General features: G+C 38.3%; 2 protein-coding genes across 2 annotated transcripts; both read left to right on the forward strand.

The window, feature by feature from the left end:
- Nucleotides 1-32738: 32738 nt before the first annotated feature.
- On the forward strand, nucleotides 32739-38744 carry LOC133048676 (beta-defensin 43-like). The gene is made up of 2 exons (XM_061132458.1): nucleotides 32739-32796; nucleotides 38593-38744. Exons 1-2 carry the CDS (start codon nucleotides 32739-32741, stop codon nucleotides 38742-38744), a joined length of 210 nt encoding a protein of 69 aa, XP_060988441.1.
- Nucleotides 38745-49842: 11098 nt separating this feature from the next.
- DEFB134 (defensin beta 134) lies at nucleotides 49843-54140 on the forward strand. Its single transcript, XM_061132112.1, has 3 exons — nucleotides 49843-49858; nucleotides 51627-51737; nucleotides 53998-54140. The coding sequence occupies exons 1-3, from the start codon at nucleotides 49843-49845 to the stop codon at nucleotides 54138-54140; spliced, it is 270 nt and encodes an 89-aa protein (XP_060988095.1).
- Nucleotides 54141-58291: the final 4151 nt, after the last annotated feature.

Here is a 58291-nt window from a genome sequence, read left to right on the forward strand (position 1 = left end):
CTTTCTTCCACCTTTAAATGTTTTGTTATGAAAAAATTTCAGTTCCTTATTTGTAAAAATAATGTCATTTTGCCCATTTTGCTGGGTACTCTGCAGATATCTTCTATCAAAATGTAGCTTATCTCTTCACTGTCTTCATATTGTCTCCTCTTTAAAAGGATTAGAATTAATGCATTAGAATGTATGAATATTTAGCCTTGTAGTTTGTGCTGTTTCCCTTCTCTGCCTTGATGTCATAATCTCCTAATTTTCTTCTGAAAATATATTCACCTTTATTTTTCAATTAATACCCTTGGAATTTATTTATGAGACTAGAGACATTATTGGATTTAATTTTTAATAATGGTGATAATAGGGATAATTTTTTCCTCACAATAACCCAGCATTCAGGCAACAGTTATTAAACTGTTATCCTTTCACCACTGATCCAATCTAACAATCTGATATAACTCTGGATCTTCCTAGTTGATTCCATTGATCTGTGTACTATTCTTAAGGAAGCAACTGATATAAAAACAGCACAGAATTTATATGAAGGCCAGATGATGCATGTTCTAAAATCAGAAGTAAGCAGAAATCTGTTTTACTGATATGGGCCAATCTCAGTGAAATGTGTTCTAGCTGTAAATTCACTGAACAGGTGGATTATTTTTTGTACAAAATAATTTTTAACTTCTTTAGATTTCATCAGCCCATATACAACTTTTTAAAAAGTGTATCAGTATAGGCCAGTGAGGGGGAATCAAATAACTTAAAAGTTTATATTTTTAAGTAAATACTTTTTAACATGGTAAGAGTTAGCATTCTCTCAATATCAACATCTTGGTCTCAAAAATAATGATTCTTCTTTTTTTGATCTTACTGCAGATAGCTAGAATTCAATTTTTTAAAGAAGCAGATAATGAGAAAAGAGAGAAAACGTGGAATCTCTGACTCCCTTAGCATTTGATGGTTCCAAGTTCAGAATGAACCAATTTCTGTTTTACCTTCAATGTTCAGTGCCTCCAAAGTTCTTCACTTCTCCCTCACTCTTTTTCCCTCTTTTGTTGTACTTCAAGAGTACAGAGGCAAAATAATAGGGGCTATAATTCATTTTTTTCTTTCCCTCACCTTTCACATCCAATTTCTCACAAGATACTACCTAAATATCTCCCAAGGCTATTTGTTTTTTAAGTCTCAACATTCACAAGCCATTGCCTGAGCTATTGAAATAGCCTGTGAATTCACCAGCATCTGGTTTTGTTCCCTTCAAATTCATGCAAAACTAAACTGATCTTTTCAAATGCAGAAACAATTTTATTCTCAAGATTAAAAATGTCTGTTTGGCTCATGATCTACAGCACAAAATGTGAGCCCTTTATCATCCCATCTATCATCTGATCCCTACTTATACTTTCAGCTTCATCTCAAGCTATTCTCTGCCTCAAAATTTACATATCTGTGATTTCATCAACTTCACTCCCTTCCTCTTTGATCATCCCCCCTCACATCTTCAAAAGGAGCTAAGAAGTTGCTCTACTATGAAGGTTTTCCTGCTCAACTCAACTCTCCAAATGCCCCCACTGATGTATAAACCCATTAGATATTAGACTTTTTTTGGTTTCTTGTATGCAACAAGCACTCTTCCCCAAAGTAACTTCATTTTTCTTTCTCCTTAATTTGGCATTGACGTTATGGAGGCTTGTTGTTTTTGCTTTTTTTGTTATAATGAAGATTAAATTTTCACAGGTCAAATTCTGGTAATTTATTTTTGGATTTCCTGGTTTCATAGCGTAGTCAAAAAATGTTTTCTTGTTAAAAATGCTAATGTATATATTCTTCTCAGACTTGCAGACTTTGAATTTTTATATTATATGTTGAAAGTATTCTGGGGTAAGGAATTAAGCAGAGCTTCTTTTTTCTTCCCATTATTTTAGTGTCATGATATATTTACTAGCAGGTTGTGTTCACTGTTCTCTATTCTGTTAGTCCATTTCTCCTTGCCCTCAATGGCTAGTCACTTATTTTTATGCTTCAAATGAACTTTAGAATAATTTAATGAAGTTTCATGCCTCAGTTTGAAAAAACTCTTTCTTTTGTTGAGTTTACATCTCATCTATAGATCCTTTAAAGGAAAATTCATTAACTTAAAATATGGAGTTTTCAAGAATGAGGCGGTTTCTTCAACGGTATTCAAGTTGAGCGGCGGTATTCAACTTTTCAAGTGCCTCAGCTTATTTCAAAAGATATTTGTATATATGAGTTCTACATATTTCTTACTACATTCATCACTAGGCATAATACTGCTCATATTCATAGTGTGAACATAATATATACTTAACTTGTATTTTCTTAGTAGCTTAGTTCTAGTAATGTTTTGATCTTTATATATTGTTGATGTAACTATGTTAATTACTTCTCTGGGGTTATTTTCCCATTCTTTTGTGAGGTCTTTTGGAATTCAAAGTGTCCTGCTATATAACCTGCTGCAAATTGTTATTTTTCCTATGGGTTTTCACTATTTATCTCATTAATTTTACTCTCTTCTCTAAGTGCACTTGTTGACTAATATTTCAAGGACAAAGTAAATTCAGTAAAACTTAGAATTAGTTTCAGATACAACACTGTTTATCTGCAGCAGCAGAAGACACTAAGTCGAGATTTCTATTCATCTTTCCTCTTGTCATCAACACCTCCACCAGTTCTTAATCTTTTTATTCCCTTTGTCTTTACTTTCTCCATTCTCTGAAGTCTCTGCTCTGAGAAGTAGGAACTTTGAAATTTACCAGGCCTCTCCCACTTTTTTCCTTTTCAAAAGAGAACGAATTTGACAAGCCCTGAAATTCCCTGACCCACATTAAGGGCTATTCACCTGAACTGGTTGGTGGTCTCAGGCTTACATTGCACATTTGTTGCTGCTCTGACAACTTACTACCATCCCATAGCCCTATTGTAGATTCTTCCTTCTAGATTTCTGTTATCCCTAGGAGCTTTCAGAAATGTGTCCACTCATTTTTCTCCCACTATCCTGTTTCAGAAGGAATTGGAATCAGTAATTTATGGACAATTCTATGGATGACAATTTTCAAAATTTATGGAAAGAACTTGTACCCCTCCTTTCATGTCCTATTGCTCCTACTTTTTTCTCCAACTTATTGAGTCCTAGGGAAGAAAGTTTTTTGATTTGTTTTATGAGACTATATTTCCCCAGAGGATGAGGATTTTGTTTAGGAAAGACAGCTAACTCTAAGAGAAAAACTGTTGACCAGGACACCAGTCAAAAGGCTGCTGCCATAAGCCAATTGAGAAATGATGGAGCAGATTAGGAAAAGCTACATGAGGACTCATCAAGACTGAATATATGCAAAATAAATGTATCTCTGTTTCAGATACTATATGCTAAATACATATTATATGGTATACAAAATGCTATTTTTGATTTTACATGAAATCCTTGTGAAATAATAATACATATAATTCTAAAATGGTGACCCTAATCCTCCAGAAATATACATAATTAATTCACATCCTCATAGATTCATGGGAAGCCCAAGAATACTGGAATGGGTAGCCTATCTCTTCTCCAGCAGGTCTTCCCGACCCAGGAATCAAACCAGGGTCTCATGCACTGCAAGCGGATTCTTTACCAACTGAGTTATCAGGGAAGCCCTCATAGCTTCACAAATATATACTAATTTCAGCTCAGGTCTGCAAATAATGAAAAATATATGATTTGAACTCTATTATCGGTACAGCATTTTCTTCAGTAAATGGTTTTGGTAGTCATCTTTTGTAAGCACTGAAAATGAAAAGCAATTTATTGCATCAAATTTTCTTTTGTTTCTATTAGTACTCTATGGACCTGAAGCAAGGCTTGAGACATTCAGTAATTCTGAAACTATATAACCAAGATAGGATTTCCTAGCAACTGACAATGCCTAAAAGTTTCTTCCCTCTGTTTCAAAAGTATTTACAGTCTACAAATATTTCAGTTTTTACATTAATCTTTTCAAAATTTTTTATTTTAAAATTCAGTTATTCACCATACACAAAAATAAACTCAAAATGAATTAAAGATCTCAATGTAAGACCAGAAACTAAAAAACTCCTAGCGGAAAACATATGCAAAACACTCTCTGACATAAATCACAATAGGATCCTCTATGACCCACCTCCCAGAGTGATGGAAATAAAAGCAAAAATAAATAAATGGGACCTAATTAAACTTAAAAGCTTTTGAACAACAAAGGAAACTATAAGCAAGGTGAAAAGACAGCCTTCAGAATAGGAGAAAATAATAGCAAATGAAGCAACTGACAAAGAATTAATCTCAAATATATACAAGCAGCTCATGCAGCTCAATACCAGAAAAATAAACAACCCAATCAAAAAATGGGCCAAAGAACTAAGCAGAAGACATACAGATGGCTAATGAATACATGAAAAGATTCTCAACATCACTCATTATCAGAGAAATGCAAATAAAAACCACAATGAGGTACCATCTCACACCGGTCAGAATGGCTGCTATCAAAAAGTCTACAAACAATAAATGCTGGAGAGGGAGTGGAGAAAATGGAACCCTCTTACACTGTTGGTGGGAATGCAAACTAGTACAGCCATTATGGAGAACAGTGTGGAGATTCCTTAAAAAACTGGAAATAAAACTGCCATACAACCCAGCAATCCCACTGCTGGGCACACACACCGAGGAAACCAGATCTGAAAGAGACACGTGCACCCCAATGTTTTCACAGCACTGTTTATAATAGCCAGGACATGAAAGCAACCTAGATGTCCATTGGTAGACGAATGGATAAGAAAGCTGTGGTACATATACACAATGGAATATTACTCAGCCATTAAAAAGAATGCATTTGAATCAGCTCTAATTAGGTGGATGAAACTGGAGCCTATTATACAGAGTGAAGTAAGCCAGAAAGAAAAACACCAATACAGTATACTAACGCATATATATGGAATTTAGAAAGATGGTAATGATGACCCTATATGCAAGACAGCAAAAGAGACACAGATATAAAGAACAGACTTTTGGACTCTGTGGGAGAAGGCAAGGGTGGGATGATTTGAGAGAACAGCGTTGAAACATATATATTACCATATGTGAAATAGATCACCAGTCCAGGTTCGATGCATGAAATAGGGTGCTCAGAGCTGGTGCACTGGGATGACCCTGGGGGATGGGATGGGGAGTGAGGTGGGAGGGGGGTTCAGGATGGGGACACATGTACACCCGTGGCTGATTCATGTCAATGTAATACAAAAACCACTACAATACTGTAAAGTAATTAGCTTCCAATTAAAATAAATAATTAAAACTTTTTTAATTTAAAAATAAAATTCAGTTTTTATTCAATGTTCAAAATATTTAAGACTGAAGGTCATTAAATCTGTATGTAGCTTCATAGAAAGTGATATACAAAACGTATTGAAAACTCATATTTAAAAATAAAATATTTCATGGTTGAGGTTAAGGTATGTGCAAATTTCCTGTGTAAAGAATCTCAAAGTGTTGACAGTTGCTATTCAGTTCAGCTCAGTCACTCAGTCATGTCCGACTCTCTGTGACCCCATGGACTGGAGAATGCCAGGCTTCCCTGTCCATCACCAATTCCCAGAGCTCGCTCAAACTCATGTCCATCGAGTCAGTGATCCCATCCAACCAACTCATCCTCTGTCAGCCCCTTCTCCTGCCCTCAATCCTTCCCAGCATCAGGGTCTTTTCAAATGAGTCAGCTCTTCATATGAGGTGGCCAAAGTATTGGAGTTTCAGCTTCAGCATCAGTTGTTCCAGTGAATATTCAGGACTGATCTCCTTTAGGATGGACTGGTTTGATCTCCTTGCAGTCCAAGGGACTCTCAAGAGTCTTCTCCAACACCACAGTTCAAAAGCATCAATTCTTCAGCACTCAGCTTTCTTTATAGTCCAACTCTCATATCCATATATGTTGCTATTAGAATGAGTAATATGGGCTAACTCTGATGGGTGATTCTTTTGGTCCTTAAAATGAAATAGAGATATAGTAGCCAGGCAGAGAGAAAGTAATAAACAGTATACATTTATGACTTCTAAGAAACAGAAATGAGGACTAGGGTAACAGCTGCTGTTGCTGCTGCTGCTAAGTCTCTTCAGTCATATCCGACTCTGTGTGACCCCATAGACAGCAGCCCACCAGGCTCCCCCATCCCTGGGATTCTCCAGGCAAGAACACTGGAGTGGGTTGCCATTTCCTTCTCTAATGCATGAAAGTGAAAAGTGAAAGTGAAGTCGCTCAGTCATGTCCAACTCTTCGTGACCCCATGGACTGCAGCCCACCAGACTCCTCCGTCCATGGGATTTTCCAGGCAAGAGAACTGGAGTGGGGTGCCATTGCCTTCTCCAGGGTAACAGCTGACGAAAGCCAAACACGGACAGCCGGCAACCACCTGAACAAAAGGGGGCAAGGAGCAGAGATCTGAGGAATTTAGGTTCAATCAAGGCTCTGCCAGTTACTAACATGTATGTCATTCTGAAAATCATATGGTAATTCTGGGCTTCAATTTTCTTACCTGTAAAATGGTCACTAGTTTTTCTTTTAGACCACTCAGTATCTAAACCTTCCCAGCCTGACAAAGATTCTCCACCATATGATCGTGATGGAAGACAGAGCCCTCCTCTCAGTGCAGAAGCTTCAAACGCCAGAAACGGCCCTCCCCACAACAGACACCTGTTCCGAACCAAGGACTTCAGATGATTGTTTCTGGGAATGAAGGCAATTACAACCAAGTCCCGTTCCTCGATCCTCGGGCAGTAGCAGCAACGCAGCTAGGGCTCAGAGCCTCAGTCATGCAATTTGCAGTAGCTTCTGTGTGGCATTTTCTCACTGGACCAGTTACCTGTTATGACCATAAGAATTAAGGCTACATAAAGCTTTATTCTTTCATACATATCCTCCAAAACTGGATTTCTAGGCATCTGGGAAATTCTATTAGCTCTCCAACATCATTTTAATTCATTTATTTTTTGCCTAAGTCAAACAAAGTCTACTTTCAGGTGCCAGCATTAATGATTTGAAATTGTCTTTCATATAGAACCATTGTGACTACTGAATAAGATGATGCAGGCTATATAATTAACACAGGAACTGGAAAGAAGCTTGTGTTCAAAAAATATCAATGTTATTATCAATTTCTATGACATTACTCCTTGGCTGCTTAAGTGCTATTTTCCAGGAGATAAAAATATCATTCATAGATTAAATAATTTCAGCCCCAATTCTTCCAAAGGTTTTATAGCAAAAGAAAAAAAGCCGCAGTTAAAAAAAGCATCAAGGTAAAGTAGCAAGAAAATGAACACTAGAGACAGATGGAATTTAATTCAAATCTGCTTTTTTTACTTTCTTGAGCAAGGACTTTTAATCTCTCTGAATCCTAGTTTGCCATCTGTTAACTGTGTATAAATAATTCCTAACTTCAAGGTTGTAGTGAGGATGGTAAAAATATACTCAAGACATTTATCATGTTGCCAAATTTGGATAATTAGACTAATAAATGGTAGCTATTGTTGTTGAAGGAATTCTCTTTTCCTTCATTTAATGTATTCAGTATTCTCACACACCTTGCATAACAAGTCAGCAGTCGTAAGGATTTCTGCTAGATATTAGTCCCTTCAAACAGTTTTCATTTGAATGTTTATATTGGAAAGCTTATTATGTCATTATATACAGCAGGATATTGCAAAAATTTTTATAGTATATATATTTTTAAATTATGTTTGGAAGTTACATGAGGCATTTAAGAACAATCCAAGGATTATTTAATTATATAGTAGTCACCTATGTGTGTCTTTGTTATAAATTATTTGAGTAGACCTCAGATACTCTGAAGTCACATGTTATCTTGCATTATTATTCTGTTCAACCAAAAGGGTAATCCCAAAGATTACCATTTAAGGCACTAACCAGTTTGTACATATTAGCTAATTCATTTTATCATATGTCTTTGAATGACTTTGTAAGTCTCGCATTAGTATATTCATTATAAGGCTACATTTTCAGTAACTTTTGTATTGAAGACAGGAGTTAATACTCTGTTACGGGGAAAAAAAAGAATACAGGCAGTAGGAAAAAAGAGTATTTGGGAAAATCACCATGGAAATGTTATATTTTAATTACACTTTCTGGTGAAAAAAATGGTACAAACTGCTTTAAAGTCTCTAGGAATAAATTTTATGGTTCAAAGAAAAGCAGTTATTAAGACCAAGAAATGTATTTTCAGACCAGTAGTTACTAAATGGCAATAAAATATCTAGAAGCTGGCCAAAGTCTGTGCATATCAGGCAGGCCTCGGGTTTATTTATTAATGCCTTGGAAGATGATGTTAACAGTAGAAGGTTGCAACTAAGAGAAACTGGAAATGACTCTGTTCTGCCTTCGAGACAAAAGTAGTAACAGAAAGATCTCTGATTGCTCAAATCAATTCAAAGATTGATAGGTCTGTGACAATACAGAGCTCCTTAAAAAAAGGAGCACACATGATTCAACTTTTCACACATTTGAAAAATAAAAACATTTATTTTAAAATGAGTTTGTTACCATAAAATTTAAAAATTTCAGTCTTTTCGAAATAACAAGTGAAAGGTGAAATGATAAGCAAACACTGTGAATGAAAGCAAGTAATATGTAAAAAAGAAAAAAAAAACCTGAATGCAGAATGGGAATGTGATATGTCAGTTAACTTGTCATAGCAGAATTCCAATTAGCATTAAAAATTTACATATTTACAAATGCACATATTAAAGTTTGAGTGAATTTGAACTTAAAAACTACATATTGGTCAACAAAATTATAGGCTAAAGAAAAATAAAACTGTGACTACTATAAATAAACAAATATAGCCAAAGTTGCAGTCAGAAATTCACATTCACAACAGTTCATGTAAAAATGACCAATAATAATAACTTGACCAATTTTCAATTTAAAAAGATGAAAATAACTATATAAAGCTAAAGCAAAGAAATAAAAGGAAAGAAATAAAGCTGTCAGGAACTGGCAGACAGGGGGTGAAAACAGAATTCAGTATAATAACAAAAGTACAAAACTTCTATGAATCCATTAGAAATGTCCTACTGAAAGATGCAATTAGACTTGAATAAGAAATTCTTAAATAACACTTACTATATACTACACAGTAACCTATCTATAAATATTGTATTATTTAATTCTGACTACTGGCCAAAGAAGTAGATACTATTATTATTCTGGCTTTTTTCAAAATTTTTTTCACTTTATTTTTATTTAAAATCTTCTTAGTCATAAAAGCCAATATTTTATTCTGGCTTTTTTTTAATAGATTAAAAACTAAGGTACAGAGAAGCTAAGTAACTTTATTGAGATCACAAAGGCAGGAAATAGCACACCAGGATTTGAACCGGAGCAGTCTGTCTCCTGGCTCTGGGCTCCTAATATTATGCTATGAAACCAATTAGTGAAATGAACCAATAAACAGAAAGCAACTTCAAACAAATATCCAACACATGTTTTTAACTTTAAAAATTAATTGTAAATTATATTTTAAGAATATTAGGAATGCTTTGATTTGCAACGAAAATAGGGATTGATTTTACCACCAGTTGTTATGAAGCACATTGAGTAGTAATCTTGTTCTATAGTTAAGAATATATATATCACTGTAGCATAAGACAAAGTGACAAAACTAACCTTATCAGAATGAAATATATTCAATGATAAGATTTCAGTCAGTGATAAGAGGATTATATAGTAAATGGACAAAAGTTTATTAGAAAATATTCTTATGTCTACAATGAATTACAAAAAGATTTAATAGTGAATTTTTAATTAAAAAACTGAAAAATATATACTTGGACATTTATCTAATCTTGAGTTGGGTATTTTCTATATATAAAAAATGAGAAATGGGAATTCCATGGTGGTACAGTGATTAGGATTCCGGGGCTTTACTGCCAGAGACCTGGGGTTTGATTCCTGGTCGGGGAACTAAGATTCCACAAGTCACACAACCCCCCCCACAAAAAAAAACAGGGAGGGGGGAGAAATGGATAATCTGATGCTTTAAATATAAAAATTTATGAGTCAACATGGCAGAAATCACAAAAAAATCATGAAAAACTAACTTGAAAACAAAACATATGTTTAAAATAGATACAAAAATATCTACTATAGCATTCTACCAAATCAGCTAAAGAAAAAAATTTTAAACACAATTTTAAAGCATAAAAAGTAATTCTAACAAAGTTACCACCTAAAAGGTACAAAAATGACTATTGAATAGGCAGTAAAATAATGAAACTATCAAAGAAACACTAACTAAAACAATAAAGTACTACTTACATGTTTTCAAATTGTCAAAGTTTTTAAAACTTTTAATAATAGTTCCATGAATAAGGCATTCTTGGGCACTGTTGGTGACAATATAAATTGGTACAACCATCACTGAATATAATTCGACAGAAAGAAAATTAAGGTACAAAAGCATTCACAAACACTTTTAAAGGATTCTACACCAAGAATTTTTTTTTTTTTAATTTGGTTTATGATGTAGTAGTGATGGCACGATTTCTAAGCTCTTATTCCTGCATTAGTTGGTTTCTTACTATTGATCTGTATCTATTATCTATCATCTATCTACCTATCCAGTCAGTCACACACATACATACACACACACAGTATTTGAAATTAAATGCATACAGAAAGGAAAGTACATAAAGCTGCAGCCATGCAAAAGCTTAGTTTCTAAAGGAAACAGAGTGAAAGGGTTTCTGCTTCTAGCAAGCACAAGTGCATAGTGCATAATTTATCATACATTTCCTTCCAATTTCACATAATAGCTTGCATTGTTCAGCCTTCAGTGTTAGCTATACCAATTTGATTGCTTTTTTATGTCAGAGAATTACAGTGCTGCAAAGTCCATTATTTTTTATATCATATTTAATAAGCAATTCATTTTAGGGTTTTTGATCCAGAGGAAGTGAAAACTTGTGTCTCTTACACTTGGGTCTTCCCAGTGGCTTCTATATTTGAAAGAAAAAGAAGCCTGAATACCTTGCTTACTCAATTGACGTTAACAAGTGCTTTATGTCACAGGGTCATGCTTTCAGAGGCTCACCAGGAAATCCTAATGAAATTTAAATGTTTGGAAGTTGGGAAAAATATTACAAACTATGGAATGGTAATAAAAGGAAAACTAAATAAGCAAGTCCTTCCCTATGTCAAAACTTCTCTTACATCACATTTACTTCAAGTCCACAGCTTCTCCCAGAAAGGAACATGGTGAACCTGCTCAGATGAACTTAACAGAACACAGAAAACCAAAGAAGAACAGCAGAGGAAGGCCAGTGTAGGGTTGTTCAGTTCACTTCAGTTGCTTAGTCGTGTCTGACTCTTTGTGACCCCATGAACCACAGCACTCCAGGCCTCCTTGTCCATCACCAACTCCCAGAGTCCACCCAAACCCATGTCCATTGAGTCGGTGATGCCATCCAACCATCTCATCCTCTGTTGGCCCCTTCTTCTCCTGCCCACAATCTTGCCCGGCATCAGGGTCTTTTCAAATGAGTCAGCTCTTCGAATCAGGTGGCCAAAGTATTGGAGTTTCAGCTTCAACATCAGTCCTTCCAATGAACACCCAGGACTGATCTCCTTTAGGAAGGACTGGTTGGATCTCCTTGCAGTCCAAGGGACTCTCAAGAGTCTGCTCCAACACCACAGTTCAAAAGCATCAATTCTTTTGCACTCAGCTTTCTTTGTAGTCCAACTCTCACATCCATACATGACCACTGGAAAAACCATAGCCTTGACTAGATGGACCTTTGTTGGCAAAGTAATGTCTCTTCTTTTTAATATGCTATCCAGGTTGGTCATACCTTTCCTTCCAAGGAGTAAGCATCTTTTAATTTCATGGCTGCAATCACCATCTGCAGTGATTTGGGAGCCTAGAAAAATAAAGTCAGCCATTGTTTCTACTGTTTCCCCATCTATCTGCCATGAAGTGATGGGACTGGATGCTATGATCTTAGTTTTCTGAATGTTGAGTTTTAAGCCAACTTTTTCACTCTCCTCTTTCACTTTCATCAAGAGGCTCTTTAGTTCCTCTTCACTTTCTGCCATAAGGGTGGTGGCATCTGCATATCTGAGGTTATTGATATTTCTCCTGGCAATCTTGATTCCAGCTTGTGCTTCCTCCAGCCCAGCGTTTCTCATGATGTACTCTGCATATAAGTTAAATAAGCAGGGTGACAATATACAGCCTCGACATACTCCTTTTCCTATTTGGAACCAGTCTTTTGGTCCATGTCCAGTTCTAACTGTTACTTCCTGACCTGCATACAGGTTTTTCAAGAGGCAGGTCAGGTGGTCTGGTATTCCCATCTCTTGAAGAATTTCCACAGTTTATTGTGATCCACACAGTCAAAGGCTTTGGCGTAGTCAATAAAGCAGAAATAGATGTTTTTCAGGAACTCTCTCGCTTTTTCGATGATCCAGCAGATATTGGCAATTTGATCTCTGGTTCCTCTGCCTTTTCTAAAACCAGCTTGAACATCTGGAAGTTCTCAGTTCACATATTGCTGAAGGCTGGCTTGGAGAATTTTGAGCATTATCTTACTAGCGTGTGAGATGAGTGCAATTATGCGATAGTTTGAGCATTCTTTAGGATTGCCTTTCTTAAGGATTGGAATGAAAACTGACCTTTTCCAGTCCTGTGGCCACTGCTCTGTTTTCCAAATTTGCTGGCATATTGAGTACAGCACTTCCACAGCATCATCTTTCAGGATTTGAAATAGCTCAACTGGAATTCCATCACTTCTACTAGTTTTGTCCGTAGTGATGCTTCCTAAGGCCCACTTGACTTCACATTCCAGGATGCCTGGCTCTAGGTGAGTGATCTCACCATCGTGGTTATCTGAGTCATGAAGATCTTTTTTGTACAGTTCTTCTGTGTATTCCTGCCACCTCTTCTTAATATCTTTTTCTTCTGTTAGGTCCCTACCATTTCTGTCCTTTATTGAGCCCATCTTTGCATGAGATGTTCCCTTGGTATCTCTAATTTTCTTGAAGAGATCTCTGGTCTTTCCCATTCTTTTGTTTTCCTCTATTTCTTTGCATTGATTGCTGAGGAAGGCTTTCTTATCTCTCCTGGCTATTCTTTGGAACTCTGCATTCAAATGGGTATATCTTTCCTTTTCTCCTTTGCTTTTCGCTTCCCATCTTTACACAGCTATTGGTAAGACCTCCTCAGACAGCCATTTTGCTCTTTTGAATTTATTTTTCTTGGAGATGGCCTTGATTCCTGTCTCCTGTACAATGTCACGAACCTCCGTTCATAGTTCATCAGGCACTCCATCCATCAGAGTGCTATGTGACCCTGCATATTAACTTAAAGGAATATCTGTGAGCTCCTGAGCTAATCTATACAGAAATTTGTGATATTTAGTCTTCAGAGGAGGAGGAAGGTTGTGTCTTGGGGGTGTTATTTGCTCCTGTTTATCATGACTGGGCCTTCCCTTTTTCTGTCTTGACCCATTTTAGCTGGTCAGTGAAAGGTGGAGTGTTTTTAATTTCAGTCTGTTTTGGTTCATCTATTTAATTAGACTTAAAAAGGATTTAAATGATTCAAGAAATCATTAACCTGAATAGATATTTATGGCTTTTCAAGTGATATCTAACAATAGTTCTAGAATGCTAAATGTATTTTAAATAGATGTCCATCAGCAGACAAATGGATAAGAAAGCTGTGGTACATATATACAATGGAATATTACTCAGCCATTAAAAAGAATGCATTTGAATCAGCTCTAATTAGGTGGATGAAACTGGAGCCTATTATACAGAGTGAAGTAAGCCAGAAAGAAAAACACCAATACAGTATACTAACGCATATATATGGAATTTAGAAAGATGGTAACGATGACTCTACATGCAAGAGAGCAAAAGAGACCCAGACGTAAAGAATAGACTTTTGGACTCTGTGGGAGAAGGTAAGGGTGCGATGACTTGAGAGAATAGCATTGAAACATGTATATTACCATATGTGAAACAGATCACCAGTCCAGGTTGGATGCATGAGACAGGTGCTCAGGGCTGGTGCACTGGGATGACCCTGGGGGATGGGATGGGGAGGGAGGAGGGAGGGGGTTCAGGATGGGGACACATGTACACCCACGGCTGATTCATGTCAATGTATGGCAAAACCAATGCAATACTGTAAAGTAATTAGCCTCCAATTAAAATAAATTAATTAATTTTAAAAAAGAAGTGACTATTTCAGCTTACAATGAGCACATGTAGGATCACTGGTCATTTCTTAGGAAGCAAGGTGATGTCTTATAGAGACGTTTTTCTCATCTGCAGAAATTGTTCACAGATGTATAGCATATTTCACATGACTGATTTTACTGTCCAACATCTAGAAACGGAAAATATCTCTTCTAGCTTTATACAACAAAAAAACATTTGTTTTAATCAACTCTGTATAGTAAAACATGAGCAGAAACACCCTTTATAAGGTGTTTAAATGTATTATACATTTAAGCCCTTTATAAGTGTAATTAAACAGATTAACCAAAACAGACTGAAATTTTTAAAAGCCACTCCATCTTTCTGACCAGTAAAATGGATCAAGGCAGAAACACCAACTTTATGAAAAGGCTTTTCTCCCTTAAGTCTATGAATCGTTTGATATTAAGGTTCAAAGTTACTTCTAGGTCCTTACACTCTATAAATTCTATAAATCGTACACAGCAATGTCACTTTGTCAGCATCCTACAGGGTGGCCAAAATTAAAGCATAAGAACAAGCAGTGGTTCCCAAGCTTGTCAAAACCAAAAGAGTGGCCTACCTATAGGCTGGGCTGACACAACAAGAGATCACAAACCGGATGGCTTATAACAACAAAAGTGTATTCTTTCACAGTCCTGGAACCTGTGAGAGAGAAGTCCCTGGGAGGGAGCCCCTGTGGTAGACCCAGAGGTTCCTTGGCCTCCATCTTCATCTAGTTTCTTCCCTCTGTGTAGTGGCTTTGTGGAATTAACATTCGCTAAGTGCTCTTGTATCAGATGATGAGCCACTGTTCAACAAAAGGCCAGAAAAGAGACTGAGGTTTATTATTCACACATCCTGGAGAAGGGACACTTTGCGAGGCTGAGGCAGGAGAGGCAGAGAGCGGCAGGACCTGGGGCACATGCTGTTATCAGGGCCTGTCGATAAGAGTGCTTTGGGGTTACCAGTCTCTCACTCAGGGTCGTCTGTTTTATTAATGATTCAATGTATGGTAGTGGTTGTGAGACACGGGCATATATGGAAACCTCTGGAATTGCTAGAGTAGCTGCCAAGATCTTTTCTTGATGCATTAGAAACATACTCTGGCCCATAGTTTATTAAATCTGGTCTCCAGGTGAGCCAAACAATGCATCACTTGTATAATGAAAGCTCTTTTCATTAGAATGTTTTCAATAGAAAACATTTCTAATTTATAATCCTATAATGACACAGCTCACACTGACATTTTCCAGTGGATCATGACTCATAAAGCCGTAGACTCTAGTTGTTTACCACAAGCAAAAAAAAAAAAAAAAAGAAATCCCAGACAGGCCATGTATACCCCCACTAAAAAAGAAGTTCTTATCGGTAGATTAAAACAGCCCTTTATCTTTCTAGCAGTACACAGCATTAGGAGACATGTTTGTAAGGTGATTTTTTCAGGTCATTTCTCCTCAGATGTCCTCTCAGTTAGAAGAACTGTGTGCCAATCATATGCTAAATCTTTTCCCCCAAGGTTGAACTAGGTTATTTCCAAACTATCTTTCAATTCAATCACTGTGTTACTCCAGGTTAATTATGTTATAACCCACGTCCCTCTCATTTAACATATTAAATTCTCATTACCACCTAAAATAATTTAGTACATTAAGGAGATAAGCATGGCAAAATACTGTTGCTAGAATTTAATCCTTCAGTATGGAATTTAAAATGTTAAATATTTTAAGCAGTTCATGAGATTTTTACTACAGAATTACTCAATATAACATTGTCAGCAGAAAAAAAATATAATAGTTCAATAAGCAACTTTAAAAGCTTCATAAGTATTCAAGTTTTTTTGTCTTTTACTTGCCTGTGATTCAGTAGTGGCTGTCAGGAACACATAATTCATCATATTATAGTATTGATACATTATCTTTGAAAATCAAAGCCAAGAATTAACTACATGTTTCAAGCTGTATATTGATTTTTCAACACAGTATAACACAGTATTGTTCAAAACACCTCAAAATCATGATAGTCTAAGAAATGTGAGGAAGTATTACAACACTTAATTCTGTATTACATTTGAAATTTTTAAGAGCTTAAAATGATATACACATGTTTTCACTATGCAAACTAATAATAAGCATGTCTCCCATAAACAAACTAACAAAATAATTATCTTTCTTCCTAGGTTCTCTACTAATTTGTATTTGTTACTTGTTTATTTATTTTATCATCTTCAGACAAGTGACAGCTAACACTGAAGTTTTCAGAAAAATATTGATAAAAGTATAAAGTTGGTGGAAAATACACTTATTTATGTTAAGCATTAAAAAATCTACTCAAACTAAAATGAAAGTACATCCCGACTTATGGACACGGGAGAGAGGAGAGGGTGAGATGTATGGAGAGAGTAACATAGAAGTTTACATTATCACATGTGAAATAGGGTCAGGGAACTCAAAGAGGGCCTCTGTATCAGCCTGGAGGGGTGAGATGGGGAGGGATGGGAGAGAGGTCTAGAGGGAGGGGACATATGTACACCTATGGCTGATTCATGCTGATGTTTGACAGAAAACAACAAAATTCTGTAAAGCAATTATCCTTCAATTTAAAAATAATTTTTTTTTAAAAAATGAAGTATATCATGTAATATTATGTGAAAGATTAAATAAGGAAAGTGGAAAGAATAAAATAATAAAAATAAAAGTAGAAATTCAAAAAACAGGAAAACACCAACAAGTAGAATGTCAAATAGATCCTGGCATTGGTGAGTATGTGTGTGTATTACACACCTTACTGATTACACACTAGTGCACAAATGTGGGTGTGCGGCCATATTAGTGACATGTTTTCCCCAATCATTTGTTTACAATTAGCTTTCAGTTTTTGAAACACATATGAATTTTCCTTTGTGACTAATATTTTTAACTTCTAATTTCCTTTCTCATCTAGAAAACTGTCAGAGAAATACTGACTGAAGTCAATTATTTTCTTATAATTTTAGAGATTTTATTTTTTATATTTAAGTTGTTAACCCATCTTGACCAAAAAAAAAAAAAAAAGGGGGTAGTGAAAGCAAATTAAGTGGTAACTAAAAATATAAAGATTACCTATTTCATAAGCACACCTCGATCACAGAATTACCTTAGTTCCTCTCTCTCTCCCTACATTAACGGGGGGGGTTGACCTTAATTTATCCAGGCACAACTGGGAAGAAAGTGCACTGGAAAGTTCTTTACCTGGAGCCAGAAAGATCTATGTTTTAGTCTTAGATCTGTGTCTTTAATAAATGTGTGGCCTTTGTTAGGTTTTGATTTACACGGTGGCAGACAGCAACTGTATCATAGACTTACTTTGAGAATTAGGCTTTATTTTATCTGAAGCACATGGAATAAGACTTGACATTTAGTATCACTGCAATGACCCATGAAAACTTCTTTTTTTTTTTTTTTTATTAGTTGGAGGCTAATTACTTCACAACATTTCAGTGGGTTTTGTCATACATTGATATGAATCAGCCATAGAGTTACACGCATTCCCCATCCCTATCCCCTCTCCCACCTCCCTCTCCACCCGATTCCTCTGGGTCTTCCCAGTGCACCAGGCCCGAGCACTTGTCTCATGCATCCCACCTGGGCTGGTGATCTGTTTCACCATAGATAATATACATGCTGTTCTTTTGAAACATCCCACCCTCACCTTCTCCCACAGAGTTCAAAAGTCTGTTCTGTACTTCTGTGTCTCTTTTTCTGTTTTGCATATAGGGTTATCGTTACCATCTTCCATGAAAACTTCTTATAACTCAATGTACAGCAAGTATCAGACACTACTATTATGCAACTGATTTTTATAGAGGTGAGATATTGAAAGCCCATTTGAAAAACATTCTTGTCTTGTACACATTTTCCCTTTTTATTATCTACGTAATGAAAGTTCATTATTACCATGTGATGTTTAATTTTATGGGGTAACCTGACTGGGCCACAAGGAAACCAGATATTTGGCTAAACATTATTCTGGGTGTTTCTATGAGAGCATTTTTAGATGAGTGTAACCTTTTAATCAGTAGATTGAGTAAAGCAAATGGTCCTCCCTGATGTGGTTGTCATCCAGTCAGTTGAAGGCCTGAATAGAACACAAAGGATGACTGTCTCCCAAGTAAGACAGAGTTCTTCCTGCTTGACTGCTTTCAAATGCAGATGCCAGCTTTTTTCCTGCCTTCAAACTCAGGCTGAAACATCAGCTCTCCTTGGGTCTCCAGTCTGCCAGACCTGAGACAAGAAGCATACCATTAGCTCTCTTGCTTCTCAAGCCTTTGGACCTGGACTGGAACTTGCTCTCCTGGGCCTCCAGCCTGCCAACTCATGTTGTGGATCTCAGGACTTGTCCCCTTTCATAATTGTGCAAGCCAATTTCTTATAATAAATTCTTTCTGTACATACTCACATCCTATTGATTCTGTTTCTCTGGGGAACACTAAGTCATATAGTAAGTACAAATTAAATCTTATTGACTAGACAACCATTATATCCTAATTTTTATAATTAGGTTGCACTGAGGTTCCTTTCTTACTCACTAAGACCAATTTGTATCTACTCTTGTTTTGTCAAGAAGCCTGACTTCCTTAGTTTCACAAATACTCTGATAATAATATCACCTTTGCAATAATTGTGGTAACCTCAGTCAGTCTGCTATTAATTGTGGTAACCTCAATCAGTCAGTGGTGTAGTGACTTATCCTTAGCCCCTTTTTCATTGCAGTTCTGTGCCATTATATGCTAAGTAGCATTTGATATAAATATTATAAACATTCATATAAACTTCATCAGCTTCCAAATATTTTTAAAATTTGGTGGTATTTAATAAGACAAAAATATTTATAAAGAAAATACGACATAGTCTTTAAAGGTAGATATGAAATGAAACTCATATTTTCAAGTCATTTCTTTCTTCAGTTCAGTTCCGTTCAGTCACTCAGTTGTGTCTGACTCTTTGCGACCCCATGAATTGCAACACGCCAGGCCTCCCTGTCCATCACCAACTCCCGGAGTTTACTCAAACTCATGTCCATCGAGTTGGTGATGCCATCCAGCCATCTCATCCTCTGTCATCCCCTTCTCCTCCTGCCCCCAAACCCTCCCAGCATCAGGGTCTTTTCAAATGAGTCAGCTCTTCAAATCAGGTGGCCAAAGTATTGGAGTTTCAGCTTCAACATCAGTCCTTCCAGTGAACACCCAGGACTGATCTCCTTCAGGATGGACTGGTTGGATCTCCTTGCAGTCCAAGGGACGCTCAAGAGTCTTCTCCAACACCACAGCTCAAAAGCATCAATTCTTTTGCACTCAGCTTTCTTCACAGTCCAACTCTCACATCCATACATGACCACTAGAAAAATCATAGTCTTAACTAGATGGACCTTTGTTGGCAAAGTAATGTCTCTGCTTTTTAATATGGTGTCTAGGTGGTCATAACTTTCCTTTCAAGTGGTAAGTGTCTTTTAACTCCATTGCTGCAATTACCATCTGCAGCGATTTTGGAGCCCAGAAAAATAAAGTCAGCCACTGTTTCTACTGTTTCCCCATCTATTTGCCATGAAGTGATGGGACCAGATGCCATGATCTTAGTTTTCTGAATGTTGAGCTTTAAACCAACTTCTTCACTCTCCTCTTTCACGTTCATCAAGAGGCTTTTTAGTTCCTCTTCAGTTTCTGCCATACGGGTAGTGTCATTTGCATATCTGAGGTTACTGATATTTCTCCCGGCAATCCTGATTCCAGCTTGTGCTTCCTCCAGCCCAGCGTTTCTCATGATGTACTCTGCATATAAGTTAAATAAGCAGGGTGACAATATACACCCTTGACATACTCCTTTTTCTATTTGAAACCAGTCTTCCTTGAATACTACAAAAAAAGAAAAAACTGATTCTAAGCTAGTGCCTACTGTGACTCCAAGAATTTCTGAAACAGTATGCTAATGTCAACAATTAGCAAAGCCTTCCATTCCTATCCCCTAAGAAAACACATCAACATATAAGCTTTGATCAAAAACTTCAAACCCAACAGTGATCATTTTTTTTCAAATATGCTTAAATAGGACTTTCCTTTATCATTAAATGATGCTTCACACTTTATAAGTCAAGTGAATTTAATTTTTATAGAATAAGTATATTTAGAATATTTAGCTACAGTCCATGGGATCACAAAGTCAGACACAACTGAGTGAGCGTGAGCATAAGTGATATCACATGATATATATCAATATATTTTTTAAATATAAAGATTACCTTAAAAGTTCATTTACTTTATCACATTTTTATAACTCAGTTATAGGAATATTCTTGATTTATTATTCCCACATCTTCTTTTATTCCCAGTGATACAAGTAACATAATGCAATTTTTTTCTGATGGCTAAAACTCTTAACATTGCTTAACATTCTATTTCCTGTAAAAGGGAATTAGATTATATAAATGTGACATATGTCAAAAGGCAATCTCAAACATTAAAAGTATCATCTTAACTGGAGACTACCACCTACCTGATTTTAAAGAATAAATTTCTTAATCATTTAATATTAAATGTCATATTTTTATTTCAATTTTGCTAAATTTTATATCAAAATCCATCTTTGGGTGTTTGAAATCAAATGTAAATGTATGAATGCTCTTTTTCAGCATGTTGCATGTGTGCTAAGTCGCTTCAGTGGTGTTTGACTCTTTGCAACCCTATGGACTGCACCCTGCCAGGCTTTTCTGTCCATGAGATTTTCCAGGCAAGAATACTGGAATGGGTTGCCATGCCCTTCTCCAGGGGATCTTCCCCACCCAGGGATGGGACCCATGTCTCACTATGCTTCCAGCATTGGCAGGTGGGTTCTTTAACACTAACTCCACCTGGGAAGCCCCCTTTCAGCATGCTGCTGCTACTGCTACTGCTAAGTCACTTCAGTCGTGTCCGACTCTGTGTGACCCCATCCCTGGGATTCTCCAGGCAAGAACACTGGAGTGGGTTGCCATTTCCTTCTCCGATGCATAAAAGTGAAAAGTGAAAGTGAAGTCGCTCAGCCATGTCCAACTCTTCGCGACCCCATGGACTGCAGCCTACCAGGCTCCTCCATCCATGGGATTTTCCAGGCAAGAGTACTGGAGTGGGGTGCCATTGCCTTCTCCATTCAGCATGTTACCAGACTCCAAATCACATTTTGTCCTTTTGGGGTTTGGACATAGCATATAATTTTTATCAGAATTAGAACTCCAAGTCTGTGTTCCACAATGTACCAAATCTGGAGAACAAACCATTCCAACACATAAAGTGCACTGGTGACCTGTCTAACCCTGACAATGAAGATTTTGACATAGCAGAAATGAAGACAGCTAGAGCTATATGCCCTTTAAAAGCAGTCAAAATAATTCAACATCAAGAGAAAGAAGAAAAAAAACAGAATTGTCACAATGCAAATGTCTATTTCAACTTAAATATACTCTCCTATAAGCAAATACATTAAAAAGTGACTTTGTTTTGTATATATAGAAAGGTAGTCAGTCTTTAGAAAACACAAAGAATTGATAGTGATAATTTAGTATAGAACATCAGAAACAATGAGACTAAAGGAAAATAAATAATGTTAAGCCAGTTTCCTTAGCAACTAACCTATTGACATTAAAAAGGAAGGATTTTTGTTTGGAGGAGAATATGTGCTCCATCTCTCAGTCATGTCAGACTCTTTGCAACCCCATGGACTGTAGCCCACCAGACTCCTCTGTCCATGGGATTCTTCAGGCTAGAATACTAAAGAGGGTTGCTATTCCCTTCTCCAGGGGATCTTCCCAACCTAGGGATCGAACTCGAGATTTCTGCACTGGCAGGCAGATTCGATTCTTTTACCACTAGTGCCGGGTAGAAAGCCCTCTCTGTAGAAAATATGTCACAGAAAATAAAATGCAGTGATAAAATCAGATGCAGAGAATGTGGACACAGAATAATGTACAAGAGAGGTACTAAAAGATCGGTGGGCTTTGATGCTAGATGAAACCTGGCGTTCAGAGGAACATCATTTGTACTTGAATTTGCTGTCAATGTTTCTTTGCTGTATAGCTTTTTTATTAGCATCCTCAACCTTAAGAAGGACTTCCCTGATAGCTCAGGTGATAAAGAATCCACCTGCAATGCAGGAGACCCAGGTTCAATTCCTGGGTAGGGAAGAACTGCTGGAGAAGGGATAAACTACCCACTCCAGTATTCTTGAGCTTCCCTCATGGCTCAGCTGATAAAGAATCCACTGGCAATGGGGGAGACCTAGGTTCGATCCCTGGGTTGGGAAGATCCCCTGGAGAAGGGAAAGGCTATCCCCTCCAGTATTCTGGCCTGGAGAATTCCATGGACTTCCTCAAGAAGTCCATGAGGTCGCAAAAAATTGGACATGACTTTCACTTTCAACTTTAAGAATACAACTATCACACATCATCTCATTTTAAAAACCAAATTGTGTTTAAGTATCAGTTAACAGTTTATATAAGAAAATTACTTTTTGTTCAACTACATGATTTGTAATTTAATTTTATTATATATGTAATCTAACATATAATGAAGATGAAAATGGCTCCCCTAACCACTTTTGATCAAAACCTACAATCACCTGGGGCTCTAGTTAAAAATAGAGGTTTCCAGGACCTTCTAAAGGTCTGATTAACAGTGTTCCTTGGAAACCACTGACATCACCTGTTTGTAAGCCCTCTAGCTTCCTGCTGAGTAGAATACACCACTGTACTTACTGTCAGGGTGCATACATGATTTCCAGTTATATTTTTCATTTGTTACTTGGTGTAGGCCTTTGTGTATCTGTATATAGTGCTTGGGGCTTCCCTGGCGGCTCAGTGGTAAAGAATCTGCCTGCCAATGCAGGAGCCATGGATTCAATCCCTGGCTGGGGAAGATCCCCTGGAGAAGGAAATGGCTACCCACTCCAGTATTCTTGCCTGGAAAATCCCATGGACAGAGGAACCTGGGGGGCACAGTCCACGGGGTTGCAAAAGAGTTGGACATGATTTAGTGACTAAACAATATAGTGCTTGACTATTTTTTTTTTAACCTTGCAAGAAGAAAAAGAAATTGTAATGGTGGCTTTCTATGAAACAAAATCAACCCCTAGTGCACGAAGCAGACTGTTAAGGCAGGTGCAGCCTGCCAGGTGTAATCTGTGACTAAGGTAAAAAGTTTCTGTTCTCAGGATATAAAAATAATAGGGATTGGTTTACCTTGATTTTAAATGTTTAAAACTTTGCCTTGATCTTAGAGGTATGAAACTGACTGTCATACCTATGCTCTGTCTGTTTCAGGATTCCATCACTGTGGAATGTCATGTTGGCCTCCTTAACATTCATTTTGAAGATGAGAAACATTCTAACTTTAACTGCTACATGTCTCTGACAATCAAAAACTTATCTATGCCAATTTTTGAAAACACCTATTTCTACTACCATCCTCAAACACTAAGCTCTATAAATTTCTTCCACATATACAAAGTACTAGCATGCTCCAAGAGCTCCAGTGTCACGACATCACCATATATGTGTGTGCATGCGTGCTTGCTAAATCCTTTCAGTAGTGTCTGACTGTTTGAAACCCTATGGGCTGTAGCCCGCTAGGCTCTTCTGTCCATGAGATTCTCCAGCCAAGAACACTGGAGTGCGATGCCATGCCCTCCTCCAGGGGATCTTCCCAAACCAGGGATCAAACCTGCGTCTCTTATGTCTCCTGCATTGGCAGGCAGGTTCTTTACCACTAGCACCACCTGGGAAGCACCACCATATATTGGGGATTATTAAAACAGTCTTTGAAACACTATAAGACTATTGTCCTAAAGGTTTTGGGAAACACTTTTGCATAATTACGTTGAATGGCAAGAGAAATTCCTATAGAATCATACTTCATCCTGTGAAACTGCTTGCAATTATTTTCTTATATTATGGTTTAGTTACTAGCCAGAATTACTTAGACTCATCATTGCTAATCACTTTAGAGCCAAGTTTTTACCCCTCTTATAGTAAGTATGGAGGCAACAATAGTAAAGGGTGTCTTATTTTTAAATCATCTGTTTCGTTCACTGTCTCCTTTTGTCTCACCTCAAACAATGAATCCAGGCATTGATTGGTAACACCAGTTATAGTAACACAGAATGATAAACATGCTGCAAAATTTCACCAGTGCCCAGAGGCCTACTTCATAGTCTAGGAAAGAAAGGTGTTTCTGGTGGTCAAAGTCTACCTGCTTGTGGTCATTCCACAACCTGGCTGACAGAGACTTTATCATCTTCAATATGTGGCTTCCACTGCAACAGAGGTCATCTTTACCCCACTAAATACGAAGGGACAAAGAACATGCAGGAACGTACATAGAAGCTTCTTATGGTCCAGCCCTGGAAGGGACACCCATCACTTCTGTTCTCACGTCCTGACTGGAACTCAGCGGCATGGCCTTGCCAAGCTGCGGAAGAGTAGGATGCATGATCTAATTATGAGCCCCAAGCAAAACTCAATGTCAATTTTTTTAATAGTTAGCACGGAGTATCTGCTATAGACATACATTGTCAAATACCAAACCCTTATAAGACAGGCAGAGAAGATTAAATAGTAGTATCCATATGGAAGAATGGTTTTAAAACATTTATAAGTATAATGTTAGGTAAAAACTCAAATTAAATAATGTAGAATGTAAAAGTAATTAAAATTACAACATTCCTAAATTTCAAGCTCTTGTTATATTGGCAGAAAATTAAGAAAATGAAAATCACATATTATTTATTTATGTTAAGTGGAAACTTTGTTTTTTATTTAGATTAAGTAAACTTGAGAAGAGAAAACATAACTGAAACTAAATTGAAGTTCCTGCCTAGTGATTACATTTGCAGAATATATTTTTTCATATTTAATATTGGCTTTGTTGGGACTTCCTTGGTGATCCAGTGGCTAAGACTCTGAGCTCCCAAATGCAGGGGGTACAGTATCTGTTTCAGGGAAATAGATCCCATATGCTACAACTGAAGACCCAGCATACTGCAACCAACATGTGGCACAGCCAAATAAATAAAATAAATAAATATTTAAATAATGACTTTGTTGATTCTTATACACAGGAAATTTTAAGAGGAGGAGCATAATATTCTACTAGAAATAGTTATCTTGCTACACTGAATTATATAACATCATAAAGAATGAGCCAAGTGAAAAACAAAACCTTTTTTACATAGTGTTAACAAAAGGAGATATATTTTGTATACCTATATTATATGAGTTACTTAGAATAGTCAAAATCATAAAGACAGAATGTATAATGTAATCGCCAGGACTAGGGGTAGGTAGGGAAGATGAGGAGTTATTCTTTAGGAGTTATAGTTTCATCTTTATTTCAAATTTACACAATGAAAAGAGTTATGGAGATGTCTTCATAACAATATAAATGGATTCAATACCACTGAACTGTATGCATAAAAATGGTAAAGATGGTATGTTTTATGCTATGTGTATTTTAACACAATTTCAAAAATTAGGGAAAGGGAAAACTGGATATTAAAACAAGGGCAAAACTCCTAGATAAACATTAGCAAAGTGAGCCACTCAGTTACTATATCGAAAGCCCAGTGTGTTGTGACCAAGAAAGAGTTTGTCCTCAAAACAGAAGATGACTGCAGTTTATTAAGACAACTATTGAGGAATGAATGTCAAGCGTTTAAAGGAGAGAAATCTCTGATCATCTCAAAGTATATTGAAATAGCAATTGATAGAACTCAGCATATGTTCCTTTAACAAAACCATTAATCAGACAGAGATAGAAGGAAGCTTCTTTAGGTTGCTGAAAGCATAAATGACATGAGCTGCCAGGGTACAGCCATGTTACTCCTGGCTTATCACTGTCAAAGGTGTCACCTTGACACCTACAGGCCTGTCTGGTACTTGGAGCTCAATTCCTGTGTTCAGTTGAGTCTCTCAGTCCTGTTTGACTCTTTCTGATTTCATGGGCTGCAGCATGCCAGGCTTCCCTGTCCATTACCAATTCCCAGAGCTTGCTCAAACTCATGTCCATTGAGTCGGTGATGCCATCCAACCATCTCATCCTCTGTCAGCCCCTTCTCTTCCTGCCTTCAATCTTTCCCAGCATCAGAGTCTTTTCCAACGAGTCCATCCTTCACATCAGGTGCCCAAAGTATTGGAGTTTCAGCTTCAGCATCAGTCCTTCCAATGAATATTCAGGACTGATTTCGTTTAGGATGGACTGGTTGGATCTCCTTGCAGTCCAAGAGACTCTCAAGAGTCTTCTCCACACCACAGCTCAAAAGCATCAATTCTTCGGCACTCAGCTTTCTTTATGGTTTAAGTCTCACGTCCATACATGACTACTGGAAAAACCATAGCTTTGGCTAGACAGACCGTGGTCAGCAAAGTAACATCTCTGCTTTTAAATATGCTGTCTAGGTTTGTCATAGCTTTTCTTTCAAGGAGCAAGCGGCTTTTAATTTCATGACTGCAGTCACCATCTGCAGAGATTCTGGAGCCCAAGAAAATAAAGCCTCTCACTGTTTACAATGTTTCCCCATCTATTTGCTACGACGTGATGGGACCAGAAGCGATGATCTTCGTTTTTTGAATGCTGAGTTTTAAGCCAGATTTTTCACTCTCCTCTTTCACTTTCATCAAGAGGCTCTTTAGTTTCTCTTCGCTTTCTGCCATTAGGGTGGTCTCATCTGCATATCTGAGGTTACTGTTATCTCTCCCTGCAATCTTGATTCCAGCTTGTGCTTCATCCAGCCCAGCATTTCACATGATGTACTCTGCATGTAAGTTAGATAAGCAGTGTGATGATATACAGCCTTGACGTACTCCTTTCCCAATCTGGAACCAGTCCATTGTTCCAGATCTGGTTCTAACTGTTGCTTCTTGACCTGCATATAGATTTCTCAGGAGGCAGGTCAGTGGTCTGATACTCCTATCTCTTTAAGAATTTTCCACAGTTTGTTGTGATCCACACAGTCAAAGCTTTGGTATAGTCAATAAAGCAGAAATAGATGTTTTTCTGGAACTCTCTTGCTTTCTTGATGATCCAGCAGATGTTGGCAATTTGATTTCTGGTTCCTCTGCCTTTTCTAAATCCTGGAAACATCTGGAAGTTCTCAGTTCATGTACTGTTGAAGCCTAGCCTGGAGAATTTTAAGCATTACTTTGATAGTGTGTGAGATGAGTGCAATTGTGCGCTAGTTTGAGCATTCTTTGACATTGCCTCTCTTTGGGATTGGAATGAAAACTGACCTTTTCCAGTCCTGTGGCCACTGCTGAGTTTTCCAAATTTGCTGCCATATTGAGTGCAGCACTTTCACAGCATCATCTTTTAGGATTTAGCTCAAAATTCCTGTGAGCTAGCCTTAATCCTCACTGTTGGTTTAGCTTAGCAGTTGGGATTGGTTTCTTAAAAAAGAGAAAACATTTGGCTGTCATTAATGTTTCCTTTTGTAGTTCCTAGAATTAAACACAGAGCCATTTTAAATCTCTGATGGGAATCATGTCATATCAAGGTCACTGTTCTGTCTGCTTGAGACATTCCTTGGGCATTTATTGCAAATAATTTTGAACTATCTAATTGGGAAAACTACAAATCTTAATTTTACCTTTTCCTTCTTTTAAAAACTCTTTATCTGCCGATTCTTTTGTTTAGAAGAGTACATGCATTTTTCTCTTTAGTGTATGCTTTTACCTGCACACACATATGAAAATGCAAAACCCATGGATGGGGGTGTGCTCAGAAAATAGACCACAGTTTGTGGGCAGGCAGAAACCATAAACACAAGCTATACCACCACCTTCTGCAAAACCAAAGAGAGGTTTCCAGCAGCCAGCCTGATAAGTTATAAGACATAAAAACTTGAGCATTCTACCCAAAGAGAACGCAACAAGGTAGAAAAACTTTGCCAATACAAAGACCAAGAGAAAAAAACCTAAGTTAATAACAACACAAACAGAACACCCCATCTGAAGGTAACCAGCAAAGATCCAAGGAGGTGTTTGCTGCTTCACGCCTGTAGGAAGGAAGGAGGGAAAGAAGCAGAAAAGCGTCTGAAAGGGCCGTAAAGGGACACCATCCCTTCTGGCTGCTTCAGGACTTGAGCAGGACATCTGCAGCACGCAAGCCTCTGGGAGTTCCCCACCTAAGGGTCTTCCCCACCAGGATCAAGGGCACCCCAAACCCTGAGTGATAAACCTACACATCTCCCACCACTCTGCAACCAGACCCATGAGCTTGCTCCCGCGTGCTCAGTGGCAAGAGCAGGTCCAGCGACTACAGTGCTCAGAAATGCAGACCAGCACAAACTGGAGCTTCAGCACCACCTTTTGGAAAGCAAAAACAGGTCTCCAGCAGCCAGCCTGGTGAGTAGTTTTTTAAGAGAAAATATAAAGGCTTTACAATTCTGCCACAAGAGAGAGCAGGAAGCGTGGACATGTTTGCCCATAAAAATCCTAGACAACCCCAGACACAGCTGCATCAATGTTGAGATAGTTCCCATCTCAAGACAACCGGTATATTTTTAAAATAACCAAGGAAATATGTCATCACCAAAAAGAAAATGATAGTTAACAGCCAAGCTCACATCCATGGAATATTGTGGTCTCTGTGTATGTGTTATCGTTCGATCATGTCCAACCCCATGCACGGTAGCCCACGAGGCTCCTCTGTCCATGGAATTCTCCAGGCAAGAATACTAGAGTGGGCTGCCATTCCCTTCTCCAGGGTATCTTCCTGACCCAGGGATCAAACCCAGGTCTCCTGCATTGCAGGCAGATTCTTTACTGTCTGAGTGATTTAGATGATAAAAAATTCAAAATAGCTGTTTTGAGAACAGGCATCCCCATGTTCGTATTGTAACCAAGCAGTGCTCTATGGGGTCTTCCCCTGACAGACTCTACTGTGTCCTCTACATGTCTTGTTTGTAGGCTTTAGTCTCCTAGGCCTCCCCTTTGTCACAGAAGGTTGGCTCAAAAGGTAATGATTAGGAGAATGTGAACATGTAGGAACAAAAAACTGCAATTTGGCCAAGAGAACTGGTAACAATTTAAAGAACAGATCAGCCACACAGCAATCACAGAATCATTAGTCCCACCCTGAAGGACATGGATATCTGTGTGTATCTGACACACATTCCTGAGTTGTTTTGCAGATACTAAAACCTCCACCAGATGAGTGTGACCTGGACTTAACAACTCAGATATGATGAATAGAGTATATCATATGAGAAATTAGATTATGAAAGGCTATGTGTTTCATTTTGGGTTTGATCTCTCATTCTTTTCTGAGATAACCTGCTGTTAGGCTAGCCAGCTGCAGTGCCATGAGAAGTTCTATGCGGAGGCTCATGTGGCAAGGGACTGAGGTGTGCCAACAACCATGTAAGTAAGTTTAGAAAGAGACCTGTCCCAGCCTTCAAAGGAACATGCAAGCCCAATGACAGCCTTTTCTGCAACCTCAGGAGAGACCCTGAGCCAAAGGCACGCAGCTAAGCCACACCCAGATTCCTGACCCACAGAAATGGTGAAGTAGCAAATGTTTGTTGTTTTAAGTCACTACATCTTGGGATATTTGTCATGTAGTGACATGCAACTGATATGTTCCCTTGTGATCTATCTATTTTATGACCACTCTATTTAATAAAAGGTGTTGAGTAGCTATCTAGCTTATTCTATCATCTGAATTCCTCTCACAAAACAGAAATTATCTAGTCCTTGAAGATTGTGTATAAAGTCTAGCACCCTTTGAACATGAAAGGACAGAACCTCAGCCACTTGCAATTTTATTTTATTGACCAACATTACTGACATATTATTCCCCAAAAGTGTCCATTTCATTCAGATATTTGGTATAGGGCATTCACTGTATTCTATAATAATATTTAAACTCTTCTCTACATGTTATTTTAATGGACTAGGACTAACCAAAAGAGTAATGAATGGTCTTTTAGGTGGTAGAATAATGCATTATGTTTATTACCATCTTAATAATTTTATGAGTTTTCCAATTTTAAAATAAAAATGTAATATTTAGGAATCAGAATAAAAAACTATAAACACACATAGTATATAGGTATCTATGTACATATTTATATGTAAATGTATTATATATATATTTGATTTTATACAGAGGAAAATTTGTTAGTGATTTAGCCAAAGTATATTCAGTACAAAGAGATGTCAGAAATCTTCAGGTTAGGAAGTAAATGAAAAGAACTGAAAATAGAGAACATATTATTATTTTCCTGAGACAAAAGGGGGAAAGTTAGAGTTTCACATAAAAAGTAAACTAAAGAAAGGAAGGTTACTGTATCAGTTGCTTTTAAAGCCCAAGAACTTGCTTTAAATAATAAGCTTTCAATACTACTGAGTACAGAAAAGGAAGGTAAACAACGAACACTTGATTATAAAGTATCTGAGTATCTACTGCCCTTCTGGAGAGCTAAATTCAATAATAAAACTCAATAATTCCTAAGTCTAATTTATTGTCTCATGGTAAATTAACTCCTTTCTCCTGCTGGGACAATCTGTACTTTGATAGTTTGATAGCTGACTTTCTTCTCTGTGTTCTTCTAAGGAAAGGCCTTTGTCAAAGTGCTTCCTCTTTCTGTGCCAAGGCCCTGAGCAATCTGGTGATGAGCCTCCTTTCAACACTCACTGGTGCCCACCAATCCATCCCCAGAATGTAATGAACCGTCTTCTGACCTTCCCTTTGACGATGTCCCTGACTACCAACCCATGGATCACTCAGTGTTCTTGGGCTTCCTGGGCAGCCTTCCAAGCCCATCCCCTGGCTCCAGATCTTTTTGGATGAGAAACAAATTTTATAGAAAATGACAAAATATCATTGAAGATTCAGCCCTTAGTGTTCCATTAGGGAACTCAATGATTTGTGTCCATAAATGTGATTCCTTTGCAATGCAAACTATACTTCCAAAACTGTTCATGATTGGAGGGGCTAAAGATTCCCAGCCAGTCAGATGTAAGTAAATAGAATAGTCATCAGTAGCCAGCACACTCCCCTGACCTGAACAACGCCTCCATGAGTTTTCAGGGTGCCGAGAGGGGCTTGTCCCCAGGGGCTTGTCGCCACTGTTACAGCAACTTCAGAGGAGAAAAAGTCCTGAGCCCAGGCTTAGGAAAAGCCACCCCCAGAGCTTTTGGCCCCCTCATTGGCCCTCCTCAGGCTAAGGCCTGTGGAATTGGCCTCTTCCAGGACCTCAATCCCTAGCTCTCCACCAATCCTCCATCCCTGGTTTAGTTCCTGATGTCATTTTCAAGGCCTCCATGGCCATGGAGGGCCTGCTCAAATAGTGTGACTACATGCTTCATTAGGAGTGGAAAGGGTATCCAGAGGAAGCCATGGAAGAAAGGGGCTTCCTTTTGGACACTGACAACCAAAAGGAAGTTACTCAATGTAGAGTAAGAGCATCTAAGAAATTATGAAGACCAAGTTAGATCATGAATGTGAACACACTCTGCAGCTTCTAAAGGTGGCATTCTTGCCCATGTTTTCTTTAATCATTCCCTAGGTCATCCAAACGACTCCAGTGTTCCTCTGTGCTCATTCCTTAGTGTCTGCAAGGTAATTACTGGAGGAGGAAATGGGAACCCACACCAGTATTCTTGCCTGGAAAGTTCCATGGACAGAGGAGCCTGGCAGGCTACAGTCCATGGGGTCACAAAGAGTCGGACACGACAGAAAATGCACACACACAAGGTAATTGTGTCCACTTTGTCAGAAACATGCTCAGATGGCATTGCCATTGTCATTCCTGTGCTGTTTGCTTTCCCAAATGCACGTCAGTCCCTTTCTTCGTTTTTGGTCTCCCTCACATTGCATATGACAGTGATGTACAACAAGGTGTGTTCACGAAGATTCTAGATACAAAAATAAGCTGATCTCATTAGTTGGCTGGACAAAGAGATAATCAAACATAAGCTTCTGTATATCTCACAAGCCTGTGTACAGTCTCAAAAACAATTCCATTGCTGAAGCCTGCTAACATACATTCCCCAAAATATTAATAAATAGGTATGTTATTATATCTAGTGCTTCTCTTGTTGTATTACTGGGGAAACAAACTGAATGTTTTTACTCTGTAAATATTGCCTTAACCTCCAGGAACCATAAGACAATGATTTTTCAACAGAGTAGCCCCTCTTCCCTTTATCATGGCTGCTGTTTCTCTGTAAGTGCTTTACATTCTTCTGTCACTGCCTACACCCTGCCAACACTTGACAAATGTCCTGTGCATGACTGATGGTCACATCCATTGTGTGATATCTCCTGATACGAAGGCTCATTGGAACGCAGAAATGTTCTTGCCACTGAAAGGTTCAATAATCATACAGAGACTCACTTCTTGAGTACTGAATGTAGAAAGAAGTTTTCTTCACCCCAGCTACAGATTCTCTCTGACTTATTCAGCTATGAAGGTCTTGCTTTCCCTCCTTGGGCTTCTTGCCTTACTGTCCATAGTTCCTCAAGGTAAGATGGAAACCTTTCATTCCAAAGTTATGAAAATATAAGTGAAAGAGAATACAAGGTCTTTCAAGAGCTTGAAAATAAATTAGAGAAGAGCAGATTGTACCATATAATGAAGAATGGGAGAGTAGCGGAGAGCTGGTGGTTAGGGCAACAGCCATAAGGTGGTATCCTCCATTGATTTAACCTATAGCTCTTACTTGAAGATTGTACTTGATCTAAAGAAGGTGGAAGGAGGTTACAGAACACAGAAAAATTGGGGAACTGAAAAAAAGTGGAAAATGAGTGGAGATTAGAAGGGCCAGGGTGAAGAGGAGGCTGCTCCATCATAATCTGTGGTTTACATAACACTCTGATCACTGATCTAGGTAAGGGCTTATGTGGAAATTACTTTATGTATGGTGGGACTTAAGATGCCATCTTAACACTCAACCAAGTAACCAACTACATGGGCCTACTTATTGAATAATCAATCTAACCCTCCCAAATTAACTTTAAAATCCATCAATACTATGTGTTAAATATATGTTAATTGTTGAGTTTATCAGTGGGTTTTACATTACTATCAATTGACATCTTTTATGATGCACTTACTACTTCAAGATCACCTTTTAATACCTAAAGAAATTCAAGATTTTCTTCATTGTTGACGTTTCTTTTATGAGATAAAATTCATTCTTTTAAAGTTTACCATTTATGTGGTTTTCTATATATTCCTGAAGTTATTCAACCATCACTGTCCAATTCCAGAACATTCCATGACTCCAAAAAAGAAACTCCATATTCATTAGCAGTCATTCCCCATCTTCCTCCTCCCCTCAGACCCTAGCAACTTTTAATCTATTTTCTGTTTCTATCCATTTGCCTATTCTGGATATTTAGCATAGTCAAACAACATGTAACCCTTTGTGTCTGTTTTCTTTCACTTAGGAACAGATTTTTCTAAATGTATCCATATTGCAGCATACATCAATACTTAATCTTTTTCAACTAATAAGTAGTATTATAGTAAAGGAATATACTACCTTTTTTCATCCAGTCATCAGTTGATAGACATTTGGGTTGTTTCTAGTCTGGATCTTTTATCAGTGATGTTGCTCTGAACATTTACATCCAAGCTTTTATGTGGATATATTTTTAATTCTCTTGGAAATACACCTGTGTTTTATGGTTACACTATGTTTAAATTTCTGAGGAACTGTCAAACTATTTTCCATAGCTTCACTCTTTATTTTAAAATACCAGCAGTGCCTGAGGGTTCCAATTTCTTCACATAGTCACCAACAGTTGTTATTGTCTGTTTCTTTTATTATAGTCATCCTAGTTAGAGTAAAGAGAAACCTCATTGTAGTTTTAATTTGTATTTTAATTTGCATTTAATTTGCAACATTAATGATGTTGAGCATCTTTTAAGTGTTTTATTGGCCATGTGTATATTTCTCTACTCAAATTCTTTACGTATTTCTTAATTTAGTTGTATTTCACTAGTCTGTTCTTCATATATTTTTGACACTAAACCTTTAGCAGATACAGGTTTGAAAATATTCTCTCCCACTCTTTAAGCTGTTTCTTCTTAAATATATATATATATATATATATTTGACTGACATTGCTGTATCACTGAATATGCTTCCAGGCTCGAGTTAGAAACAATTCTGACTGTTACCTCTGTAGGCAGATGACATGATCTTATATGTAGAAACCCTAAGATACCATCAAAAACTTAGAACTAGTACAAAAATTCAGTAAGTACAGAAAACAAAATCAATAAGCAAAAACCAGTTGCACTTCTACATATTAACAACAAACTATTCAAAAGAGAAATTATGAAACCAATCTCATTTATAACAGCATCAAAAGAACAAAGTACTGAGGAATACAACTTAACCAAAGAGGTAAAAGACTTGTACACTGAAAACTACAAAATACTGATGAAAGAAATTAAAGAAGACACAAATAAAAGGCTATCCCCTATCTAGCAGCTGAAAGAATTAATACTGTTAAAATGTTCACAAAACCTAAAGCGAATAATAAATTCAGTAAAAGCCCTGTGAAAAACCCATTGTTATTTTTCATAGAAATAGAAAAAAAAAACAATTTTAGAACAGCTTTTTCAAACTTTTAAACAGCCAAAAAATTTTTTTAAAGACAGGAGAGAGAGATGGAAGAAAGAACGAGTCCTAAAATTCTTATGCAGCCACAAAATTCCCTGAATAGCAAAGCAATTTTGAGCAAGAAGAACAAAGCTGATGGCATAGTAATTAATGGCTTCAAAATATATTACAAAGCTATAAAAATTTTAAAAGTATGGTACTGGCATAACTACAGATATGTAAGGACTTCCCTGGTGGTCCGGTGGCTAAGACTCTGCACTCCCAATGCAGGGGGCCTGAATTCCATCCCTGGTCAGGGAACTAGATCCCACATGCTGCAACTAAAGATCTGGGATGCCGCAATGAAGATCAAAGAGCCTGCATGCTGCAACTAAGAGCTGGTACAGCCAAATAGATATAGTTTTTTAAAAAAGAAAGAAAGACATGTAGAACAGTGGAAGAGAATAGAGACCTCAGAAATAAGCCCCTCTCCCAAAACACAGAGGGAACTGATATTCAATAAGAGTATTCAGACTACCCAATGGAGAAAGGAGAGTCTCTTCAACCAATGATGTTAGGAAAACTGGATAGCCATATGCAGAGTACATTTATAGAAAAAAAAAATCAATTCAAAATAGATTAAAGATTTAAACATGAGACCCAAAACTGTAAAATTTCTAGAAGAAAACATGAAGGAAGAGCTTCATGACAATGGTCTTTGCAATGATTTCTCGGATATGCACAAGCACCAAAGGCAAAATGAGATAAGTAGGACTACACAAAACTAAAAAGCTTCTGCAGAGCAAAACAATCAACAGAGTTACAAGACAACCTAAGGAATAGGAGAAAATATCTGCAGGCCCTACACTCAATAAGGGTTTGCAAATCCCTTGCAGAACACATGAGGAGCTCACACAACTCAATAGCCCAAATAATAATAAAGCAATTAAAAATAGGCAAGGGACCTGAACAGATATTTTTCCAGAAAAGATATACAAATAGCCAAAAAGAATACAAAAAGGTGTTCAAAGTCACTTACCATCAGGGAAATGCAAATCAAATCCACAATGAGATATCACCTCACACTTGTTAAAATAGCTATTATCATAATAATAATAATAAGCATTGGTAGATATATAAAGAGAAACCTTGTACACTTTTGTGGAAATGTAAACTGAAAAAGTAATTATGAAAAAATATGAATGCTCCTTTAAAAATTAGAACTAGAAACCACTATAAGATCCAGCTATTCCACTTCTGAGTATATATCCAAAAAGTGATATTGAATAGAGATGCTGAAGAGACAGCTGTACTCCCATGTTCAACGCAGCACTATTCACACTAGCCAAGATAAGGACACAATCAAAGTGTCTTCTCAATGTATGAATGGTAAAGAAAATGTCTTATACATGTGTGTGTGTGTGTGTGTATTCATACAATAGAATATTATTCAGCCTTACAAAGAAGGAAACTATACCATTTGCATTGACATGAAAAAATGTCCTGAAGGACATTATGCTAAGTCAAGTAAGTGAGACACAGAAGGATCAATACCGTGTGATCTCATTTATGTGTGGAGTGTAAAAAAGTAAGTCAAAGAGTTAGCAAGTAAAATGGTGGATGCCAAGGGCTGGAGGGGCAGGGAAATGGAGAGATGTTAGGGTAAAAACTTCCAGTTATAAAATGAACAAGTTCCAGAGACTTAATGTACAGTACGGTGACTAGAGTTAATATAATGTATCATACACTCGAAATTTGCTGAGAGTAGATCTCAAGTGATCTTACGATACAATAAAAGAGGATGACCACATGAAGTGTTGGATATGTTAATTATCTTGCAGTGGTATCAAGTCAATATATATTATAGCGTAATATTGCATCATATACCCTAAATGTATACAATTTTTATCAGTCAGTCATTCCTCAATAAAAGTGAAAAACATACACACACATAAGAAGAAAATGTGATATATATGTAAGATAAATTCAGCATTAAAAAAGAAGGAAATCCTGCCATTTGTGACAACATGGATGACCTGGAGGGTACTATGCTAAATGAAATGTCAGACACAAAAAGACAAATACTGTGTGATCTTGCTTATCTGTGGAATCCAAAAATGGCAAACTCATATCAACAGGGCCTGACAGGTGGAGGAAATGGGGAGACATTGGTCAAAAGGTACAAAGTTTCATTTATGCAAGACAGAATAGTTCTGAAGTTCTACTACACATAGTACCCACAGTTAACAATACAGAATTGTAACTTATATCTTTCAGAGTCTAGATCTTATGCTAAGTATTCTTACCACAAGTGATAATAACAACAATAATAATAGAGGAGGTGAGAGGAAATTTTCATATGTGATTAAAGTGTCTTGTGATCTTGATAGTAGTGATGATTTCACAAGTGTAAAGTGATAAAGTGAAGTTGCTCAAGTGTAAACTAGTCACCAAACTTACTGAGTCATGTACATTTCAACTAAACAATGAAAAAGACATACAACTACAGTGTCACCACATACAACCCTCATTATTAATGAACGTAGCCACTGGGAATCACTAGCTGCTATTATCTCCAAAAGACAGACAACCAGACATAAAGGGCCTCCTGATAAAAAAAACACACAGACACACAATCACCACCAGCAACTGCAGTACAGCCAGCTAAAGGAATCAAACATGAGTCTGGTCCAGCGTCTGAATCCGGTTGCCAATTTGCTGTAAATACAGGGGACACAGGAACATGCTGACTTCTCTAAGAGTATGCAATCAGAAAAATAGAAGCTGTAGGAAACACTACAGGTTAAACACCCCAAGTTCTTCAACATAAGAACTGTCAGAAAACTATAAGAAATGGAATTGGGAAAAATCTGTAGGTTTAGAAGGAAGATCAAAAATCATAAAGAGAAAAAACTAAACTATAGTATCTAGGGATGAAATTCAGGTACTAACACTATTTTTAAGTAAGGAAATACATGCAAGTGATTCCTATAAAACTTAGGTTTCCTTGGGGTAAAGGGATCCATGGAAACACCTATGACCAAGAACTGGAAACCAAGGTGAGAGAGAGGTCATGGCCTGCGGGACCCTGTGCAGGCCTCAAGAACATCCTCAGTGCAGGAGACAGAGGCTCTGAGCCTGTGCACCCTTGAAACTGGAAACCAAGACCCGACTGCCCCACCCTGTTCTCGTTCTCAGTTGATGATTTCTCTTTTCACCAAGACGGGAAAAGCAATAAGTGACAAAATCCCCATTTCCCCACTACCATGAACCTTTACCTAATTTTACCTCACCTTGCCTTCTCAACTTCATACTCGGACCTAAGGCCAACCCCTTCATCTGTACATGAGATTTCATCCCCACTCACTTTCACAGACTTCACTTCTGAAATTAAACACCCTTTCCTGAATCATGAACCCCACACTGAAATGGATCATTAATTTTAGCATAGCCAAAAATATGCTGTGACAGTTCTTATCAGAAACACTGCCCCTTTTCAGCCTCACCTCACTAACTACTCTAGAGAAGAAACCCTCATTTATCTCTATTCAGTACTGCCACTTTTCTCTTCTCCATTCTTTTTTTTTGTCATTTTTTCTGGGAAAGTTCTTTATTGTTGTTGTTTTGTTATGAAACACTTCAAATATTAAAGTGTTCAAATATTAAAATATACAAACACACAATACAATGTTTTCTCTTTTTAAAGCCAGAAGCCTCTTTCTTCAGGAAAGATGTCCTTCAGGATACTATAACTGCAGAATGAAGTGCAATGTTAATGAATACGCAGTTAGATACTGTGATGACTGGACCATCTGCTGCAGAGAGAAGAAAACAGTTAAGGCAAAAAAGAAGTGGTGAAACGTCTAACTCCATCTTCTTCAGAAATCTAAAAATGTTTAAAACTCCCTTGTCTATATAAGAATAATTAATATGATGGATAAGGGAAACTCATGGTAATTATATATGTAAATGGTCAACTTAAAGTAAATATTTTATAAAAGTTCACACTCTGTTTTCATGTGTGCACTTTTTCATTAATTTCCTCAACTTATATCCACCACATTGGTATTTCATTTATAGTACCATATCCCAGCCCCACCAGTTTCAAACTGTTTGACCTTAGATAAGTTTCTTAGTCTCTCTCCATCCTCAGTTTCCTTATCTATACAACGGGATAACCATGGTACCTATATCAATAGTGCTGTGAGGATTACATGAATTGTGTGTATGTGTGTGTGTGTTCAGTCATGTTCGACTCTCTGTGACCCCATGGACTGTAGCCTGCCAGGCTCCTCTGTCCGTGGGATTTCCCAAGCAAGAATACTGTTGCATGGATGTGCTAAATTTGTGAAATTTGTTAAGAGGGTCACTTATGATTTTTTACATTTTTCTGAATACATTTCACTATATCTGTCATATATACAAATACAGTATATTTCAAAAAAAGTTTTTAGGAAAATTTTAATAGGAAAAATTAACAAAGAAGAAAAATATTGAAGACAAGGAATTCGACTAAGAGATTATTTCCATGGGAGAGACAACGAACTCCTCTAAATAAAGAGAAATACATCCAACACGGAAATACTGATAGACTAAAGCCATCATTTTAATGGGACGGTACATCTCAGAAGGTCCTCAGAGGAAGTCAGCAGGAACCTCAGATACAACTATTTTCCAACCATTGAAGGCAAATACTTTTTATCAATGCAGCAAAGCATTGTCATTTCACAGAACACATGAAATATTTCACTTCTATAGCATGATTTCCTGCAAACACCTTTTGTTCGCCAGCATGAATTAAAGAATCTTCTTATGAATGCGTTTGCTCCACTTTTAACTGCCAACAAAAACAGAATTAAACACACAGTGCTTGCAGGGTCATAACTCCTTGGATAAGACTGAAGACTACACTTTACAACTTTTTAATGGTAAATTGAACAGGCTCCAAAGACCCCAGTCATGTTATGGTTGGGTGTCCCTTTTTCAATTGCTCTTAAGTTATTTCCCAGAAATGTATTACGAGTCACTAGTTTCCACAGTCCCAACTCATGTAAATCTCTAACCAGCTACAGACAGGAAACAGGGCCCAGCAGATTTGCTTGGAACTATTTGCAATGGAAAGCATTTAGACCCCAGGAGTCTGTCAAGGCCCTGTGGCAAGAGACATGCAGGATCTGGAACAGGAGCAAGGTAGTCTGATAATCAAGAGTCGTTTAAAGAAGGAAAGATCACCGACACAGAAGTTCAGAAGCTCCTGGTTCTAGGCCTGCCTCTAGTTGACTTTTTCCTGCATGCCTGACTGCCTGCCAAGGCTTAATCACAGAGTAGTTGAAAGCATTGGTGGCTGGTGAGTGTTAATGGGTCTGCAGTACCTGACACCTAGATTTCAATCAGTTACTAGGATTTCTCCTAACCTTAAGACCTGGGCACCTCTGGAAGCTGAGAGATCAGGAGGAGTGGTAGGCAGGCAGCTTAAGAGGGTGGCTCTGAGTCATCCTACTGAATTCCCTTCTCTTGTGTGTTCAACCTTACCAGTCTCTCCACCCAGCCTGCCCAAGGGCCTTTGTAGTGTAAGAGTGACCAATGTGGTCTGACCAAAGGCCACTGGCAAGTGAATTTGCCTTTCACACGCCCATTATCCCTGGGGCACCCCCTGGGGACAAAGGAGTCCAGTGGAGACACCATGAGTCCAAAGGTCCTGCCATCCAGGACAACGGCAGAAATCTCACAATTCTCGTATGCCTCTTCAATACTTACCCATGGCCCTATATGATACCTTTAGAAAGTGAAGCTTTCAAACAAAGGGTAAAAGCTGTCTGCAGACTTCAGCAAACCACAAGCAAAGTTGTTGACTCGCCACTTCAGTGACTTAAGTGGACCCTTCTCAGTATCAAGTTGCTGGTTTCTTTCCATAGGACATAAATTTTGACCCCTCAAACCAATGTTCCATAGGCTCCTATCATGCTTTAAAGTTAATATATTTGAACAACTCACTCTATTTATTGATTCTGCTCAGCATCAAATTTGCCTTGGTTTCTAATTGACTTTGAAGTGCAAGTTCTAAGAGTCTTAGAGGAACAGTCCCTCTCTCACCCTCTATGTATCCTCTAAAGGTCTCATGCTTTTGCTCTGCCAATGCCATCAGTTCAATTCCCCCACAAACTTCACAGATTCCCTAGGCCAAAATCCAGAACTAATGTCTTCTTTGAAACCACTATGTGTCCTTAGCATCTTATCTCTGTTCCCTGGAACAGCCTGGAGCATCCATCTCTGCTTACATCCCTCCCTGTTTCAATTTCCTTCATCCAAGTCCAGCTTCCTCCTCACTCTTGTAGGACCTCATACCCTCTTTCCCTTAATCATTCATAATTCCACAGGGAGGAGATTCCTTTTTACCTGGTGGAACATAGGAGAGCAAGACAAGGACCACAAGGACCAAGAATAAGCTCCTCATAGCTGAACCAATCAGCAAAGGGACATCTGAGAGCAGGGGAGAGTCACTCTATATGTAGGTCTTGAGCCATAGTGAGCTGCATGACCAGTGAACCTTTTAGGAACAAGAACATCTACTTGCTCCACTGAGCAGTTCAATCAAATAAAGGTCTGTCTTTGAACACAATGTCTCACCATTAAAACACACTTCTTGAGTACCACTTGCAAAGTGCATTACCACTGTGGAAACAGCCCTAATGGCCTGGTAGGATGTTATGTAGGTTTCTTTGTATTCTCACTGTACATTTATTTAACAAATGCCTATAGTATATAGAGAACTGTAAGGCTACCTTACTTAGCTGACAGTGTGTTTTTGATAGCTGTCTTCAATCTCTCACCTTGAAAAACAGAAATGCCAGGTAAATATCACACTTTGTTTTAAAATGCAAAGAACATGAAGCTTGGGTAGAAAAAAGGACTTTCTCGAGTTTATACGTATCACAAATGGCAGCAACACAACTTACACGGCTCGTGCATACAGAATAATTAGAGAATGGTCCAGCCCAGTTCTAATGTGGCTGCAATCTGTTTAGGGAAATCAGAGCTTCCCACAGAGCAGGGCAAAGTCCTATAACACCATCAACATGAGTCTTCCATGCTGGACAATGTGGGATATACAAAGAATTCGTGTTAGAACTCTTGCTTTGAAGAACTGAAGATCAAGAGTGCCTGACAGTTTACAGTGCATTTTAAGCTTTACAAAACCTTTATCTGATCTTACATAAAGGATACAGAACCCAGAATCAGACAATCCAAGTTCAGATCTGGACTCAGCTTGAAGAGCTTTCAGTAAGGTGCTTGCTTTGCCTTTCCAAATGTCAGTTCTCTCCCCTGTAAAACAGGCTGTACATCATTAATGCTTCCTATTACAGAGGCTTGTGGTGAGGCCAAGCAGAGCAATTCTTGTAAAATGTCCTTTGTAAAATGTACACTTCAGGGATGGTTAGACCCAGAGAACAGAAGAAGATATTTAGAACTAGAGAAGGAAAAAACTAGAGATGGGAGAAATAGGGCTCCTCTAACAGGAGAGCAAAAGAACCAGGACAGGAATAAATTCTTCCATCACTCCCTCCTGTGTGCTTTTCACATCCATGAAAATTTATATACATGTATCACTTTGGCTTCATGCATTCCACTTTCAGGAAGTGTGCAATATGATTTTGATTACAGAGATGGGGATGACTCCTAAAAAGAACTGCAGAACAAAAATATGTAAAGAAAAAATAAAAGACACAAATTTGGGGAAATGACCAAGTGAGCATGGGTGCACTTAGGGATATGAGAACCACTTTCCAGCCTGGAGCAACAAGTGCAGCCAGAAATACATTCACGCACCCCCATCTGGCTCTGATCTCCTCTTCTCCAGCCAAGCTTCTTGGCCTCTAACTCGACTCTTGCCACCATGCCCTGCAGAACTGCAACTCCTGCTGCTTCTCACCTTCTCCCAGCACATCTTTCCACCTGCATTCCAGCGAAACACTGGCTTGTCCCCTGGAGGGTATGGCCTCCCAGGAGCTTCTGGTGACTGGGGTCATTCATCTGCTGAGGCTCCATGCACCATGGAACAACAGGCAAGGAGTATTTGTCCTAAGACTAAGGAAATGGCCTCTTAACTGGTGTCCCATGTCATTTTTACATATTTATTGCTCCTCTTTCATGCAATTATCAAATGACCTTTATAGAACTGAAATTGGATCATGCATTTGCCACACATAAAACCTTTCACTGTCCTCCTATTGGGCTAAAGTATAAACTGCTTACATGGACAACAAACCCCCCCCCCCAATCTGGCCCAGCTGCCTCCTGCAGCCCTACCCGTCTCATGTGCCCACTGTCTCACATGGTCCACCTCACTGGACTTAACTTTTCTGAAACAAGCTCACCTCACAGCTTCTACCCATGCTGTGCACACATCTGGGAAATCCACCTCCCTGCCCCCCAGTCTTCACCTCACATTTACTCATTTAAAGAGATATTCTCAGTGTTCTCCATGGAATAAATTTTCCTAGATACTACCCACCTAAATTATATTCTCCCCTGTTAAATTTTCTCATAGGATCTTTTTTTATTATTATCATATGAAATATTAGAATTTGTGTATATATGTTTTTTGATTTAGTAGTTGCTTCATCACTTGACTACAAGTTCAATGAGAGCATGGACCATGTACATCACATACACATCACATCAAGCAAACCCGATTTTTCTTCTAGGGCACTGGATTAAGTCCTAAGGCTGCCATACTAAAGCACTACAATCTGAGGGGCTTAAACAGAAGAACTGTATTGTCTCACAGCTCTGGAGGCTAGAGGTCTGAAATCAAGCTGTCTTCAGAACTGCTTCTTTCTGAGGTCTGTGAAGGAAGGATGTGCTACAAGCCCCTCTCCCAGCTCCTGGCAGCCCCTGGCATTCCGTGGTTGGTAGATGGTGTTCTCCCCAGGTCTTCGTATTGTCTTCCCTCCGTATGTGTCTCTGTCTGTGTCCAATTTTGCCCTTTTATACGGAAACAGTCATACTGAATTAGGGCCCATCCTAGTGATTTTCAACTCAAACATCTGCAGAGACCCTATTTCCAAATAAGGTCACATTCACAGGTACTAGAGTTTAGGACTTCAACATCCTTGAAGGATCACAATTTAACCCATGACAAACATTAACTTTTCATCTTTCATTTTCCTGGGTAATTCTATGACCCAAATGGTATCACAACAAACAGTTTTTTTTCCAGGACACTAAGTTTTTTTTTTTCTTCTATCACACTGCATGGAAGAAGATTCAGCCACAGATCGGCCCAGTAGAAACTCCTGGGCTTCTAAAAGCCACTGGAGAATACCACACAACACTGCAAGCAAGCTGAGTTTAGACATGAGGTCACTCTTCTCACTTCAGAGGCTATTTGACCTCACCACCCACCACAGTCCATCCTACTTTCAGCAAGTAACTTAGTTTCTGGTTCAGAAAAAAAGAGATGTCAGAGGGTTTTAAACGATTTACCATTGACCCTATTCCCAGCCTACTCACTCAATAAGCAATATCTGTAAATGTATATGTATTTTTCTTCTTTTCTTTCTTCTTTGGAGGAATAAGTGTCAAGTCTCCTGCCACATTTCATTCTCCCAACCAGGCTCGTAGCACATGCACACACATCTCCTAAGTTACGTTGCTTTCTCATTAATTTCCTTTTTTAAAAAAATAGAACTTTTTGTTGTAAAATATATAGCACATATATAAAAAACCCACAAGACAAATGCAGAGCTTCACAAATTATTATATGCTTAACCCCACAGTAAACACTACTCAGATAAAAAGCACAACTCTGCAGCACCCCAGAAACACCTCTATACAACCCCATCCCAGTCATAACCCCGTCAGGTTACCACGACCCTTGACTTTTATTGTAATCATGTCCTTGAATTTCTATTTCTACCAGACAACTCACCATTCTTACAAAAATAAAATTTCATCTTGCTTTTTTTTTTACTTGATATATCTTTTGGTCTCTTTTTATCTGAGTGTTCTCCCTCCTGCTCTCTTACAATTTACTCGTTAAGTAGCCTAGGACACCTGACCTGTAGATTTACCCACAACCTGGATTTTGCTGACTGGGTACTCACTCATGGTGAAGTTTAACTTGTACCTCTGTCCTCATATTTCCTGAAGACAGGCAGCTGGATCCACAGACTTGATCAGACTCAGGTTCAATCCCTTTAGCAGAACTACAAGTTTTCTTGTTTCATCAAAACTTCATAACATCTGGTTGTGTCTCTGATTGTGCCACTGGTAATTACAAACACTTAATGCCAAGAACCATTCATTCATCAAGAGTTGAAAAGGGGTTATATGCTAATTTCCAATGGCACTTCTACAGAATAGAGATAACAATTCTAAAATTAATATGGAACCAGAAAAGATCTCAAATACTCAAAAGAATGCTGAGAAAGAAGAACAAAGCTTCTTCATCTTGCTTCTTGCTTCTTAATTATAAACTATATCATAAAGCTATAGCAATCAAAACAGTATGGTACTAGAATAAAAACAGGCACATAGATCAATAGAACAGAAATAAGGACACCCCCAAAATTTTAACATCCTTCAGCTATTCTCTAGACAAGAATTTTTAAGTATTTTCCTTTTGTTCCTTTTCACTTTTATGGGAAAAAGACAAATTTTACCTAACAAAATAATCTTACAAATTATTTACCACCAATCAGTGTGTTCTTAAACAATTACTTCAATGGCCTATGTTCTTCACATTGGGAGAACTATAGACCTAAAATTGATTCCAAATAATGGTATATCTGAAACACTGTCCATCAACTATACTTCAATAAAAAATAAAATTGAAAAAAAAAATAATAAAATTGAATAAATTAATAAAATTTCACTCATAGACCTTTGTAACAAGGTTCTTCCACCCACTACAACCTCATCCATGGTCCAGTAATACCTAAATATGTGTTCACACCTGCACACCAGACTTTTCTACCTCTGTACCCTGAGTCTGTGGGTCTACTGATCTTTCCTAGAGCCCTCTTTCTTGTACTTCCTGGATAATTCCTACTTACCCTTAAAGATTCAACTCCGCCAGGAAGCCTTTCCTGCTTCTCTCAAACCTCATTTTGGTGCCCCAAGTTTCCACAGCATTCTGTACATAATTCCTGTTCACAGCTTTTACCTCATTATGTGTGTATTCGTTGAGTTGCTCAGTCATGTATAACTCTTTGCAACCCCATGGACTATAGCCCACCAGGCTCCTCTGTCCATGGAATTCTCCAAGCAAGAATACTGGAGTCGGTAGCCATTCCCTTCTCCAGGGATGAAACCAGAGATGGAAACCAGGTCTCCTGCATTGTAGCAGGATTCTTTATCATCTGTGCAACCAGGGAAGCCCATTACTTCATTATATGAAAATTATAACCTATGGTCCATGCAACTGTGAGGGCAGGAATCTTCTCTATGTCCCTGGAACCCAGCAAAGGGCCTGGCATAAAGCGCCACTAATGTTGGCCACCCTGAACTGAACGTTCCTGCTCCCTGGAGCTTTCCATTTCCATGCCACATGCTACATTTCCCCTCCACGCTCACAGTGATCATGGCCCTTCTGATTTTCCCCACATTGGGTCTGTAACTCACTTCTTACAGACATGAGTCTGAGTCAGGGCAGGGTGGGCTGCTGATCTGCTCAGAGTTATGAGTAAGGCTGAGGATTTGTTGCACACCAGGTCCATGACCAGTGCTGTAGAACTGCCTTTCTCACAGCCCTCACAGAAATCCATGGAGTTAAGAACAGCCCCGTTGGCTACAACTGTACTAGGGAATTCAAGGACCAGAAAGAGACTCAAATGCCCAAAGGAAAAAATCATGTTCTATAGACAATCTGTCTGAAGCTAAGGAAGAAGGCAAACCAGCCCAGGGGACTTCTGGGCATCTGGCCAGTGGCAGAGGGCATCTGATCTGGAAAGAAAGCCCTGAGAACATTCTTCCTTGTGTGTGTAGCCAGGGACCAGTTCCAAGCCAACGTCTCCTCACAGAATGTCCTAAGACTCCAAACATAATCGAATCTTGCTAAAGGCATAATGGATTCACCTGATTACACAGTCCCTTCCAGGCAGAAGTGTCTCTTGATTGCTTGCGACAACCAGACCGCACTTTCCTCTCTGAACTTCTCCGGGTCCAAACAGGGATTTCTTTAGTATCCTCATGTCATGGTTATATGTAACCAGCTGGCTAAATTTTTTTTCCTATATGGGTTTGGACTTATGTTTTGGTCTGTAGTTCTTGCTCAGAGCTTGCAGGCTGTTAGACATACTGAAACTATGATCTTAATCCTCACGCTCAGTCCCGCCCCAACATACAGCTAGAGGAACCTGGTGAAAGAGCGGAGGGTTCTGGGTCATGCCCCAGAAAACCCAAGATTTAGGTCAAGTTTCCCAGTGATCAGAGAAGCTGCTGTGCTCACACCCTTTGTTCCTCTGGCCTGAAGTCTGCCAGTTGCTAAGGAGATGGCAGCAATGTACTCCTACCCTCTGACTTTCATGGATTCTCCCATCAGGCCTATATGGCAGAATGGGCCACACTGAACCCCGATATCCACCCCGGCTTGCAACAAGGCTCTTCCCATCTTCTGCTGGGAAGTTCTAGGATCAGAAACATGTTCCTTCATCAGACCTGAAAGGTCCTTTCATTTACGTTGATCTTCCTTTTGACATGTGTGCTTCCAACTAAAAGGATGGTGTATGTTAAGCTGGGCCATGGGAGTATGCCTCAGGCCTTCCCCAGGAATAAGATCTCTAAGGATGAGCTGGTTAAGATAGGTGGCTTATCAAAAAAAGACATTGATTTCTCACAGTTCTGGAGGCTGGGAAGTCCAAGACCATGGTGCAAACAGATTCAGTGTTTGGTGAGGGTCTGTTTTTTCACTGTAATTTTACATGATGGAAGGGACAAAAGATCTCTCCAGAGCTTCTTTGGTAAGGGCACAGATTCCATTCAAGAAGGCATCTCCTTCACAACCTAATCATCCCAAATACAATCAAAACAGTAATCAAAATAGTGTGGAACTAGCATAAAAATAGATACAAACCCATGGAACAGAATGAAAAGGCCAGCTAAGCCCAAATACATTCAGTAAACTAACATCTGACAAGGTTGCCAAGGAATACACAATAGGAAATCTATGATGCATTTAATAAATAGTGTTGAGTAATCCTAATCCTGGGCATGTAACCATCTGTAAGTCTGGGGTTAGCATATGCAAATTATTATATATGGAATGAATAAACAACAGGGTCCTACTGTGTAGTACAGGGAACTGTATTTTATATCCTGAGATAAACCATATGGAAAAGAATTTGTTTAAAGAATGTATACATATATATATATGTATAACAATCACTTTGTTATATAGCAAAATTAACATAACATTGTAAATCAACTATACTTCTATAAAAAATAAGATGGTGTTGGGAAAATTGGATAGCCACATGCAAAAGGATGAAATTGGACCCTTACCTTACAGTATACACAGTAATTAACTCAAAATGTATTAAAGACTTAAATGTAAGACCTGAAAGCATAAACTCCTAGAATAAAACATGAGGAAATAACTCCATGATATTGGTCTTGGCAATTATGTTTTTAACATGAAATCTAAAGCACACACAAGAAAAACAAAAATAAGTAGGACTACATCAAACTAAAGAGTTTCTGTAGAGCAAAAGAAGCTATCAACAAAATGAAAAGGCAACCTATGCAATGGGAGAAATGGTTACAAATCATATATCTTCAAGGTATTAATATCCAAAATATACAAAAAAGCTCACACAACTTGACAGCAAATTTTAGAAAGCTAATTAAAAATAGGCAAAGGACCCAAATAGACAATTTTCTACAGAAGACACACAAATGACCAACGGGCAGATAAGTTTCTGAACATCGCTAGTCATCAGGGAAACGCAAATCAAAGTCCAAGGACAGGTTTCCCTGGTGGCTCAGTGGTAAACACAGGAGACTGGTACACCACGACTGTCGAGCCTGTGCTGTAGCGCTCAGGAGCTGCAACCTCGGGGTGCGTGTGCCACGACCACTGAAGCCTGAACACTCTAGAGCCTACGCACCACATGAGAGAAGCCACTGCAACGAGAAGCCCGTGTACCACGACTAGAGAGTAGCCCACACGCCCTGCAACTAGAGAAAAGGCTCCCACAGCAATGAAGACCAGCACAGCCAAATAAATAAATAAATAATTTTTTTAAATCCAATGATATATATTTTCACACCTTTTGGGATGTTTACTATAAAAAAGACAAGAGATAGCAAATATTAGCAAAGACATAGAGAAAAAGGAACATTTGAGAACCACTGATATAGCCTCTATGGACAACACTACAGAGGTTCCTCAAAAAAACAAAATTAGAACTGCAATGTGATTCAGCAATTTCATTTCTCAGTACATATTCAAAGTAAATTGAAATGATATCTCAGAATCATCTGCACACTTACATTCATTACTAACAATAATCAAGATATAGACACTGCCTCAGTGACCAGCAACACTAAATGGATAGAGAAAAATGTACATACATACTATTCAGTATGCACATACATACTGAATGCTATTCAGCCATAAAAAGGAAGGAAATCATACCACTTGTGACAACTTAAATAAACCTAGAGAATATCACACTGAGTGAAAAAAAGCTCAACATAGACAAATACCATGTGATCTCACTTAGATGCAAAATCTCAAAGAACTCAAATTCAGAAAGCCAAAAAGTAAAATGGCAGTTTCCAGGTGTCTGGAGCGGAGACATGTTGGTCAAAGGGAACAAACTCCCAATCACAAGATGAAGAAGTACTGGGGATCTAAGGTACAGCATGGTGACTCTAGCTAATAACACTATATTGAATATTTAAAATTTGCTGAAAGATTAAATCTTAAATATTCTCACCACACACACACAAAATGGTAAATATCCGAGGTGAGAGATGTGTTAATTAACCTGATTGTGCTAATCACTTTGCAATGTACATACTTAAAATCATCACATTTTACTCCTTTAAATACATGCAATTTTTCTCATTAATTATACCTCAATAAAACTGGTGAGGAAAAAGTCATGAAGAATGGTTGGAAGAAACAGATATGTACATTACCTTGAATATGATGATGGTTTCACATTCAAGTATGTATGTGTCAAAATTTATCAAACTGTACACTTTACTATCTGCAGTTTTGTCATCTTTGTCATCTCCACTTCAATAAAGATGTTTTTTAAAATAGTGACAGCTGTTTTAAAGTGATCTTAATAAAACGTTGCACAGCTTTTTTAGTTTTATGAAGTTTAAAATGACACAAAATATCTATGCACATATCACTTATCATGATGCATATATCATGTGAAATGCCAGGCTGGATGAAGCACAGGCTGGAAGCAAGATTGCCGAGAGAAATATCAACAACCTCAGATATGCAGATGACAACACCCATATGGCAGAAAGCAAAAAACTAAAGAGCCTCTTGATGAAAGTGAAAGGAGAGTGAAAAAGTTGCCTTAAAACTCATCATTCAGGAAACTAAGATCATAGCAGCCAGTCCTGTCACTTCATGGCAAATAGATGAAGGAACAATGGAAACAGTGAGAGACTTTATTTTAGGGGGTTCCAAACTCACTGCAGATGGTAACTGCAGCTATGAAATTAAAAGAGCTTGCTCCTTGGAAGAAAAGCTATGACAAACCTAGACAGCATGTTAAAAAGCAGAGACATTACTTTGCCAACAAAGGTCCATCTAGTCAAAGCTATGGCTTTTCCAGTAGTCATGTATGGATGTGAGAGTTGGACCATAAAGAAAGCTGAGCGCCGAAGAATTGATGCTTTTGAACTGTGGTGTTGGAGAAGACTCTTGAGAGTCCATTTGACAGCAAGGAGATCCAACCAGTCCATCCTAAAGGAAATCAGTCCTGAATTCACTGGAAGGACTGATGCTGAAGCTGAAACTTCAAAACTTTGGCCACCTGATTTGAAGAACTGACTCACTGGAAAAGACCCTGATGCTGGGAAAGATTGAAGGCAGGAGGAGAAAGGGACAACAGAGAATGAGATGATTGAATGCCATCACCGACTCAATGGACATGAGTTTGAGCATGCTTCGGGAGTTGGTGATGCACAGGGAAGCCTGGCATTCTGCAGTGCATGGGGTCGCAAAGAGTTGGATGCATCTGAGCGACTGAATTGAATTGATATCACCATACAAAAGCAGAATACATAAATTGGGTATATCATGTCTGTAACTATACAAGATAAAATATTAAACAAAAAACTAGACATAAAATCAACTTTCTTAAGAAACACACAGGTTGTGTCTGAAGAGGTGGGGCTCAAGTATAACGTCTTTCCTTGTAATTCTCAATATTTTATGAATTTTATAAAATTGCATTTCTGTTGTAACATAAAAGTCAAACAATTAACTTTATTTATTTAAAATAAATAAAAAGAAAAGAAATTTTTTAAAAACAGGTCTCTGTTAGTCTTTCGAAAAACCCAGGTTTTCCAAGGGGGTGAGCATTGCCTTTGCCAACAGGAAAAGCTGTCAAACAGGACAGGGCTGGCTGTTTTTCCCTCATATAAGCATTGCCAGCTCAGCTGCCTCAGGGGAGGTCAGTGTAGCGTATCTACCTGGAGCAGATCATCCCCAGACCTGAGAGGTTTGTGCTGAATGGCATGCTCATCTTTCCCTCTCTGCTCTAGGACAGCCTGCATCAGACCCTGCCAGGAGCCTCCTCAACAAGAAAGTGCCAGCCATGGAGTCTCCCTTCACTGTGTTCGTGTTTCTCATCTTTTGGGATACAACACTAGCAGGTAAAATGGGAATCTTCCTGGGAGAATCCTTGTCTAGAAGAGCAATTGCACTATGCAAACCTATGAATGTCCTCCCACCATAAACTCTTTAATTTTTGAAGTGGAAAAAGCACCAACCATCTTTGATATCAGCAAGGCCTGACCTTGAATCTTGGCTGTCCAAACTGCAGCTGTACAGTCTGAGGCAAAAGTCTGTGCATCTCTGAAATGTAATTTCTTCATTTACCAAATGGAAATAATAATAACTTCAGAGTCTTGCAAGGGTTAAATAAAATAATGTATAAATATGCCTATACATATGTACAGTTCCTGACTTATGAGAGTTATCATTATATTTTTATTAGTAATACTACATTTTGTTTTGCTACTATTGGTATCTCTACTCAGGAACATGCCTAGGAATAGTAGTCAACACCAGCGAGCAGTAATAACATAATTTTTAAAGCTTTCTAATACACTCAAATTACTCACAGTTAACTTATTTGTAGATCCCTCAGGTACACAGGGAAACAGATCAGGAACTGCCATCAATCCAAGAGATTTGATGGGCTTTATGTGACTTGAGAAGTGTCTCATTAGATGAGGTAGCCGCTGGAGAAATGTGAGGGAGAACACCAGCTGGCCTCATACTCTAGTTTGACCACACCAATTACTGACTTTGAAAATCTCATCTTGAGAATTCTCTTCATTTAGTGTTACTGAAGCAGTTCACATCCATATGTTGAAGGGCCCTACTTAATTTCTCAATCTCTCATGTATTCTCTAGGCAGATGAACCAGATGTTCAGATCATGTGACTCAACAAGCTGGATTTAAGAATCTGTAGAATCCAGGCCTCTAGAAGCTCTACAGGCCATTACAAGTCCACTATGGTTCACGGCAATGAATCCATGGGCTCTAGACAGTGAACAACTGCACAGAGTCTACAATATTCCCTTCAGTGCTGTATACATGCCCATAGCTTATTATTTTTATAGGAACTTCTTGTTTCTTTATAGAGATCATTACAAGTTTCACATATAGACCATTATACTTCACATCTTCTTAGGCATCCATCTTGCTAACCTAGTAACCCTGACCTCCTCCTTTTTTCCTGTGTATGTTAGTCACTTAGTCACGTCTGACTCTTTGCAACCCCATGGACTACAGCCTGCCAGGCTCCTCTGTCCATGGGATTTTCCAGGCAAGAATACTGGAGTGGGTCGCCATTCCCTTCTCCAGGGGAATCTTCCTGACCCAGAGATCGAACCTGGGTCTCCTTCATTGGCAGGCAAATTCTGTATGGTCTGAGCCACCAGGGAAGCTCCAGACAAAATAAATGGGGTAAACACTCACTCAAAATTTCCATAGATGGCCAAATTTTAGCATTCTTTCTCCTTTCAACACTCTCTTACACATGAAAAGAAACATTCATATTCTGATGATTCTATAGAGTTACACGGCCACTAAACTGTAGGCCCAGCTCAAATACCTTGGGCTCCAATAATACATCCCATCCTCAGAATTGCTTCCATCCTCCTCTGAACTCACACCACCACTCCATGTTGCATATATCTCACTGGACTTGTCATATTTTCTTCTCATGCATCTTTTGTGCTTCCTTTTTTGCCAAGACCAAAAATTCTTGGCAGTATCATACTCAAATCTGTACCTAAACAGTACCTGGATTTATGAAAAACTGGCTTGAGAATGAACAAATAATTAAATATTTTGTTAATAACTACATACATAGGTAACTTGTTTATAGAATTTATTACTCGACCAATTTGGACAAAGTTCCAAGTTATTAATTGTCTCAGTCAGTTCAGGCTACCATAGCGAAATATCATGCATGGCAAGACCTAAACAAAATTTATTTTCTCACAGTTCCAGAGGCTGGAAAGTCCACGGGCAACTGCAGACCAACTCAGTTTCTGATGAGAGTTACCTTCCTAGCTTGCAGACAGCCATCTTCTTTCTGTGTTTTCTGTCAAAAGGCCACCAATTCTATTGGACCAGGCCCCCCCTCTTATAACCTCATTTAACTTTACTGTCACCTTTAAAGTCCCTGTCTCCCAGAACAGTCACATTGGGGATTATGGTTTCAATATATGAACCTGGGGAGGACACAGTTCAATCCATAGCTTTTTAAATTTTTTTCAATTATAGTATCAGACTATGAACCACTCTTGGAATCCACTTTGACAAAAATGGAAGGACTAGTTATTCTATAGTACAGAAAGGTCTATAACGAATCATCTTTCCATTCATTTTCTTTCCAGGCTTGAATCCATTATCATCAGAATTATACAGAAGATGTTATAAAAATGGTACCTGCAGACTTGAGTGCTTTGGAAGTGAAATGTTAGTTGCCTACTGTATGTTTCAGCTGGAGTGCTGTCTCAAAGGAAACCCTGAACCCTGACTTAAGAAGCCAGTAAATACCAATTAACTTAACAGAGAATTTAAACTGAACTCTGACACTGTGATGTGCCCACAGTTGTTGGTTTTCAGCATTTTAATAAGCCATCAGAACATTGAAATCTTATAATCTTAGATTTGAAAAGCTGAGCTGATGTCTTCCTAAATACAGTTAAAGTTCTCATGAAAATAGGTTATAATATATTTTTTCTCACTTCAAAGTGATATTCACACTCTCCTCAGTGCCTATTTTTATCTTTACTCATAGAAAGGTTGTCTACATTATTTACAGAGGCCCAAAAACTGTAGAAACATCTTTTTACACCTAGACTTTACCCTACCATACATTCAGTTCACTATTCACCTTTTATTTGAGCCTCTCATCTGTAGAGGAACAGACCTGCCCCAGCCTCTAATGACCTTGTATATCTCTCACATGGACCACTTTGATTTCACTTAAGGCTGCAATGAGTCTTGACTGGGTCTGACCCTGCAGGTCTTGAAACACAAGGGCAAAAGCTATGTTACAATAGGCTGTAACAAAGCAGGTTCTCATCCACCTCCCTGGTTTCAGAGAATGAAATCATGTGACTTTCCACCTCAGCCCCCTTGGGTTCAGCTATCAGACCACTTGGCCATGGTTCAGAGTTGGCTTCTCTACAGCTGAGTGGCTCACCACCTCTGCCATCCACCATCTGGCCACTCTGGGGAAACGCCACCCTGTGAGACTAGCAGCTAACACACCTGCTGGTCTTGCTTTGCTGTGTATAAGTAATAAACTGTCCCACTAGAATTCATGGTTTTGTTTACCAGTGAACCTTACAAAAGTACGACAGGCAGGGACTTCCCTGGCAGTCCAGTGATTAACTCTGCGCTTCCACTGCAGGGGTTGATGGCTCAATTCCTGGTCAGGGAAATTAAGATCCCACATGCCCTGCAGTGTGGCCAAAAAAGAAAAAGAAAGCAAAAGGAAAAAAAGTGTGACAGGCAAAGCTAGCAACTTCCATCAGGGTTCTGGTTGTCCCACTGACTACTGTGGTGCTGCTGGACATCTGCCTCACTGCTCAACATCACCAACCCGTGCCCAGATGCACCAATGAGTTCTGCACATGCTCTCGAGATAAGCAGTGCAGCGGTGGAAGGGAACAGATTCTGGGTGTGCAGCAACAGTCTTCAGCTTCACTGCTGACTTCAGCTCAGACTCCCTCATGATTCTGAGAGGACAGGGCTCTAACTGCCCAGAGCCAATCACTGACCTAGGATAGGACTGAGAAAACGGTGCCCAAGGCTTGGCCTGAATGACAGCTCTGCCTGTCCAGCTCCTCACTGATACTGAGAAAAGAAGGAGAAAAGTGGTTGAAATGAATAAAGGGTTGTAAGAGGTTCCACATTCCCAGACACTATCCAACCTTTGATAAAATCAAGTGTTGGTGTCTTTAGCAGGGAAGATACTAAAAATCCTCTTCTCAGAGGCCCAAATTCTCCTGTGGAGTCATTAGGGAACAGGGGATTAAAAGGGATAGGATTAGACATGACCTGGAGTGATAACCATGGTTCAGTATCCAGAGTAAGGAAGGCATCCAGACAGGACCCAAGAAAACTCTCAGACTCTGAAGGAAGCAGGGAATCCTTATATGAGCACACTGACTCCTCTGGAAATGTCCTCAAAATACTTCACAATCCTTAGGCTTGCTTCACATTTTACTCTTTCACTTAAGATGTACATTCTTTATACACAGAGATAAACTGAAACTTGAAAATATCCCAGCCTGCTGACTATCTGAAGAGCCTCTCTTTTCAGCTGGATGAGGGGGCACTGTTAGAGACCCATTAGAGAAGTGGTGTCCAAAGCAAGAGTGAGAACCTGTATCTTTCTTGATACTTAATGGCAAGAGACATTCATTCATCAAGAGTTGAATAAAGGTGATATTTTAATTGTCAATGGCATTTTTTTACAGAATAGAAATAACAATTCTAAAATTCATATGGCACCACAAAAGATCCCAGATAGTCAAAACAATGTTGAGAAAGAAGAGCAAAGGTAGAGGCATCATACTCCTTAGTTACAAACTATATTATAAAGCTACAGTAGTCAAAACAGTATGGTACTGGTATAAAAACATACACATAGATCAATGGAACAGAAATAAGAACTCAGAAATAAACCTATGCATATATGATCAAGAACATAATCACTCCAGGTCACCTCTAATCCCGTTCATTTTACATGAGCACCAAGAATACTCAGTGGGGAACAGATAGTGAAATGCAAATTTAAAAACACAACAAGATATCGCTTCACACCTATTTGAATCAGCCATCCAATCAGGTGTGAAGTGGTATCTTTTTTATGACCAATATTCCATTGTGTGTGTGTGTGCATGTATGTCACATCTTGTTTGTTTATATATATATATAAACATATACATCATACATATATATAAACTAAATATGCTCTGTGTGTGTGTGTGTGTGTGTGTGTGTGTGTGCGCGCGCACGTGTATACACACAAATACAAACAGTGGAATATTACTTGGTCATAGAAAAGAATGCAATTTTGCCATCTGCAACAACATAGATGGACCTGGAAAGTATTATGCTAAGTGAAATAAATCAGGCAAAGAAAGACAAATACTGTATAATATCACTTATATGTGGAATCTAAAAAACAAAACAAAACAATGAATGTAACAGAAAAGAAACAGAGTCACAGATATGGAGAACATACTAGTAGCTATCAGTAGGGAGAAGGAAGAAAGGGCAAGTCAGGAGTAGGGGATTAAGAGGAACAAACAACTATGTGGAAAATAAATAAGCTATAAGAATATATTGTCCAACACAGGAAATATAGCCACTATCTTATAAATAACATTTATAAGAGTATAACATTTAAAAATTTTGAATCACTATGTTGTACACCTGAAACTCAGATAATATTGTACACCAACTATATTGCAATTAAAAATAATCACTAAAATAATTACTAAAAGATGTTTTTCATAAAGCAGTAAATTAAGCAAAGAGAGAAGAATTAAGATGAAAAGCAGTAATAAGCATGCAATAAGTTAATTATTTACATTAAAGAATACAAATAAGCAAGGACTATTAAAAATAAAATGTATGTATGAGTAATTTAAAAGTATAAAAATAAGGTTAAAACATTAAACAACAACATGAAAAGGGAGAAGAAAATTACTACAAGAAAACATTCCACAGTCTTTGTACTATTGGAAGAACGTGAAGATAGTGATTTATTTTAGAAACATTTTTTAAGATAGGTTTACTGATTTAAAATAGATCATTGCTATAAGAACAAAAACAGAAGGTGTAACTTCCAAACCAAAGGAAGCACAAACAATACAAGCAAAAATCAATCAATAGATCAGTAAAATGGGAAATAAAAAGTACAAAAAATACTTTTAAGATTGAATTTTTAATCTAGCAATAACCTATTTATAAGAGTGACAACAACACCTAAAGACAAAGAAAGGAGGGATATAAAAGATGAAAAAAATATGTCAGTTCTAGCAAAGACTGCTTATTGTACACTCCAGTATACTCTTCTCCCATTTTTCTTTAGTAATGAGCCAGAGAACAGGGTTCCTGAAGCCTTTCACTCTATAGATGAAGCTCAGCAGTCCATTCACTAATGAGATTTCTCATTCCATATCTCTTAGCAGAAATAAATACTGAGGCCTGTAAAGTAGATGTGCACTGCTGGGCAGAAATACCTCCTGGTTTACAAAGATCAGGGCTCTGATATGTGTGTGACTGTGTCCTTTAGCTTTGTATTTTAACGCTGTAAGAGTGGGTACCTACAACTGGTGGCTCAACGGGAAAGAATCCGCCTGCCAAGGCAGGAGGTATGGGTTTGATCTCTGGGTCAGAAAGATCTCCTGCAGAATGAAATGGCAACCCACTCCAATATTCTTGCCTGGGAAATCCCATGGTCAGAGCAGCCTGGTGGGCGACAACAGGCCAGAGTGTCGAAAAAGAGTTGGACATGACTAAGCGTCTAAACAAGTTTAGACTCATTACATCTTCCCGTTTCTTATCATTAGTGTTGCTGCTGCTGCTGCTAAGTCACTTCAGTCGTGTCCGACTCTGTGCGACCCCATAGACAGCAGCCCACAAGGCTTCCCCGTGTAAGTAAGT

This window comes from Dama dama, chromosome 29 (genome assembly GCF_033118175.1).
Source record: "Dama dama isolate Ldn47 chromosome 29, ASM3311817v1, whole genome shotgun sequence".
Classification (NCBI taxonomy): Eukaryota; Metazoa; Chordata; class Mammalia; order Artiodactyla; family Cervidae; genus Dama; species Dama dama.

Coding starts and splice junctions, on each gene's coding strand:
- LOC133048676 (XM_061132458.1), top strand. CDS start 32,739: ATGAAGGTCTTGCTTTCCCTCCTTGGGCTTCTTGCCTTACTGTCCATA. Junction 32,797..38,592: donor ACTGTCCATAGTTCCTCAAG/GTAAGATGGAAA, acceptor CTCTTTTTAAAG/CCAGAAGCCTCTTTCTTCAG.
- DEFB134 (XM_061132112.1), top strand. Junction 51,738..53,997: donor TTGGGATACAACACTAGCAG/GTAAAATGGGAA, acceptor TTTTCTTTCCAG/GCTTGAATCCATTATCATCA.